Source organism: Hevea brasiliensis, chromosome 6 (genome assembly GCF_030052815.1).
Source record: "Hevea brasiliensis isolate MT/VB/25A 57/8 chromosome 6, ASM3005281v1, whole genome shotgun sequence".
Lineage (NCBI taxonomy): Eukaryota > Viridiplantae > Streptophyta > Magnoliopsida > Malpighiales > Euphorbiaceae > Hevea > Hevea brasiliensis.
Genome location: NC_079498.1, coordinates 65,462,014 through 65,534,102, shown reverse-complemented (window position 1 = coordinate 65,534,102; position 72,089 = coordinate 65,462,014). Strand labels below are relative to the sequence as shown.

General features: G+C 34.5%; 1 long non-coding RNA gene across 1 annotated transcript; it reads right to left on the bottom strand.

Annotated features, from left to right (window-relative positions):
* Positions 1-53,520: 53,520 nt before the first annotated feature.
* Positions 53,521-58,801, bottom strand: LOC131180980 (uncharacterized). Its single transcript, XR_009149626.1, has 3 exons — positions 58,700-58,801; positions 57,900-57,956; positions 53,521-53,648 (listed from the first exon to the last, which is right to left on the bottom strand). It is a non-coding gene; the product is annotated as an uncharacterized LOC131180980 (long non-coding RNA).
* Positions 58,802-72,089: the final 13,288 nt, after the last annotated feature.

Below are 72,089 nucleotides of genomic sequence, written 5' to 3'. Positions count from 1 at the left end.
TGTGAAGGAATTATTTTGATTGTTTTGATGGACTTAAAGTGGGCTATAGATCAAGTTTAAACCATGTGTGCATGTGATTATTGAAAGGAGCTAGTATTTAAGGTGTTGTGAAAACCTATAATGGAACTAAGGTTTTGAAGAGTGAAAAATTGACTTGGCTTAGGAAATTGTTAGAGCACATTTTAATGGTCAATTAGTGACCATTTTAGGTAAGTTGACCATTAAATGGACTGAAAAATAGGATTGCAAAGTGTGGTTGCAGGCTGCCCTAGGGCTGACATAGGGTGAAAATTCAGCCCAATTACAGACCATAACTTTGGCTGTGTTAGTCCAATTGATGTTTGTTTGGCCAATTGGACATGAAACTACTCTTATAATTTCACATTTTTGCTGAAGAAACCATGCCCAAAAGATCAAAGCAAGTGGACCAAAAGTTGGCCCCAATCAGGATACCACCGCAAACAGCCCCAGAATGACCAAATGAACAGTAACTGTTCATTTGGCCATAACTCACTGTAGATTTGGTCAATTGACCTGAAATTTTTACAGCAACAAGTTAAGACATAGACAAACAACTTTCATGGAGAAACCTACCCCAAATTATGACCAGAACCTAACCCAAATGGCAGTCACAGTTACTGTTCAAACCTGCAACTCTGCAGATTTTCATTTGAGCAGTAATGTTTGGATGGCTATAACTCTCTCTAGAAAACTCGGATTTAGGCGATTCTTGAACCGATGGAAACCTAAGGCATGGTAGAACATTTCATATGAAGAAAGTTAGACCAAATTATGAACTTAACTTGGTCAAATTACTGACCAAATTTGGACCAAAATCTGCCAAAACCCAAAATCTCAGCAGGAACAGTACACGTGAACAGTAAACTTATTTTGGCCATAACTTGAGCTACAAAACTCCAAATGGAGTGATTCAAAAAAAGAAATTCAACTAGACAAAATAAGGAACGTTTTCTATGAAGGAAGTTTTGTCAAATTCCAACAGTAAATCGACCAATGAAACAATGCACCGAGCACCAAAGCGAAAATTGGCAATTTTGCCAAAATGACCTAGGCTTTGAGAAAGTGACCAAAACCAACAAGTTTTAAATGAAAAATGTAGTATGTTTGAAGTGCCAAAGTCAATGTACATATTTTCTATGCAAAAGTCAACATTTTAGTTGACTAATGAAGTGAATAGTGACATGAAAACTTGAAATAAGCTTGGAAATGGATTTGGTAATTAATTCCAACAAGATTTAAATGCAAAATGTGGTACATTGGGAGTGTTAAAACCAATGCACCTATGATCTATGCAAAAGTCAACTTTTTGTTGACTATTGAAGTGAATAGTGACATAAAAACTTGAAATTCAAAAATTGAAGAATTCAAAAGTATCAAATGCCCTAGTAGGCCTAATGTGATTGGTTTGGATAGGTTGGCATGCCAATAGGGTTCTGATAGCAGTACTGCGTATGATGTATGGCTTCATTGCCATTATGTGATGTGCTAGCCTATGGCTATACTGATTATGATGTTTTACTTGGCTTTATGCCTTATTGCTTATATGGCTTATTAGCCATTCTGTTTACACCGAGACACATTGTGACCGATGGTGTGACGGCTCGAGGTACACAGTACCCGGTGCTAGTTTACCCGTTTATCGATCCGGTCAATTTGTATAGGTTACTTGGGCATGGAAAAGTATAAGCGTAATTGAACGATTGTTAAAGAAAATACGAAAATTAAATATCGAAATGATTACAATAGAATACAAAGAAACTCAAGATCATGAAGAAAATAAATAAACAAAATGCATGAAGAAGTTAATATCATAAAACGTAATTAGCCCTCGACTAAACATTAAGTTGGTAATTATTCAGTTCTTATGAACACAATGGCTAAGAAATTATGATTTTTATTGCATATTATTTCTTTCTATTTTATTATTTGCACCACTAAGCTTTATGCTTAGCGCGTCGCTTTTGCAGCGTGAGTGCGAAGATCTTGATCGAGAGCAGTAGACCACAGATTAGGTAAGTCCATCCTGCGATTCTGCATAGTGTCCGTGTCACCTCACAGCTCTGATTGCATTGGTAGGACACTAGGTGTCATTTTGGTATTTTGTAATTGATCTTATTTTCTCATGTGTAAATGAACTTATGAAATGTAATTTGATGCTCATGTAAATAATGAGAATTGTGTTTGTAAATGAAAAAGTGAATGTTTATCTGTGATATATATATGATTATCACATGAAATGAATGATTGAGAAATGAATGTGAACTGAAAAATATTGAGATTTTGATAAATGGAGTTGAGATGAATGAATAAGAATATAGGAAGTGTTTTTCACAGGTTCCGAAGAACAGTTTTCTCCATTTTTAGCCGGTACTCTGCCGGATTTTCTTTAAAATTTTCGGAACCTCAAATAAATTACAATTTCAATAAATGAATTATATTTCACAAATTATTTTCAAAACTATGATAAAAATGAATTAAGATAAAATAGAGTGCTCCAGCACACTGAGTGGCATAACTTGCTCGGCTGCTTGTAGTCGGGTAAGGGGTGTCACATTTAGTGGTATCAGAGCACGGTTTAGGCGTTTCTGGGCCTAGATTGAGTCCATACCATGCATTGCATTTGTAAGAGTCGAGGTGACACTAATGCAGATCTGTTTATCTTTCTTATTTTGAATAGGATATGGACCCTTCATCTCAGAGAGCAGTCGAGGAGGAAGTGGAGAGTCATGCTCCACCAAGGTGAGGCCCGGGGCATGAGAGAATGCGCTCATGGCTCAGCGAGCAGCTCAGCCTCCACAGGCCATGTTCCAGCAAATGGCCGATTTCTTCAGACAAATGGCCGGGGTAATGCCAGCACCACCACCACCACCAGCTCCACAGCAGAAATCACATCTGGAAAGGCTAAGAAAGTTTGGAGCAGTGGATTTCTATGGCAAGAGAGAAGATGACTCTGTTGCAGCCAAAAATTGGTTGAGCAGGCAGGCGACTCAACGCCTTGGGAATCACAGAATTTACCAAGCTAGTGGAAGCTGCAATAAAGGTTGAAAAGGTAAGAATCAGTGAGCAGACCAGAAGGGAGAGACAGCAGAAGAGGGGCCCAGGACAGTCAAGTATACCAACTGATAGTAAGAAGTTTAAGGGTTCTAGTTCACAAGATCAGACACAGGGCCACAGAGGCCAGATTGGAATATCTATAGCTAATTCCCCGGGCACAATAACAAGGGGATCAACCCCAAAGCCTGAATGTATGCATTGCGGTAGAAGACACAGAGGGGAGTGTCATCGTTAAGCTGGAGAGTGTTTCAAATGTGGGGCTACGGATCATTTCATAAGAGATTGCCCTCAGAGGAGTGGTTCAATAGCTCCGGTACAAGTTGATAGACCTTTCCCTATAGTTCAAAGGGGTAAAAGATCGGGTAGAGCCGAAACGGCTGACATTACACAGAAGATTGTTTCTGAGACAGTTGAAAAGCCCGAAGTCAGGGTGGCACCACAAGTATATGCTATGGAAGCTCAGGAAGAGCCAAACCCAGACACTGATGAGACGATACAAGGAAGTGAAGAAACAAGGAGGTAGTAACTCCCCGATTACTTAAGTCAGGTAAATTTCGAGGACGAAATTTAAATAAGAGGGGAAGAGTTGTAACATCCTCCCGGTAGCAACTCCGTACATTCTCTTATTCGGTGGCCGGTGTCGGTCCAGCTAGAACGTCCGGAAAAATATTTAAAGTAAAGTCAGGAACCATAAATAACTCAAATATTAATAAGAAAAATTTAGTAAAAAAAAATTTTAGAAATAAAATACAACCAAGTTAAATGAGCCGGTGCCCAAGCGAAGGGTAACCAGAGGAAAGTTGCGGTTCTCGCAACGAGGAGCCCTAGACTCGGGGGAAAAATTATAAAATAATTTTTGAGACTCCAGAGAAGGGTTATTGAGGTTCCCATGGCATTAGAATGCCAAGAAAATACCTAGAAAAATTTTTCAATCGGTACAGACAATTTCGACCCGTTCAGCCAAACGGAGGGCATTTTGGTCATTTCGCCTTCAGAGGTGATTTTTGGCCGACTTGTCCAGTTGAGTAAATAATTAATATAACATAAAATATGAATAAACATTGCTAGAAATTGAATTGAAAATGAGTAGAAAAGAAAAGAAAAGAAAATGAAATAAAAGTCATATTTATGACATGAGCATGATGCAATTAAAGTATTTTCACCCAACCAAATTTTGACACATCATTATAAACCACTTAAACATGAATAAAAGGAGATAAAAATTGAAAAAAGTGGACAGCCATCTTCATATTTGGGCTACAGAAACGTTGAGAGAGAAAGAGAGAAGAAAAAAACTCCATGAAAGCTCTTGTTCAAAGCTTGATTTTCCCTAAGCTCTCCACCCCAAAACCCTAAACTTCCTTCACAAAAAATTATCCCTAAACCTTGAGGAAGCATAAGGCAGCAGAAATTTGAGGAAATTTTGAAGTTGGGCAAGTCCAAGTTAGGTCACAAGTGAGGTTAGTGCATTAGACACTTAAAACTTCTTATTTTCATGAATTGTAACTTGTATTGAGTGAGAATTGCAACTAAAATGAACAAGAATTATGTGTATACATACTATGAACTTTTGGCAGCCCTTGTGAAGGAATTATTTTGATTGTTTTGATGGACTTAAAGTGGGCTATAGATCAAGTTTAAACCATGTGTGCATGTGATTATTGAAAGGAGCTAGTATTTAAGGTGTTGTGAAAACCTATAATGGAACTAGGGTTTTGAAGAGTGAAAAATTGACTTGGCTTAGGAAATTGTTAGAGCACATTTTAATGGTCAATTAGTGACCATTTTAGGTAAGTTGACCATTAAATGGACTGAAAAATAGGATTGCAAAGTGAGGTTGCAGTCGCCCTAGGGAAAGATAGGACCGAAAATTCAGCCCAATTACACACCCATAACTTTGGCTGTGTTAGTCCAATTGATGTTTGTTTGGCCAATTGGACATGAAACTAGGCTTATAATGGCACATTTTTGCTGAAGAAACCATGCCCAAAAGATCAAAGCAAGTGGACCAAAAGTTGGCCCCAATCCGGATACCCTGCAAACAGCCCCTGCAGAATGACCAAATGAACAGTAACTGTTCATTTGGCCATAACTCACTGTAGATTTGGTCAATTGACCTGAAATTTTTACAGCAACAAGTTAAGACATAGACAAACAACTTTCATGAAGAAACCTACCCCAAATTATGACCAGAACCTAACCCAAATGGCAGTCACAGTTACTGTTCAAACCTGCAACTCTGCAGATTTTCATTTGAGCAGTAATGTTTGGATGGCTATAACTCTCTCTAGAAAACTCGGATTTAGGCGATTCTTGAACCGATGGAAACCTAAGGCATGGTATAACATTTCATATGAAGAAAGTTAGACCAAATTATGAACTTAACTTAGTCAAATTACTGACCAAATTTGGACCAAAATCACAAAACCCAAAATCTCGTGAGAACAATACACGTGAACAGTAAACTTATTTTGGCCATAACTTGAGCTACAAAACTCCAAATGGAGTGATTCAAAAAAAGAAATTCAACTAGACAAAATAAGGAACGTTTTCTATGAAGGAAGTTTTGTCAAATTCCAACAGTAAATCGACCAATGAAACAATGCAACTTCGGAGCACCAAAACCGAAAATTGGCAATTTTGCCAAAATGACCTAGGCTTTGAGAAAGTGACCAAAACCAACAAGTTTTAAATGAAAAATGTAGTATGTTTGAAGTGCCAAAGTCAATGTACATATTTTCTATGCAAAAGTCAACATTTTAGTTGACTAATGAAGTGAATAGTGACATGAAAACTTGAAATAAGCTTGGAAATGGATTTGGTAATTAATTCCAACAAGATTTAAATGCAAAATGTGGTACATTGGGAGTGTTAAAACCAATGCACCTATGATCTATGCAAAAGTCAACTTTTTGTTGACTATTGAAGTGAATAGTGACATAAAAACTTGAAATTCAAAAATTGAAGAATTCAAAAGTATCAAATGCCCTAGTAGGCCTAATGTGATTGGTTTGGATAGGTTGGCATGCCAATAGGGTTCTGATAGCAGTACTGCGTATGATGTATGGCTTCATTGCCATTCTGTGATGTGATAGCCTATGGCTATACTGATTATGATGTTTTACTTGGCTTTATGCCTTATTGCTTATATGGCTTATTAGCCATTCTGTTTGCACACCGGGAGACACATTGTGACCGATGGTGTGACGGCTCGAGGTACCTGGTACCCAGTGCTAGTTTACCCGTTTATCCAGTCCGGTCAATTTGTATAGGTTACTTGGGCATGGAAAAGTATAACTGTAATTGAACTGATTGTTAAAGAAAATACGAAAATTAAATATCAGAAATGATTACAATAGAATACAAAGAAACTCAAGATCATGAAGAAAATAAATAAACAAAATGCATGAAGAAGTTAATATCATAAAACGTAATTAGCCCTCGACTAAACATTAAGTTGGTAATTATTCAGTTCTTATGAACACAATGGCTAAGAAATTATGATTTTTATTGCATATTATTTCTTTCTATTTTATTATTTGCACCACTAAGCTTTATGCTTAGCGCGTCGCTTTTGCAACGCGTAGGTACTAAGATACTGATCGAGAGCCGTGAGACCACGATTGGGTAAGTCCATCCTGCAGATTCTGCATAGTGTCCGTGTCACCTCACAAAGCTGATTGCATTGGTAGGACACTAGGTGTCATTTTGGTATTTTGTAATTAATCTTATTTTCTCATGTGTAAATGAACTTATGAAATGTAATTTGATGCTCATGTAAATAATGAGAATTGTGTTTGTAAATGAAAAAGTGAATGTTTATCTGTGATATATATATGATTATCACATGAAATGAATGATTGAGAAATGAATGTGAACTGAAAAATATTGAGATTTTGATAAATGGAGTTGAGATGAATGAATAAGAATATAGGAAGTGTTTTTCACAGGTTCCGAAGAACGGTTTTCTCCATTTTTAGCCGGTACTCTGCCGGATTTTCTTTAAAATTTTCGGAACCTCAAATAAATTACAATTTCAATAAATGAATTATATTTCACAAATTATTTTCAGAACTATGATAAAAATGAATTAAGATAAAATAGAGTGCTCCGGCACACTGAGTGGCATAACTTGCTCGGCTACACTGTAGTCGGGTAAGGGGTGTCACATTTAGTGGTATCAGAGCACGGTTTAGGCGTTTCTGGGCCTAGATTGAGTCCATACCATGCATTGCATTTGTAAGAGTCGAGGTGACACTAATGCAGATCTGTTTATCTTTCTTATTTTGAATAGGATATGGACCCTTCATCTCAGAGAGCAGTCGAGGAGGAAGTGGAGAGTCATGCTCCACCAAAGGTGAGGCTGGGGCATGAGAGAATCTGCTCCGCCAGCTCAAGCAGAGCCTGCTCAGCCTCCACAGGCCATGTTTCAGCAAATGGCCGATTTCTTCAGACAAATGGCAGGGGTAATGCCAGCACCACCACCACCACTAGCTCCACAGCAGAAATCACATCTGGAAAGGCTAAGAAAGTTTGGAGCAGTGGATTTCTATGGCAAGAGAGAAGATGACTCTGTTGCAGCCAAAAATTGGTTGAACAGAACGGGCCAGCTCACTGCCTTGGGAATCACAGAATTTACCAAGCTAGTGGAAGCTGCAATAAAGGTTGAAAAGGTAAGAATCAGTGAGCAGACCAGAAGGGAGAGACAGCAGAAGAGGGGCCCAGGACAGTCAAGTATACCAACTGATAGTAAGAAGTTTAAGGGTTCTAGTTCACAAGATCAGACACAGGGCCACAGAGGCCAGATTGGAATATCTATAGCTAATTCCCCGGGCACAATAACAAGGGGATCAACCCCAAAGCCTGAATGTATGCATTGCGGTAGAAGACACAGAGGGGAGTGTCGACTGTTAACTGGAGAGTGTTTCAAATGTGGGGCTACGGATCATTTCATAAGAGATTGCCCTCAGAGGAGTGGTTCAATAGCTCCGGTACAAGTTGATAGACCTTTCCCTATAGTTCAAAGGGGTAAAAGATCGGGTAGAGCCGAAGCAGTGACATTACACGTAAGATTGTTTCGAGACGGTTGAAAAGCCCAAGTCGTGGTGGCACCACAAGTATATGCTATGGAAGCTCAGGGAAGAGCCAAACCTGCACAATCGATGAGACGATACAAGGAAGTGAAGAAACAAGGAGGTAGTAACTCCCCGATTACTTAAGTCAGGTAAATTTCGAGGACGAAATTTAAATAAGAGGGGAAGAGTTGTAACATCCTCCCGGTAGCAACTCCGTACATTCTACTGTTCCGGTGACCGGTGTCGGTCCGGACAGCTAGAACGTCCGGAAAAATATTTAAAGTAAAGTCAGGAACCATAAATAACTCAAATATTAATAAGAAAAATTTAGTAAAAAAAAATTTTAGAAATAAAATACAACCAAGTTAAATGAGCCGGTGCCCAAGCGAAGGGTAACCAGAGGAAAGTTGCGGTTCTCGCAACGAGGAGCCCTAGACTCGGGGGAAAAATTATAAAATAATTTTTGAGACTCCAGAGAAGGGTTATTGAGGTTCCCATGGCATTAGAATGCCAAGAAAATACCTAGAAAAATTTTTCAATCAGACAGACAATTTCAATTGCTCAGCCAAACGGAGGGCATTTTGGTCATTTCGCCTTCAGAGGTGATTTTTGGCCGACTTGTCCAGTTGAGTAAATAATTAATATAACATAAAATATGAATAAACATTGCTAGAAATTGAATTGAAAATGAGTAGAAAAGAAAAGAAAAGAAAATGAAATAAAAGTCATATTTATGACATGAGCATGATGCAATTAAAGTATTTTCACCCAACCAAATTTTGACACATCATTATAAACCACTTAAACATGAATAAAAGGAGATAAAAATTGAAAAAAGTGGACAGCCATCTTCATATTTGGGCTGTAGAAACGTTGAGAGAGAAAGAGAGAAGAAAAAAACTCCATGAAAGCTCTTGTTCAAAGCTTGATTTTCCCTAAGCTCTCCACCCCAAAACCCTAAACTTCCTTCACAAAAAATTATCCCTAAACCTTGAGGAAGCATAAGGCAGCAGAAATTTGAGGAAATTTTGAAGTTGGGCAAGTCCAAGTTAGGTCACAAGTGAGGTTAGTGCATTAGACACTTAAAACTTCTTATTTTCATGAATTGTAACTTGTATTGAGTGAGAATTGCAACTAAAATGAACAAGAATTATGTGTATACATACTATGAACTTTTGGCAGCCCTTGTGAAGGAATTATTTTGATTGTTTTGATGGACTTAAAGTGGGCTATAGATCAAGTTTAAACCATGTGTGCATGTGATTATTGAAAGGAGCTAGTATTTAAGGTGTTGTGAAAACCTATAATGGAACTAGGGTTTTGAAGAGTGAAAAATTGACTTGGCTTAGGAAATTGTTAGAGCACATTTTAATGGTCAATTAGTGACCATTTTAGGTAAGTTGACCATTAAATGGACTGAAAAATAGGATTGCAAAGTGAGGTTGCAGGCTGCCCTAGACAAGAAAGATAGGGATAAAATTCAGCCCAATTACACAGCCATAACTTTGGCTGTGTTAGTCCAATTGATGTTTGTTTGGCCAATTGGACATGAAACTAGGCTTATAATGGCACATTTTTGCTGAAGAAACCATGCCCAAAAGATCAAAGCAAGTGGACCAAAAGTTGGCCCCAATCCGGATACCCTGCAAACAGCCCCTGCAGAATGACCAAATGAACAGTAACTGTTCATTTGGCCATAACTCACTGTAGATTTGGTCAATTGACCTGAAATTTTTACAGCAACAAGTTAAGACATAGACAAACAACTTTCATGAAGAAACCTACCCCAAATTATGACCAGAACCTAACCCAAATGGCAGTCACAGTTACTGTTCAAACCTGCAACTCTGCAGATTTTCATTTGAGCAGTAATGTTTGGATGGCTATAACTCTCTCTAGAAAACTCGGATTTAGGCGATTCTTGAACCGATGGAAACCTAAGGCATGGTATAACATTTCATATGAAGAAAGTTAGACCAAATTATGAACTTAACTTAGTCAAATTACTGACCAAATTTGGACCAAAATCTGCCAAAACCCAAAATCTCAGCAGGAACAGTACACGTGAACAGTAAACTTATTTTGGCCATAACTTGAGCTACAAAACTCCAAATGGAGTGATTCAAAAAAAGAAATTCAACTAGACAAAATAAGGAACGTTTTCTATGAAGGAAGTTTTGTCAAATTCCAACAGTAAATCGACCAATGAAACAATGCAACTTCGGAGCACCAAAACCGAAAATTGGCAATTTTGCCAAAATGACCTAGGCTTTGAGAAAGTGACCAAAACCAACAAGTTTTAAATGAAAAATGTAGTATGTTTGAAGTGCCAAAGTCAATGTACATATTTTCTATGCAAAAGTCAACATTTTAGTTGACTAATGAAGTGAATAGTGACATGAAAACTTGAAATAAGCTTGGAAATGGATTTGGTAATTAATTCCAACAAGATTTAAATGCAAAATGTGGTACATTGGGAGTGTTAAAACCAATGCACCTATGATCTATGCAAAAGTCAACTTTTTGTTGACTATTGAAGTGAATAGTGACATAAAAACTTGAAATTCAAAAATTGAAGAATTCAAAAGTATCAAATGCCCTAGTAGGCCTAATGTGATTGGTTTGGATAGGTTGGCATGCCAATAGGGTTCTGATAGCAGTACAGCGTATGATGTATGGCTTCATTGCCATTCTGTGATGTGATAGCCTATGGCTATACTGATTATGATGTTTTACTTGGCTTTATGCCTTATTGCTTATATGGCTTATTAGCCATTCTGTTTGCACACCGGGAGACACATTGTGACCGATGGTGTGACGGCCCGAGGTACCTGGTACCCAGTGCTAGTTTACCCGTTTATCCAGTCCGGTCAATTTGTATAGGTTACTTGGGCATGGAAAAGTATAACTGTAATTGAACTGATTGTTAAAGAAAATACGAAAATTAAATATCAGAAATGATTACGATAGAATACAAAGAAACTCAAGATCATGAAGAAAATAAATAAACAAAATGCATGAAGAAGTTAATATCATAAAACGTAATTAGCCCTCGACTAAACATTAAGTTGGTAATTATTCAGTTCTTATGAACACAATGGCTAAGAAATTATGATTTTTATTGCATATTATTTCTTTCTATTTTATTATTTGCACCACTAAGCTTTATGCTTAGCGCGTCGCTTTTGCAACGCGTAGGTACTGAAGATACTGATCGAGAGCCAGTAGACCACAGATTGGGTAAGTCCATCCTGCAGTTCTGCATAGTGTCCGTGTCACCTCACAGGCTACAGTGCATTGGTAGGACACTAGGTGTCATTTTGGTATTTTGTAATTAATCTTATTTTCTCATGTGTAAATGAACTTATGAAATGTAATTTGATGCTCATGTAAATAATGAGAATTGTGTTTGTAAATGAAAAAGTGAATGTTTATCTGTGATATATATATGATTATCACATGAAATGAATGATTGAGAAATGAATGTGAACTGAAAAATATTGAGATTTTGATAAATGGAGTTGAGATGAATGAATAAGAATATAGGAAGTGTTTTTCACGAGTTCAAGAACGTTTTCTCCATTTTTAGATCACTGTAGGATTTTCTTTAAAATTTTCGGAACCTCAAATAAATTACAATTTCAATAAATGAATTATATTTCACAAATTATTTTCAAAATTATGATAAAAATGAATTAAGATAAAATAGAGTGCTCCGGCACACTGAGTGGCATAACTTGCTCGGCTACACTGTAGTCGGGTAAGGGGTGTCACATTCACCCCACCTCTATTGATAACCTTCCATTAAAGCTTGATTAAAGCTTTTGATCCCATTAATTAACCTTAAATTTCCCTAAAATTTTCCATAAAACCTTGTTATCTCAACTAAAAAAGAAGATTGAAGAAGAAAAAGGAAGGAGAAATTGAAGAATTTGGAGAATTAGAAATCAAAATTGAGGTTAGTAAGTAAACTTGAATTTTGTTGTTTAATTTCTATGTTTTTAGTTCATTTAACTTAGAATTTAACTTAAAATAAAAAAAAAACCATTATGGGGGACTAAAGGGAAATTTCAGCTAGCAATAGAGGGAAATGAAATTGCAAGAATTTGATGGAATTAAAGTGTTAATTTAGTTGAATTAAGCGTGTAAATAAGATCTATGCACTTTAATTTCATTAGATTACACAATTGAGAAATTAGGGTTCTTAAGCCTCTTGAAATTGGGAGAAAAATTGAAGAAAATGGTCAATTGATGCAAATGACCTTAATTGAGGTTAGAAATGTCACTTGGGACCAATTGTGATGTGTTGGAATTGGTAGAATTAAAATGCAATTCGGATTGGGTAGGGTTCCTAATCTGGCAGCTTGACCTAGGTCCATTTTAGGGACCAAAACTAAAAATTTATCAACCCAATTGATGTGAGGCCAATTGAGAATGAAAATAGACACATAATGACACATTTTTCATGTAGAAACCATGCCTAGAAAATGACATTAACATAGTGAACAATTAGGTCAAATTCGAGTAATGTGCACTGCCACTGTACCAAAATGACCAAAGGAATAATATTTGTTCATTTGGCTATAACCTGGGATAGACAGGTCCAAATGACCTGATTTTTGTGACATTGGAAAGGTATGACATAGCACTACAACTTTTATGAAGAACACCAACTCAAATTCTGCCCATAACCAAGTGAAATTATCACCCAAATTTAGTGGTCCAAAACTGCCAGAACCAATTAGGTGCCCAGAAATTTTGGGTAATACCAATCCGGCCAGCCTTATTCAAATGGCCATATCTTGGCCTACAAAACTCCAAGTAGAGTGATTCAAAAGGGGAATTAAAGATAAGACAATAAGGAACAACTTTGACGAAGGACACTCAGTCAAATTCTCACAGTAACCAGACCAATAGAACAATGCAAAATAGGGCATAAAAACTGAAAATTTGAAATTGTCATTAGGAGACAAAAAAAAATTGAAGGGGCAACCAAACCAACAAATTAGGAACCCAAAATGTGGTATGTGGGTGTAATTGAAATTCCCATACCTATTAAGTATAAGAAAGTCAACATTTTGACATAAATAGTAACCCCGAAATACAAATTTTAAAGAACGTTAATTTAAGCATATTAGGACTAGAAATAAGTAGATGTAAATTTATTGTTGAAGTTATTATAAGTTGTGATACTGAAATACTGCAAATTGTGTGTTTCAGTTAAAAAGAATATGGAGAAAGGAAAGGAAACATCGAGTCAAGGCCTAGAGGAGACTCGCACGAGGTTTGTGCACAACATAGAATTTTTCTATAAATTTTCTTTGGCAAATTATTTTGAATGAATAAATTGTGACTTATTTGTATTGGAAATTGTGATTTAATGGAACAATATGCTTTTGACCTAAATTGTTGGAAAATTTAGTGGCATGTGATGAATTGCAAATAGTTTTGAAACCACAGTGTCATGACCATATATTTGAATGCCTCACTAGCATGACTAGTGGGAGGAAATAGTTTTAAATTCCCTCTCTGGCTGGAGTGTTGAGGTGTGTGCCAGTAGAGGAAGAAATTTGAATGGGTACCCATAGTTTGAGCTAGCTAGCCTTGGTATGCCTCATAAGCCTCTGGCTATTGAGATGAACACTACATTGATGGCATGATATGACTGTGTGTTTTTATAAAATTTGTTTTGTGACTTCTGAAGTGAAAAATTATTTAACTAAAATTTTAAATTGTATTTTGTATCTGTGTACCATTTTCAGTACTATATTTGGATAAGTGTGATTTAATTTATGCTTAAATTAGTATTTTTAGTATGTTGTGCACCACTGAGTCATTGTACTCAGCGATGGCTTTTTATTGCTGTCGCAGGTAAAGAGACTAGTAAAGCAGCCGAGTGAACTGCCAAGGATCATAGTACTACCTTTGAATCTTTTGTCGGGTATTACATTATACCCTTATTGTACATTTTTATTTTGATATATGTCACTGTTTGTACATGTTGTAAATTGGTCTTGAGCAGTTATACAAAACTTGTAATAAAATATTTTGGATTTTCTGATGTAAATTTAGATTGATGAATGTAAATTAATTTCTCTTTTATGGAATGTAAATAAAATTATTCAATGTTATTTTTGAAAATATTTGAGTTGAGAATTATGAATTGTGGAAATTTGTGTTGAATTGAGGAGATGGAGTAAATTTGTTCTTAGTTAAGTTGTGTTGGTGGTTTATTTTGATGAAGTGAAATATTTGGAAGCGTTTTCTACAGGTCAAAAATTTTGGTTTTTCTCAATTATAACTGGCACTTTGCCGAAATTTTTTCAAAATTTGCAGAAAAATAAAAATGGACAAAAATTTTACTTAATTCTTGAACTTCAATTAAATATTTTTAATACTTGTTAGAAATGCTCACCACTTTCAAAAAGCAAGAAAATTGTTTTAAAATCCCTTGTAGTGTATTTAATGGGTTATTGGTAGACAGAGTCGGTAATTTATTAGGTATACTACAGGATCATATTATGCCTTACAGAGGAGTAAGGTGTGATATGTTTTAGTGGTATCAGAGCAAATTTTTAATGTATGTTTTAACTTATGAATTTGTATATTTTCTTTGATAAGTACAACTGCTCAATGTCCTTATTTGATACATACAGTGTATTACATTATAAATATGAACTAACGGAGGGAAATCTCCTTGTGTTATTGTAACTCCCCTATTTGTATAGCCTGGTATATTTTACTATTCCGGAGACCAGTGTCAGTCCGGATAATTAAGGGGATTAGAACCACACTTAAGATAACTAGATAAGCCCTGAACACAAATAATTAGTAATTGTCAATTAGTTAAGTATAAATAAGAAAAACAGAACATAAGAAGTTAAATGAGCCGAGAGTCACAGTGATGGGTGACTTTCTCGGGAAGGACTGTGAAGTCGATTTAAACTCAAATTTTAAACGGTAAAATGTGACGCTGCGGTCCTTAGGATTATTGCAAACATAGTGGAAAAGAGAAAATCACAAAAAAGAATTGTTAAGCAGGTCAAATAATTAGGTCAGGGATCAAGAAGAAATATCAAATAACTTGCAAACCGGATCAGACCGACAAGGGGCAATTTGGTCAATTCACCCCCAGAGTTGACTCCTGACGTAACTGTAAAATAAAATCGGAGAAAATAAAATTTTGGGACTAAGAATTAAATTAAAAAACTAATGGAAAATAAATGCAAAAGAAAAAGAAAATTGAAAAAGTTTATTACATCACCTTTATGACATCAGCATGATGTCAAAACTAATTTTGATTTTTCTACCTAAATTGACCAAGTCAAAAGCAATTTTAAAAGACATAAAAATAGCAAAAATTGAAAGAAATTTCATTTTTTACCCTTTCTTCTTCTTCTTGCCGTGAACTCTCTTCTCTCTCATTTTTTTTTTCTTTTCCTACCTTCCATTAAAGCTCACTTTGAGCTTTTGTAACCCTAAATTACCACATAAATCCCTTAGAAAACTTGTAGAAATCCTCAAATTGAGCTTCAAGCAAAAGATTTGAAAGAGAAAATTTGAAGAAAATTGAAGAATTAAGAAGATTGGAAAGCTCAAGTGAGGTAAGAATTTAAATTGAAATTTTTAGTTTAAAACATATGTTTTGAATTAATTTAACTTAGATTTTAACTTAAATTCAAAAGAAAACTATTATGGGGGACCAAATAGAAATTTCAGCCAGGTAGGATTAGGGTTTGAAATGAATGAGTTTGATGGTTTTGAATGATTATTTGAGATGAATTAAGTGTATAGATGTTGATTATGTACTTTAAATTCATTAATTGAATGAATTGTGTAAGTTAGGGTTTTTGGCACCTAGGGTTTAGGCAGAAAAAATGTGAGAATTAGTAAAATAGTGTGTTTGACCTTGTTTGAGATGAAAAATGGTCATTTGTGACCAATTGAGATGTGTTGGAAGTGTTAGAAGTGAGTTTAAATTCGGATTGAAAATGGCCATGCTGCAGGCAGCAGGACCAAGGTCCCTTTGAGGGACTAAAAATGAAAATTTACAAGTCCAATTGGTATGAGACCAATTGGAAATGAAAATAGACACAAAATGGAACATTTTTCATTTAGGAATCATGCCCAGAAAGTGACCATAGCATAGTGAACAAATTGGCCAAATCCGAATTAGGCAATCTGACTTGTACAAAAATGACCAAATGAACAGTATTTGTTCATTTGGCCATAACTTGGGCTAGGCAGGTCAAAATGACCTGAAATTTTACCAGTAGACAGCTGAGATATAGACCTAAAACTTTCATGAAGAACATAAACCCAAATTATGCCCTTATCCAAGTCATTTGGCCACCCAAAATTGGTGACTTAAAATTGCCAGAACCAGTTTGGTGCCCAGAAATCTGGGTTAAGTCCAATTCGGCAGCCATGATTCAAATAGCTATAACTTGAGTTACAATACTCCAAATGGAGTGATTAAAAAAGGAGAATAAATTTAAGACAATACGAAACATTTCCTATGAAGAAAACTTAGCCAAATTCTAACAGCAACATGACCAATGGAACAGTGCAACATAAGACACTAAAATTGAAAAATTTCCAAATTTGCCTAAAAGACTTAGAATTTGAGTAAATAACCAAAACCAACAAATTTAGTAACCAAAATGTGGTATGTGGGTGAAGTTGGAATTCCCATACCTATTAAGCCTTAGAAAGTCAACAAATTGACTTGAATAGTATCGTGAATAGTAACCTCGAAATACAAATTTAAAGAACGTCAAGTTTAGCATATTAAAGCTAGGTATAAGTAGATTTGAATTTATTTTTGGAGTTATGATAAATGGTGATACTGAAACACTGTGAAACTGTGTGTTTCAATGGAAAAGAATACCGGGAAAGAACCCGAGACATTGAGTCAAGGCCAAGAGGCAACTCGTATAAGGTTTGTGCACAACTAACTATTTTGTTACTTTTTACTTCTAAATTGATTTGAACAAGTTTATTTTATGATTTATAATTTTGTTGTGTTGAGGATTTTAATTTGTTGAATGAAATTGTATAAATTAAATGTAAATTTTCTTATGCATTTAAAGACTTATTGCATGATTTTGAGGATTGTAAATTTTAAGTTTGATGTGTTGCCAACCTTGAGCATGAATTTATGATGATTAAATATGTTAATGATTTGTAAACACTTTGTAAATAGAAATTGTTTTAAATATGATTTGAAACCACAGTTGACATGGCAAAATATGTTGTGAATTCTCATTAGCTTGTCTAGTGAGATATCTCCTCCACTAGATGAGGCGAGTTCCTTCCTCTCTGGCTTGCCAGTTGGGGAAGAGTTTGAATGAGTACTCATATATACTAGCTAGTCTTTGTTCCTCCCTTTTAGCCTCGGTTATTGGGAGAGTGTAAAATGTCGTGGTGTACAACACGACAACTATTTGAATTTTGGGTCATGGGTTCAACTGTGTGAATTGTTGGCAATGCCCTTTAAATTATGCATAGTTTGATAAATTGTGGTTGAAATAAATAATTTGTCAGTGATTCAAAATATTTTTGTATTGTTTCGGGATTTAAAAGAAATGTAGATAAATAGTTATTTGATCAAAATGTTATTCAAATGAATAATTTGCATGAATGAAAATATTGATTTCTGAATGTTATGAATTTTGAAGAATTTAGAAATTTTAAATTTTTATTTGTTATGAATTGTCAAGCATAACTTGTATTAAGTTTTAAATTATTAGTTTATGCACCACTGAGTTCACCACTCAGTGATAGCTTTGTATGCTATCGCAGGTGAAAGAAAATATAAAGCAATTGAGTAAGATTACTGAAAGGCATAGTGAGACTTTCTTGGGGTATATCATAGGTATACCCTTGTACTTTAGATTTTGATGTAATTCTGTAATTATATGTATGAAATTTATTTTGAGCAGTTGTACCAACTCTTTTGTAATATATTTTTGGATTGTAATGAAATAAAAATTATTATAAGGTTATCTTGAGATTTTATGTATTTATAAAGTTTTGCACTACTAAATTTTTAATGATCCTATGAATGTAAATATTAATATTGTTACCTTAATGAGAGGTTTCAATGTTTGATTTAATTTAAACTATGTATTGAGTTGCTTGTGTTGAATTGTGAAATGAGATTGAATAATGGAGTTATGATTGAGAAAAATATTGAGAGTGTCTTTATTTTAAGGTTTTGAAGAACTGTTTCCTCAAAATACAGACGGCACTCTGCCGAAATTTTTGTAAAAATTGCCGAGATTTTAAATATCTAAAAATTTAGTTTATATTTGGACTTTAAATAAAGGTTTTTAAAATCTGAAAAAAAAATTTACCCACCAATTTAAAAATGAACAAAATTGTTTTAAAATCCCTTGTAGTATATTTAATGGGTTATCGGTAGGCGAAGTACGGTAATTCATTAGGTGTACTACGGGAGGATGTTACATCTTACGAAGTGTAGGGTGTGACATGTTTTAGTGGTATCAGAGCAAAGGTTTTAAAGTAAATTTTGAACTGTGAATTTGAAATATTTTTCGATAAGTACAACTGCTCGAATGTTTGATACATATAGTACATTTACATCATAAATATGAACTAACGGGGAGAAATCTCCTTGTGTTGGTTGTAGAGGAAATACAAAAATAAAAATCCTGTGAATAGATATGGACAAGGGGGATAAAACGGTAGAGCAGTCTGATACAACTTACGTACAAGGAGAGGCCCCAGTTTCGCAGAGCATTGGAGGTCCAACTGCATCGGTCCCTCCTATACAAATTACTGCACAAATGGCTCAGTAGATGGCTATGTTCTTTCAGCAAATGGCTGATAGTCTGTCAGCCTAGGCCCAAGTACAAACCCAACCCCCTCAAGAGCAGCATGAAAAAGAGAAAAGTGGGAAACCCATCGGTTAAAGTTCGAGTAGTAATTTGGGAAAGAGAAAAGATTTTGAGGGACCCCGAGCTCGTAAGTATGACAGAGGCGGATCTTCAGGGCGGAAGCAATCAAGAACCATTCGTCAAAGAACCAGAAGTTCCTACCCTATCCGTATCTATGACGTTTGTGGAAAATTTCATGGGGGCATTTGCCATAGGGTCACTAGAGCCTATTTCAATTGTGGTGGAATTAGACATTTCGTTCGAGATTGTACTAGCGCACGTTGATTTATGCCACATACTACACCAGAGGAATCAGTTCAAGATTCTGATTTTAGAGGCTCATTAATAGTTAGTAGGAGCAGAGGTAGAAGTAGAGACAGCACTTCGGGTAATCCTCGCACAATGGACCAACCCGAGCATAGGAATACATTAGAAAGAGGGAATGCCATGCATCGAGGAGAAGAAGCAAAGACTTCAGATGTAGTTGCCGGTATGTTCTTAACTTGTGAAAGGAATAATTATATACTATTTGATTCCGGCTCTACTTGTTTATGTGCTAATGCTAAAATTATATGTTCTACTGCTATTCCCTTGCATGGAGATAAATTTTAATGTGTTAGTAATTAGTCTTTTAGGATAAGAATTGCGATAATAAGCGTGATTGGAATTAATTTTGAAAAAGTTTCTAGTGAGAGACATCTCCTAGACTACGATAAATTATAAAGTTAATTAGTAAGCCTAATTAGGTAAGGCAAGAGGACCAAAAAGTAAGTTATAGCAATATATCTGCCTTAGATGGAAGTAAAGGTACTACTGTTAATAGATGTCAGTAAGTACACAAGGTGAGCAATCGATGAGTAAATAGTATTGGTTAAAGTGCTAAGGAACCATCATTCAGGCCAGGAAGCTACTTAGGAGCAGGAATAGGACATGAGGCAACAACACTCACAACTGTTCAGAGACTGATACCAGGTAAAATTTCGAGGATGAAATTATTTTAAGGGGGAGAGAATTGTAACACCCCTATTTGTATAGCCTGGTATATTTTACTATTTCGGTAATCGGTGTCAGTCTAGACAATTAAGGGGATTAGAACCACACTTAAAATAACTAGATAAGCCCTGAATACAAATAAATAGTAATTGTCCATTAGTTAAGTATAAATAAGAAAAACAGAACATAAGAAGTTAAACGAGCTGAGAGTTACAGCGATGGGTAACCTTCTCGGGAAGGACTGCGAAGTCGATTTAAACTAGTCAACCAAAATATTGATGTTTTTCATACTTAATGGATATGTTAATTCTAATTACACCAAGATCCCACATTTTGAGTTTTACATTTGTTAGTATTAATTGCCAATTGCAATTTAAAGTCCCCTAGATGCATTTCTAAATTTTCAGTTTTGATTACCTAAGTTTACTGTTCCATTGGACAATTCTACAGTGGAAACTAGGCTAACTTTTATTCATCAAAGTTGTTCCTTATTGTGTCTTCTTTAATTCCCTTTTTGAATCACTCCAATTGGAGTTTTTTAGCTCAAGTTATGGCCTAAATACCATAACTAGCCGGATAGGGCAGTACCCAGAATTTCTGGGCATAATCCATTCTGGCAGTTTTGGTGTCCTGAGTTTGGTGGGCAATTTCATTAAGTTCTGGTCAATTGGACATTTCTACAGTGAGTTATGACCAAATGAATGAACACTATTCATTTGGTCATTTTGCTCAGGCAGAATTGGTGCTACCCGGATTTGGTCAATTTTTTAGGGCATCCTAAGTTTGTTTTCTGGACAGAGTTCCTTTATCAAAGTTGTGCCATTATGTGTCTAATTTCATTTCCAATTGGCCTTGTACTAATTAAACCTACACAACTCAAGTTATAGCTATCCAAACATGCTAGACTCACATCTAGACTTGCAAGGTACTCAAGGCAGCACACCAAACCTCACATCCAAAGCTACAATTCACTTCAATTCCTCATTATACTTAGCCAAATGGTCACTAATTGACCATTAGAACTCCCATTCACCAACACATGAGTAAAACCCTAGGTTTTTCCCAAACCCTAACTCCACAACTTCAATTTGTTCAAACAATTTACAAGCAAGTGTTATAATCATCAAACCATATTCTATGGCATCAATACACAATTATAATTCACTTGAATCATGGAAACCTTATAGAACCTTAGGGCTGCTGAAATTTTAAAGGGACTTTAACATGCCTATTTTTCTTCCAATTTCACATTTTCTAGCTTAAATTGATGTTGTAACAAGGAATATAAGAGGAAAATAAACAAAAGTAGCACTAACCTCTTTAGTGTAGAATTTTTATAAGCTCTAACTTCACTTTTTCTTCTTCAAATTGCTGCCCAAAGCTTCCTCAAGGTGTAGGGAACATTTTTAGTGAAGGGGTCCTAGGGTTATGGGGTAAGATTGGCTAGGAAATCAAGCTCATTTGGAGCTTTAATGGTGGAAAGGAGAGTGTGAAGTGGGTTTCACCGTGAAAGAAGGAAGATGAAGTCTGATTTTTCCTCTTTCATTTCTGCCCATTTACTCATTTTAAGTGGTTTAAAGATATGTGTCATAATGTGATTGGGTGGGAGCATTTTAATGACATCATGTGATGTCATAATTCCAAATTTCCTTCATTTTCTTTTCTTTTCTTTTCTACTCATTTTTAATTTAATTTTTAACAATATTTATTCACATTTTATGTCATAATAATTATTTACTTAACTGGACAAGTCGGCCAAAATTTATCTCTGAAGATGAAATAACCAAAATGCCCTCCGTTTGGCTTATTGAGCCAAAATCGTCTGTACCGATCTAAAAATTTTTCTAAGCCTTTTCTTGGCATTCTAATGCTATAGAAACCTCAATGACTCTTCTCTGGAGTCCCAAAAATTATTTCATGAATTTTCTCCTGGGTTTAGGGCTCCTAGCTGCGAAGACAGCAACTTCCCACTAGGTTACCCATCGCTAGGGCACCGGCTCATTTAACTTGGTTGTATTTTATTTCTAAAATTTTTTCTAAATTTTTCTTACTATTATTTGAGTTATTTATGACTCCTCACTCTAGTCTAAATATTTTTCCAGACGTTCTAGCTGTCCAGACCAACACCGATTACCAGAATATTAGAATGTACGAAATGGCTACAGTGAGGGTGTTACAATGCTGGGCTCTATTAACTTTAAGGTGGAGCTGGTGCACTTAGTTTTATAGCATCAATCTTAGGTTTGCTGGTTTCGTGGAGCGAAATGAGGTTGGGGATGAGAGTAAAAAGAGAGATCGATTTTGATGGTGCTAAATGATACGGTTTCTACCCTTAGTTGCTGATTCTACTAAGAAGAAAGACCAAAGGACCGTCTTCAAAACAAGCCAAGAAACTCCCTTGAACCTTCAACCCTTCACCTTGAAGATGGAGAACTGAAAATATAATTTCCAAGAAAGACAGCCAAGAACAAGACTAATTCACCTATGCTGATGAACAACCTTGAACATATAATAAAACTTAACAAATCAAGGCAAGAATTTGCTACGAAAAATAGAGACAGTTCTAAGAAGAACTTTGAAGCAAAGCTCCAGCAATTTTGCTCAAAAAAATACCATATGAATTCTGTTCTCTAAATGAAACAAAAGAAGGCTAATATGGGTTGGTGTATTCTGCCAAGACATTTCAACAACCATGGGACATGTGCAAGTCTTGGTTAATACACCAATCTCTCCAAAAATAGATACAAAGTTCAAACATTAATAGAAAAGTCATATTTGGCAGCCTACAAATGAGAGACAATCTGAAAAGAGATGTTTTGTCTTGAAGTTGAAAGTAGTAACTTTGCTTTTCCTATAAATAGTTGAAGCATGGCTGGAGCTCTTGGACAAAGTTATGGCTTTCAATCTTTGCAAAATGGACAAAAGCATCTTTAAAATGTTGGTGGAGATAGGCTGCCAATTGTGTTGCCACCTAGACGCCACATCAGATGCCAACTATGATGGACTTGCTGATATGGCTGCCACATGTATGCCACCTTGGATGGATGCCACTTGGTCTCTTTGCTCCTCCAATATGCAAAGGAATGTACAGCAAGGTTGGCTTTCCTCTTCCAAGTCCAAACCGAATACTTGCAAGAGGTTGGACTTGGTGATGTGCTTATGCACCAAGCCTTGAAGCTTCTTAGCCATTGCTCTAGTTATTGGCCCTTGGTGTGGAATTGGTGCAACCGGTTCCTCATCATCCTCTCCCTCTTCGAAAGAATTCGTCCTCGAATTGTCATCATCTGCATAGAAAGGAGCAAGATCAGTCACATTAAATGTAGCACTTACACCATACTCACCTGGAAGGTTTATCTTGTATGCATTGTCATTAATTCTCTCTAGCACTTCAAAAGGTCCATCACTCCTAGGCTAAAGTTTTGATTTCCTTTGTGTAGGAAACCTCTCCTTTCTCAAGTGAACCCATACAAGATCACCAGGTTGGAACACCATCTTCTTTCTCCCCTTGTTAGCTTGGGCTGCCCTTCTCTCATTCACTTTCTCCATTTGTTGCTTTGCTTTTTGATGCATTTGTTTCACCATTTCAGCTTTCCTTTTGCCATCTAAACTAGCAAGCTCATTAGTAGGCAAAGGCAACAAATCTAAAGGAGTTAGTGGGTTAAAACCATATACAAGTTCAAATGGTGAATAACCAGTAGATGAATGCATAGACCTGTTGTATGCAAATTCTATGAATGGTATGAACTCCTCCCAAGCTTTCAAGTTTTGTTTAATCATTGCACGTAGAAGAGTGCCCACGGTCCTATTTACAACTTCTGTTTGCCCATCCGTTTGTGGATGGCAAGTGGTGTAGAAACAAAGTTTGGTTCCTAATTTTCACCACAGGACTTTCCAAAAATGGCTTAGAAATTTCACATCCCTATCACTAACAATTGTTCTAGGAATGCCATGCAATCTAACTATCTCCCTAAAGAACAAAGAAGCAATGTAAGATGCATCATCAGTCTTGTGACATGGTATGAAATGAGCCATCTTGGAAAAACGATCAACAACAACAAAAATACTATCATGGCCTTTCTTTGTCCTAGGTAAACCCAAAATGAAATCCATGGATAAATCTACCCAAGGTTCACTAGGAACACTCAATGGCATATATAGACCATGCGGCCTTACTTTGGACTTTGCCTTCATGCAAGTCACACATCTAGCACACAATCTCTCTACATCCCTCTTCATGTGTGGCCAATAAAAATGTTCCTTTAAAATTTCTAAGGTCTTTGCAACCCCAAAATGTCCCATTAAACCACCAAAGATGTGATTCTTTAACAAGCAACTCTCTAATTGAGCATTTAGGCACACATAATTTATTTTCCCTAAACAAGAAACCATTATGCCTATAGAATTTATCATATGCAGCATGTTCACAAAAGGCAAACACTTTCCCAAAGTCATCATCATTAGCATACATTTCTTTCACATGTTCGAAGCCTAAAAGTCTAGCATCAAGCATGGAAAGTAAAGTGTACCTCCTTGAAAGTGCATCAGCCACCACATTCTCTTTGCCTTGCTTGTATTGAATCACATATGGGAAACCTTCAATGAATTCACTCCACTTGGCATGGCGCTTGTTGAGCTTGTTCGCCTTTAAGTACTTGAGTGACTCATGGTCACTATGAATGACAAACTCCTTCGGCCACAAGTAGTGTTGCCAAGTCTCAAGTGCACGCACCAGAGCATACATCTCTTTGTCATAAGTGGAGTAGTTCAATGTAGCCCCACTTAGCTTCTCACTGAAATAGGTAATTGGTCTCATTTCCTGCTTCAAAACAGCTCCAATACCCACTCCAGAGGCATCACATTCAATCTCAAAAGTTTTAGAAAAATCAGGTAAAGCAAATAAAGGTGCAGAACACAATTTCTCCTTGAGTGAATTAAATGCATTCTCTTGTTCTTCCCCCCACTTGAATCCCACATTCTTTTTTACAACTTCAATCAAGGGTGAGGCTATGGTACTGAAGTCCTTTACAAATCTCCTATAAAAACTAGCCAACCCATGGAAGCTCCTCACATCACTCACGGACTTAGGTGTAGGCCACTCTCTAATGGCTCTTACCTTGTCCTCATCAACCTCAATTCCCTTGCCACTCACCACAAATCCTAAGAAAATAACTTTGTCCATACAGAAAGTGCATTTCTTAAGATTGGCATACAAGTGCTCTTTTCTCAACACCTCAAAGACTTGTCTCAAGTGCAGCAAATGATCATGCATATTTTGGCTATATACTAGGATATCATCAAAATACACTACAACAAATTTTCCTAGGAAAGCACGCAACACATGGTTCATAAGCCTCATAAATGTACTAGGTGCATTGGTCAAACCAAATGGCATGACTAACCATTCATATAGTCCATATTGAGTCTTAAAGGCAGTTTTCCATTCATCTCCTAATTTCATGCGAATTTGGTGATAACCACTCTTTAAGTCAATTTTAGAAAATATGCATGCACCATGCAACTCATCAAGCATATCATCAAGTCTAGGTATGGGATGTCTATACTTTACAGTGATTTTGTTGATTGCTCTACAATCCACACACATGCGCATGCTCCCATCTTTTTTGGCACCAAAAGAATAGGTACGGCACATGGGCTCATGCTCTCCCTAACATGGCCTTTTGCTAGAAGCTCCTCCAATTGTCTTTGAAGTTCCTTAGCCTCTTCCGGATTGGTCCTATAGGCTGGCCTATTTGGGATTACAGCTCCAGGCACAAAATCTATTTGGTGCTCTATGCCTCTAATGGGTGGTAGCCCATTAGGTATTTCTTCAGGGAAGACATCCTCAAACTCCTGCAACAAGGGCAAAGCACAACTAGGAATGGATTGGTTAAGGTTAGAAACATTGGTGTAAGCTCCCTTACAAATTAGCAAAGCCATTGGCATACTAGAAAAATATGCAGTCCTCACATCCTTGGCTTTTGCTAGCAAACTGACTTTATTCTCTCCACTCTTCTCACAACTCTCCTTTTGCCCCAAGCCCTTTCCTTTTGGTTTCGCTCTTTTAGAATTTTCTCTCTTCTCTTTCTCTTCCTCATTTTTCCCTCTTACTTTTTCCTCTCTTTCTTTTCTTTCTTTCTCTTTTTGCACTCTTAGCTCGGCCTCTCTTTGTTGTTACTCATTCATGGTCTGTTTTATCCTTAATTGATCTTCAAAAGCTTGTGCGGGTGATAATGTCGCGCCAAGGTAACCCTTCATCCATCATGATCAAAGGAGTACCTATTCCTAAATCCATCATGCACTACCTTCCTATCATATTGCCATGGTCTCCTAGCAAAATATGTCCAAAGATGCATTGGCACCACATCACACAACACCTCATCCTTATACCTTCCAATAGAAAAAGCCAACATCACTTGCTTGTTCACCTTAATTTCCCCACATTCATTCAGCCATTGCAACTTGTATGGTCTAGGATGCTTCATGGTGCGCATGCCAAGCTTCGCAACCATGAGTGTGCTGGCAACATTCACACAACTACTACTATCTACAATCATGCTACAAGTTTTACCATTCACCAAGCATCTAGTGTGGAAAATATTTTCCCTTTGTAGTGCATCTCCCTCTTCTTCCTTTGCTTGTGCACTTAGTGCACGCCTAACCACCAGAATATTACCTCCGACGGCATGCTCTACATCACTAGCTTCCTCCAAAGGAGGCATACTCTCACTAGCATCATCATCATCAACATCATCATCTTCTGATTCGATCTCCCCATTCTGCCTCATCACCATCACCCTCTTGTTAGGACATTGAGATGCATAATGTCCCTTCCCTAGGCACCTAAAACATTGGATATCCCTAGTTCTTCCACTAGAGGTATTCTGTCCCTTGCCTTTCTCAGTCACACTAGGCTTTTCTCCACCCCTAGTCTCCTCTTTCTTTTCCTTAGAAACAGCCTTAGAATCATAAGTTTCGCCCTTCTTCCAATTCGGTTTCCATGGAGCATTGTTGCTCGAATTCATACCTACACCCATCTTGAATGCTTTCTTCTTCTTTAGTTGTTTTTCTATCTTGATTGCCATATTTAACATGTCATCAAGCTCTACATAGTGTTATAGCTCCACTATGTTGGCAATATCAAGATTCAGTCCCTTTAGGAACCTAGCCATAGTGGCTTCCCTATCCTCCTCTACATTGGCTCTTATCATAGCCATCTCCATCTCCTTGAAATATTCTTCCACACTTTTGTTTCCTTGCACCAGCCCTTGCAACCTTTGGTGCAACTCCCTATAGTAATGTTGAGGTACAAATCATCCCTCATGATTTTCTTCATCTCATCCAAAGTTTCAACACACATCATCCCATTTCTCATTCTTTTAGTGAGCAATTGATCCCACCAAACTATGGCATAATCTGTAAACTCAACTACTGCAAGTTTCACCTTCTTTTCCTCACTATAATTGTGACAATAAAAAATGAGATCCACCTTCCTCTCCCACTCCAAATATGCATCCGGATTGGCTTTGCCTTGGAATGGTAGAATTTTCATTTTGATCCCACTAATGTTACCATCCACTCTCCCTCTCTCTCTTGCTTTCTCTATATTACCTCTTCTCAAGTTTCTCGCTCCACCTCTTCCACCCCTATTACCTCTCATCCCTCTCGGTCTATAGTGGTCATCATGTGTAGCAGAGTGCCGGGTCATCCTCTTCATCGAATCATCATCATTTTCATCCCCAATCATCTGTAGGTGGTGCATTGTTCACTCTAGATCCCCTAGCCCTATTCTCGCCCTTCATTTATGTTTTGTCTACCATTCCCAATATTCTCGCTCAATTCTTTCAATTCGGTCACTAGGTTGCTCAATTGTCTACCAATTCTTTCCAAATGTTGAACAAGTGCTTGTTGGTAAAAAGGATTATCCATATTAAGTCCACTAGTTTGTTCTTGTGACATTTTTAACACTGCACAAAAAGTTAGTAAAACAGAAAACAACCTCACAAATTCACTCAATTTTTGGTCACTCAAGTGTTTGTACTCGCTTTATAGGCTTTACCCTCCTGGAGTTCTTGCCACTCAATGCCTTTTTCCACTCAAGCTTGCTTACCAAGTTCTTGTCAGAACTAATGCAATTCCAGCAAGTTTAAATCAAGTTTTAATATATGTTCAAGCACAAACTCAAGCAAAACATGTGGAATAAGGGTTTGTTATGACACTTGAAGCAAGAAATAAAGACACCAAGCTCTAGAGCAATCAAGTGAAATAGGAGTCGAATTAGCTTGCTATTTTTGTAAAATTGTTTTAAGAGCAGCAACAAGACATAGTTTTAGTAGGGAAAATCAAGTCTAGAGGTTCCAGAAAGCACCTTGAAGTTTTGGACTCCAAATTGGCCTAATAGGTGCTAAATTTGGTTCACCAAGTAAACGGTAGAATTTTTACACCAAATTTGATTTCTAAGCTTAATTTCGTCTACAAAGCACCCCTATGAAGTTTTAGAATTTTCTGGGTTGGTTTGGTTTTACCTCCCCCAAAATAGCTACCAAATAGAAATGTTGAACTTATAATATTCCAGCTCTCAAACATGCACTTTAGCACCCTTTTTTTTCTTTAACCCTTTTTTTTTTCTTCTTTCTTTTTGTTCTTTTTTTTTATATCATGTAACCACACAACAGATACACTCAACACATCCAGCACTAAACACTTCAATAACACACTTCACAAGCAACAAAGATGCAAATAACCAGGTTGTGAAGAAAAGGTTTAAGGTAGAAAACAACACAAATGTGACAAAACTAGGGAAACAAAGACAGATGCAAGAAAGCCTCTAATATACCCTAAGATTAGTAGTATTGAGTGTAAACTCACTACTAAGCCCTGAATATGTTCAGATTTTCTTACAAACACTAGAAAACACAAGGAGTTGAAGAACCTTCAAGGCTGAAACACAAGGAAGATAAAAAGGAGAAAGGAGAAAACAAGAACACAACAAAATGGATGACCAACTTGTTTTGAAGAGAGCCTAAGCTCTGATACCAAATGATACGGTTTCTACCCTTAGTTGCTGATTCTACTAAGAAGAAAGACCAAAGGACCGTCTTCAAAACAAGCCAAGAAACTCCCTTGAACCTTCAACCCTTCACCTTGAAGATGGAGAACTGAAAATATAATTTCCAAGAAAGACAGCCAAGAACAAGACTAATTCACCTATGCTGATGAACAACCTTGAACATATAATAAAACTTAACAAATCAAGGCAAGAATTTGCTAAGAAAAATAGAGACAGTTCTAAGAAGAACTTTGAAGCAAAGCTCCAGCAATTTTGCTCAAAAAAATACCATATGAATTCTGTTCTCTAAATGAAACAAAAGAAGGCTAATATGGGTTGGTGTATTCTGCCAAGACATTTCAACAACCATGGGACATGTGCAAGTCTTGGTTAATACACCAATCTCTCCAAAAATAGATACAAAGTTCAAATATTTAAAAGTCAGATTTGGCAGCCTACAAATGAGAGACAATCTGAAAAGAGATGTTTTGTCTTGAAGTTGAAAGTAGTAACTTTGCTTTTCCTATAAATAGTTGAAGCATGGCTGGAGCTCTTGGACAAAGTTATGGCTTTCAATCTTTGCAAAATGGACAAAAGCATCTTCAAAAAGTTGGTGGAGATGGGCTGCCAATTGTGCTGCCACCTAGGCACTCCACATGGACGCCACATTGGATGCCAACTAGGATGGATTTGCTGAGGTGGCTGCCACATGTATGCCAACTTGGACGGATGCCACTTGGTCTCTTGGCTCCTCAAATATGCAAAGGAATGTACAGCAAGGTTGGCTTCCCTCTTCCAAGTCCAAACCGAATACTTGCAAGAGGTTGGACTTGGTGATGTGCTTATGCACTAAGCCTTGAAGCTTCTTAGCCATTTCTCTAGTTATTGGCCCTTGGTGTAGAATTGGTGCAACCGGTTCCTCATCAATAGCTTTGTGAATGGAGGAGATGATGTGAAGGAAGAAGAAATGGGATGTGTGTTTTGTGAGTGTGGAGTGTTGCCATTTTGGTGAAGGGGGTAGAGATTTTTCTTTTTCCCAAATTGTTTTTGATTTTTGCTGAAACTCCTTTTTCCCTTTTGAGCAACAAAAATTAGGTATTTAAAGAGGTTTAAAACCCTAAAATAAAAAGTGTGGATGTAAAGAGAGAAAATGGAGGGCTGGGATTTAAAAGTACTAAGTTTTAATTTTATTTTTTTTTAAAACCCTAAATCTAATGGTAAAAAATAAAGAGATAAAAGAATGAATGGCTTAGATTAAAAGAGGACTACTTTGTCTTTATTTATTTTTTATCCAAGGGTTAATAATTCCTCCTTACAAAATGAATCAAAGGTTGAGATCTCTTTATGCTAATTTGTCTTTATTTTTTACTTTAACTAATTTTCATCAAATGATGGGAAATTTGACTTCCAAAATATTTAAGGGCTCGGATTGACTAGGATAAATTTGTCTCTTTCATTCTTAATCCTAAGGCCTACATTTATCCTGACAAAAATTGAGGGTGGGGATTAAAAGGTATAAGTTACTTTAAGGAATTTCAATCCAAGGGTTGAAAATTAACCCTCATATAAATTTAATGGAAGAGATTTAATTGTACCATTTTGTCTTCTATCTTTCGAAATCTAATGGTCGAGAAAAAAAAGTTAAAATGAAAATTAAGGGCAAGGATTAAATGAAACAATTTTGCCACTTTCTTTTTTTTTTTTTTAAATAAAACCCTATATCTAATAGTTAAAAACGAACCCTAACAAATTAATGGTAAAGGTTAAAGCTTCTTTCATTTTTTAATTAAAATTAAGATAAAATGAAAGTGGAATTAAAATCTAATTAAAAATCAAGATTAAGTAAAGTTTGAAACTAAAGTTAAAATTAAAATATGAAATGAAATTGAAAATTAAATTAAAATTAAAGTAAAGAATGAAAATAAAAACTCCATAAATAAAATTGCATTTTTTTTTATTTTTTTGAAAATTTAGTTTTTTTTATTTTTTTTGTTTTTAATTTTTTTAAAAGGATGGGACAAAATATGGTGTCTACACCAGGAGTGGGGTACATTTTTGCAAGGAAATTTTCGCAAACAGATTAATAGTATTCATAAGGAGTTATAAGTAGGGCTGAGCATTCAATTCAAACCAAATCAAACCATCCAAATCAAAAATTGAATTTCACATAAAAATACAATTGAACCTAACTGATTTAAGAGAGAAGCCAAATCAAACCAAACTATTTTAGTTCGATTTAGTTTGATTCAAAACCATTGGTTTGCTCTCAAACTTCCCGAATTAGAAATCTTTGAATTTTTTTCCCAAATCACAAACCCCTAATTTGCTGCCCCAAATCGCAAATCTCTAATTTTTTGCCCCAAATTGTGAAACTCTAATTTGCTGTCCTAAATTGCAAATCCCCAAACACATTCAATAATTCATACATTATTAATACAAATACAAATACAAATACAAATTATTGTAAATCACAACATATTCAATACACAAGCAAATATATATAGTATACACTCGAATCTCAAATTCAATACAACCAAATTGCAAATCCCTAATACACCCATGTCACAATATTCAATCGATACACATGCAACAAATTTGATGTTCAAAGCCCAAAATGGAAAAGTTGAGAATGCTATTTGAAGAGTTTATGGGCAACACTACTTAGATCTCAAATTCAAATAGAATCTCTAGTTTGCTATTTTGAGATTTAATGGTTAAGAAGACTGAAGACAATGTATCCCTCCATGCATGAAGACTAAAGAATGAATTGAAGACAGTGGTGATTGTGTTACGAGTGCCTGTTGCATGCGAAGAAGAAGAAAGAAATTGAAGAAAAAGAAATCGAAGCAAAAGAGGAGTGCATGCATGATTTAGAGAGAAGAGAGGCAGAAAGTTGGGTTAAAGGCTGGAGCGACTAGGAATGGGCTTTATAGAGTTAGCGTTTCTAATATGTTTATATATATATATATATATATATATATATATATATATATATATATATATATATATATATAGAGAGAGAGAGAGAGAGAGAGAGAGAGAGAGAGAGAGAGAGAGAGAGAGAGAGAGAGATCCAAAACGATAACATTTTAGGGAATATGGAAATCGATTTGGTTCAGTTAAAAATGATTTTCTCATCAAAAAGCCAAACTAAACTGAAAAATTAAAAAATCTAAAATTGAAAATCGAATTGAACCGCTTATAATGAAAAACTAAACTAAATGAACCAAATAGGCTTGGTTCGGTTTAGTTTTTGGATTTGGATCGAAATATGCTTAGCTTTAGTTGGAAGCTATTCAAGGTAAAAGGATGATATTTGAGTGTATATTGAAAATGGGCTAAAAAAGATTTAAATTAAGTCTTGGCAGATGAGGCGGACAGTAACACCCATTTTTTTCATACACAAGCCTTTTCCAAGAAGAAGTCTAATTGTGTTGAAGCCTTATAGAATTCTAAGGGGTGTTAGTTTCGTGATAAGGAAGGTATCGATAATTTTATTATTGATTACTTTTGGGACTTATTCTTAGCTGTGGTGGGTGATTTATGCTCCTGTGGTTAATTTATTAGATCCGAAGATCACACCTGCGGATAATGATAAATTGCTAGCTCCTTTCTCTATTGATGAGTTTAAAAAAGCTGATTTGTACATTCATCTTGATAAGTCTCCTGGTTTAGATGGCATTAATCATGTTTTTTTTTTTGTTAGAAATTATGGCATATCATTGGGAATTTTATTACTGAAAATTGTAAGAATTGGCTTCAGATGGGGTATTTCTGGTTTCTTTGAATGATACTATTATTGTTCTGATCCCTAAAAAATAGAACCCTTTAACTCTTAAGGACCTAGGGCTTATTGCCTTATGTAATGTGCTTTATAAAGTTGTGGCAAAAGTTCTGGCTAAGAGGTTAAAGGTTTTTTAACCTTATTTTATCTCCCCTTCTTAATAAGCTTTTGTCCTTGGGTGTTTGATTATTGATAATGTCATGGTGGCTTTTGAGGTGATCCATCATATAAAAAGGAAAACTAGGGGCAAGAAAGGAGAGATAGCTATGAAGATTGAAATTAGTAAGCATATGATTGAGTTGACTAGGAGTTTCTGAGGTTACCTATGTTGAAATTCGATTTTGATGAGAGGTGGGTTAATATGATTATGTTATGTGTCACCTTAGTTAACTATTCGATGGCTTTAAATGGTGTTAAATTTGGTCCTATTTTTCCTTAAAGAGGCGTAAAACAAGGGGACCCACTTTTTCTATGCTTATTTATTCTCTGTCCTTAAGGGTTATCTTCTCTTTTTAGGATAGCTGAAAATAGAGTGGACATTCATAGTTCTTATATCAGTAGATGGGCTCCTATTTTCTCATTTGTTGTTTGCTGATGATAGCTTTTTCTTTTTTTGCACAGATCTTATGGATTGTAATGTTGTAAAATATATATATATATATATATATTTCACATGTCTATGAAAATGCTTCTAGGTAAGTGATGAATTTCCAAAAATTGGGTACTTTTTCAATGCAAATTCCTCTGAAGTTACTAAAACTAAAGCTTACCATATTTTGGGTTTGTTTACCCCCTCTTAATCATGGTAGTACTTAGGGTTGCCTTCATTAATTGGTAAAAATAAAAAATAAGTTTTCGCATATGTAAAGGAGTGGGTTAGTAGGGTTAGAGAGTTATTTTTATCCAAATACTTTTCTTAGCTGGGTGTCAAAGCTAAATATTTCCAAATGGGAATTTTTTTTTTTATGCAAAGGAGGGTTATAACCAAGTTATGTTTAGAAAAGTTTATTACAAGCTAAAGAGTTGCTATTATCTGGTGTTAGGTGGAGAGTTGGGATGGCTCTAGTATCAATGTTTATGAAGATCTATGGATTATTAAGAATAATAATTTTTACATTGATACTCCTCTTACTAATGGCTTTAAAGATTTTAAAGTCTCAAGCTTGATAAATGAGGATGAGTTAGCCTAAAATGTGGATTTATTAATTTAGCTTTTTGTCCTTAGTGATGTCCAAGATATTATTTATATTCCCCTTAGTTTGTCCAGATGTATGGATATAAGAATTTGGCATTTCACCAAGTCGGATAAATATAGTGTGAAATCTAGGTACCATTTAGCTGTGAATTCATATAATGTCCTGTTTCATTATGTTATTCCTTGCGATGGGAAAAGGATTTTGAAGCTTCATATGCCTCCCAAAATAAAGAATTTCATTTGGCTAGCTCCCAGAGGTATTCTCCTTACCTGAATTAATTTAGCATATAAGAGTGTTGATATAGATATTAATTGTTCTAATTATGGCCTTGAGGAGAATGATTTACATGTTTTCTGTATTGCCCTTTAGCTAATGAGTGTTGGAGATGTTTTGGATTGGATATTACGGCTTAATTATTTTCTTGTTTTTAGGATTTCTTTAGTTTCCTTTTAAGGACCATTAATAGCAATTTATTAGCCTAAGTAACTGTACTAGTGTGGAACATGTGGCATAGGAGTAACATGCTGGTTTGGCAAGGTAAGTCCTCTGATGCTCAAAGCATTCCTAAAAGTGGACTCATGTATTTTGATGAGTGGCAAAAGGCATGTGAGCATCCATGTGTTAGTGTTACTTCAGTCCACATGCAGCGTATCTCCTAGTACAGGCTGATGTTAGGGCAGCAGATATGCAATGTAGATGCAGGGTTTTTTTCAGGAGGGAAATAAGATGCTTTATGGTGTTATAATTCGAGATTCTCAAGGTCAGTTTGTGTCGGGTTTATCAATTTTTTTGATATTATTTATTCTACAAGTTGTGTTGAAGCTTTTGCATTTAGAGAGACTATGGTTTGGTTGCAAAGTAGCAATATGGCTAGTTTTGATTTGGAAATGGATTCTAAGGTGTGGTGGATTCATTCTTCTCAGGATGAATATTTAGATTGGGCAACTAATTTATGATTGTAAGCTTCTTTTATCACAAGGGTCTGATTGGACCTTGGCTTAGATTCGACGACAAGCAAATGTAGCAACTCATGCTATGTCTAGGGTAGTTACTTTTCATGCTAGTCCCATTTTTTGCTTTGAGCCTTTGGCTTTCTTTGTTCTATTCTTTTGTCTGATGTGGTTCCAGGTTTTTTCACTTAACATTTTGGATTCCAAGTTCAATGGGCTTAGTTTGAACCTAATATGTTAATTTTTTTTCTGGATTTTATTACTAAAATTTTTTATTTAAAAAAAATCACACAGTAGTGACAAAAATTGAGAATTTATAATGCTAATCTATATAAATACATTAATAGCCAATCTGCAAATGAATAAGGAATCTCAATTGATTTTTGGAATTTGCATTTACAATTTTATCATCATATGCATGTTATAGTTTTTAAAATAGCCATGGCATTTTTGTCTTCTTCCATGTACAACCCTTTTGTCCTTTTTTGTGGATGTGGCAGGCCACTTGCTGGCCAATAAAGAGGATTCTTTTATTGTATTAATTGTTATCTCTTTTTTTTTTTTTAATTTAAGGTTTCTATTTTACTCTTTTTAATCAACTTTGCTTCCCTTTTTGTTTGCTTATTTTTATGGCTTGATTCTTTTGCACTTTATTTCATTCCAAGTGTTGCTACAAGAGTAGCCTACTTATACAAATATTTATTCTTTTCCTAGGTTTACATTTATTAAGATTTGATGCTTGGTTCCTTCCCTCTTTTAGATGCCTTTTTGTGTAGTATTTAAACTCATTTGTTTTGCCACTATTTAGCATTTACTTTCCATTTTTACTATTGCATTGCACAACCTCCGATGCATGCTAGATATAGAACTAAGGGAGTTTTTTTTTTTTTTTTGGCTTAGGATGTTGTTTTACTATTTTAGCCCTTAAATTTTTATATGTACTTAAAGTGTGCTAAATAAATCCCAGTTTAGACAAAAAAAGAAAAAAGAAAAAGAAAAAGAAAAAGAGATTTCAAGATCATTAATGTGAGTTGTATAGAATAGATCTTAAGACTATTTATTTATTGGCATTATTAGAGCAATATGAATATCAGCTTAGGCCAAAAAAAAAACCCCATCAAACATAACCATTGTAGCAGTATGAATGCAATCAAGCAAGATCATTGATTGTGTAATATGAGAATGGAAGATAAATAAAGCAAATGACATCTTAGACTTGGGACTATCAACATGAGCAGCATGAATATCGGGTCAATAGGGGGGAGACAGAGAGAGAGAGAGAGAGAGAGAAATATTTGTATATAAATTGTGATTGTATTGACGATGAGTAAAATTTTAGGCTTTTTTTTTTGTTTTCAAAAAATTGCATCTTAAAAAACATTACCATTTAAGGGTGACTTGAACAATATTTACCAAAGACAGGTGATTTGTACTGAGTTGGAGGTAGAGGTGAACATTCGATTAACCGAATTAAACCGAATCGAACTTTCAACTAACCAACTTTAAAAACATTAACTGAACCGAACCGAAATTGAGTGAAAACCGAAATTAACTGAAACAAAAAATATTCAATTGGTTATCGATTATAACCAAATTAACCAAAAAAATAAAATATATATTTTATATTATTAATTATTAAATAAAATATTAATAAAAATATATTTATATTCTTTTTTATTTATAAAAAATAATAAATATAATTTAATATTAATAAGATAATAATTATAAGTTAAATATTATTATAAAATAATAAATATAAATAATATAATATTAAAAAAATTAATAAATAATATAATATTAAAAAAATTAACTTCGCCTAAGTAGTTTGTGCTTAACTGATCTCCAGCCCGGATAAAGGAGAAGGGTTGCAGTAGATGACAACCAACATAAAAATTTCGTCGCATCTCATGATATAGATTCTTAGGATATAAACATTGGGGCGTCCTTTACTTACGACGCGCTACATCAGAGCCCAGGTATAGTGAGAAATATGCAAGGGTGTAAGGCATTCACCGAAAGCGATGCGCCATACCGGTACTCGGGTGTAGTGTTAAATGACCAAGGGTTCTCACATCATGGACGACTGTAGGTAAAGAAGTTAGTCTATAGAACAGATAGTGGAACAAAACACAAGATAGGCATAGAGAACAATAGAAGAATCAGGATTGGTACTTAGGAACAGCATAAGAGAAGAATTAGGGTTGGTACTTAGAATGTTGGATCACTTATAGGAAAATTAATGGAGCTTGTGGATACCGTGGAAAGAAAAAGGGTGAATATTACTTGTATTCAGGAGACTAAATGGGTTGGAGAGAAAAGTAAGGAAGTGGATAATTCAGGATACAACTTATAGTTTACCGGAAAGGAAAGGAACAAGAACGGAGTAAGTATGATTATAGACAGGACATTGAAAGATGCCATAATAATTGTGAAAAGAGCAGGAGATAGAATTATACTATTAAAGCTAGTACTAGAAGGAGAAACAATAAATATAGTTAGTACTTATGCCCTATAAATAGAACTAGATAGTGAGAGTAAACAAATGTTTTAGGAAGATATGGATGATCTAATGCAAAGCATACCGAATAAAGAAAATGTTCTCATTGGTGGAGATTTGAACGGATATGTAGGAAGTGATAGGCAAGATTATGAGAATATTCATGGAGGTTTTAGTTTTGGTAGCTGAAATGAAGAGGGGAAAAGCATCTTGGATTTTGCCATGGCGTATGACCTAATACTAGCAAATACCTACTTTATAAAAAGAGAGTTGCATTTAGTGACTCTCAAAAGTGGACAACATGGGAGCCAAATTGACTTCCTCTTAACTAGAAAGACAAATAGAGCTCTATACAAGGATTGCAAAGTTATTTCGGAAGAGGCTTTAATAAGTCAACATCGATTAGTGGTCTTAGATGTCAAGTTTAGGAACAATTCAAGTAAAACTAGAAGAAACATTATAGCTCGAACAAAGTGGTGGGAGCTCAAAAGAGTAAAGCAAGTGAAGTTCAAAAATGAGCTTCCCAATTCCAAAGCATGGAAACTGGATGTGGAGGCCAATGGTATGTGGATACAGATGGCATGGTTAACTAAATTGTTTAATAAGATTCTAAACTCAAAAAAAAAAATGCCTAATGAATGGAGGAGGAGTATTTTAGTACCTATTTTTAAAAATAAGAGAGACATATAGAGTTGCTTAAACTATAAGAGAATTAAACTTATGAGCCATACTATGAAGTTGTGAGAGAGAGTTGTGGAACATCGACTATGTCATGATACTTCTATCTCTCCCAATCAATTTAGCTTCATGCTTGATCGTTCAATTATGGAAGTGATCTTTCTCATTAAAAGCTTGATGGAGAAATATAGAGATGTGAAGAAAGATCTGCATATGGTTTTTATTGATTTAGAGAAGGCTTATGATAGTGTTTCAAGAGATGTCTTATAGAGAGTGTTAGAACAAAAGAGGGTATCTATTAGGTATATACAAGTGTTGAAAGATATGTATGAAGGAGCAACTACTATTGTGAGCATAGTGGGAGGGGACACAAGAGACTTTTCTATCTCAGTTGGATTACACCAAGGTTCAACTGTGAGCCCTTACCTTTTTGCATTATTTTTAGATGAATTGATGAAACATATATAAAAGAGTATCCCTTAGTGCATTGTAACACCCCTATGTTCGGTAGTGCGTTCTACTGTTTCGGTGACCAGTGTTGTCCGGACAGCTAGGATGCCTAGAACTACATTTAAATATTGATGAGGAGACATAAAATAATGAAATACAAAAAAAGAAAATACAAGAAAAATAAAGGAAAAATAATAGCAATGAAATGTAACCAAGTTAAACGAGCTGAGAACCCTAGCGATGGGTGACCGCATTGGGAAGTTGCAGCGTGGACCGTTGACTAGCCCTGGACCGCGGGAAACACTGGAAAATATTTTTAGGACTTAAATAAATGTCTATTGAAGTATAAATATCATTAGAAATATCAAAGAAAAATTAATTAATTAGCACAAAGAAAAAGTGAGAAATCGAGAAAACGACAAAACCCAGTGTTATCGAAAAATTGGGAATGCAACCCGAACAAGAGCATTGTGGTCATTTGACACCCCGAGTTATCTTTTGACCTAAATGTCCATTAAAAATAAATGATATTACACTTGGAAAATGTTATGAAAAATTAAATTGGTGGTACCTAATGTAAATAGCAAAAATTGGGAGTTAAATGTGGGAAAATGAAACTTTAGATTAAACTAACATTTAATTTTAACAGAGTGCTCCACTAACTCACCTAAGAGGACCACTGAAGCTTCATTTTGGATAGATTTCATCTTCTTCCTCACCTCTCAAAGAACCAGCCGAAATTGCTCCCAAGGAAGAACTCCATTGTCGTACACCTTGGAGCTTCATGCAAGCTTGATCCAAGCTTCTTTCCTTGCACTTCCCTTCACTAAAAGTTGTCCATACACCTTGGGCAGTAGATAGGCAGCAAGAAGATCAAGTTTTGGTGAAGTTTTGAAGAGTTTCCAAAGTGATAAGTAGGTATTTTTAATGCTTGCTTTATTAAAGTTGGTGTGGATGTTATGGGTAGTTGAATTATGGAAAGATTTTTTAGGTTTGATGTTTAAGGGAGATGCACATTTTTTGCAGCCATGGAAACTCCTTAAGAACAGTTTATTCATGTATGTAAATGGTAGATTAAAGAGTTGATGAAGTGTTTATGTGTGTAGGAATAAATTAGGTGATGTATACTAAGTATATGTGAATGTATACTTGAATTTGGAAGCTTGGAATTTAATGGAGAGAGATGTATGAATCAATAGCTTGAATTGTGAACCAAAAAAATGTTGTTTCATGATTTGGTTTATGGAATATTATTGTTGAATTATGGTACTTTTTATGACAACTTGTGTATGTGTATAAGGGTTTGAGTTTGGACATGTAAATGAGCTAGGTTATGTGATTGAATTGTGTGTAATTTAGACTTGGTAAATTCTGTACTATAAGGTGCATATTGAGTGTGATTACAAGCTGCCAAAATGACCAAAAATGTGTTGTAAAATGTGTTTAGGTTATGGTACAAAACAGAAATGGCATGAATGTGTAACTTGGTAGGCATAGGATGTGTATTTGATGAGTGATGAACAATGAATAGCAGGGCAGTGTGTGTTTTGGCTTAGAACCTTAAGTGTGTGGCTCCAATTGGTATGAGACCAATTGTAGGTGAAACTAGGCACAAAAAGTGCCAACTTTCATGAAGGAAGCTTACCAAAATTCTGCTTGGAAGGTGACTTGAAAAATGACCAAATCCGGATTAGTGCATTTAAGGCCTGAAAATTGACCATTTGGGCAGCAGTTAGTATTTTAGCCATAACTCACTCAAAACAGGTCCAATTGACCTGAAATTTTTACCATGAATAGTTGAGACACATATCTATAATTCATATGAAGACACCAAAGCCCAAAAATGATCATAAGCAAGTCAAATAGCTTGCACAAGTTCGGGTCCAAAAACTGGCCGAACCAAAAGTGACCTAAAATGACCTAAAGTGACCAATTTTGGTACATTCTGACCAGCAATAGTAAAATGACCATAACATGGTCTACATAACTTAGAATGACCTGAAATTTTGCCCCTTGTGCAATAAGACATAGATCTACAAGTTTGTAGTTTTGACCGAAACCCGAAAACCGAGGGAACTAGGTCGTCCGACTAGGTAAAATTAGTATACCGAAATCCTGCAAATTGCAATAAAACGTAGTGTACATAGAAATGAATTGGGTAACATGTACCAATCCTAAAAGGCTACAAGTGTGACACATTGATAACATTAAAACCTAATTCACCTAGACTGCATCGAGGGTTAACATCTTAGGTTGACTAAGGAAATAATAGAATTCAATAAATTAAGTATTAAGCCTTATTGTTAGAAACGGTTTAAATGAGTACTGAAACACTTTAAATTGTGTGTTTCAGTTAGCAAAGACTCAGGGAAGGGGAAGGAAATACTGAGTCAGAGCCAAGAGACAGTTATCAGCGGTTTGTGCACAACTAGTTTTTAATTGATTTTGTTATGAATATTTCATATGATTAAATAACATATTTTTCTTATGTATTATGTTTAATAAGCATTGGATTTAATTCAATGATTATTGAAATTGTTATAGTATGTATGAATTTAGCTTTTTGAAATGGTATTTCCACAAGTGTTAAGCATTGTTACAAATTGAATAAATTATGTTTTGGAAAATTGTGATATAACATGTTTTGAATTGTGATGGACAATTTGCATGGAAAAATGCAAATTTATTATTTATATTGTGATGAGCATAAAAATGATTAGATATTGGAATTGACTTTAAATTGAATTGTATTGTGATTTATGCTCACTAAAAGGATTGTGATATTGTTTTATATCTCACTATAGATGCTTAACTAGGTTATTACCCATCTCTCTTATTTGTTGAGAAGACAATGGAGTTAGTTGTGTTTTGATTACCATGGTACGTGCACAGGCTTAGATTCTCCTCTTATTAGAGGTTAGATCTAAGTTCTTATTTGTTATGGCCCTTGCGGAAGATTCATTATTGTGATGTGTACTGTGCACAATGATTCGACCTCTCCAACCATAGGGAGTTAGAATCTGATTCAACCTCCCCAAACATAGGGAGTTAGAATCACCCCGAAGATAGCCTTTTCGGATTAGTCTTGCATAGTTAGTGAGATACAGAATGGTTTTGGAGATACAAAATGATTTTTGAGATACAGAATAATTTTTGAGATACATAATGGTTTTTGAGATACTGAATGGTTTTTGAGATACATAATGTTTTTGAATAGTAAAGAATTGTGATTTCAATTATGATTTATGTATAATTGATTTTGTTGGAATTACCTTAAATGGTTAGTTGTGATTTGATAAATTGAACTTCGTGATCAAAGTCATTTTATACAAATGATTTACATTATTGGCAATGAATATTTTGAGTTTTGGAATTTGATGAGTATTCAGATTTCCAAATTATTTGCTGTAAATTTTGTCAATGTATATTGTACTATGTTTTAAATTATAGTTATGCACTACTGAGTTCACCACTCAGCGATAGCTTTGTATGCTGTCGCAGGTGAAAAGAGTATAGAGCAATTGAGTAAGCTTCTTTGAAGAGACATTTAGATTAGCTCTAGGTATACCCATGTACACAGGTTTTGATTTATGTATGTAATAATATGTATGTAAATTATTTGAGCAGTTGTATAAAAACTCTCGTAAAACATTTTGGTATGTAATTAAATGTAAATTATTGTAAATATAAATTTGAGATTTCATCTACTTGAATAGTTTGGTAATATAAATTTTGAATCTTGTAATCAATGAAATGTTTCGTTATGATGAGATTAGTTTGAAAATGAATTGATTGTTTATTGAGAATTGTATTATGAATTGAAATGAAGTTATTGGAGCTGTATTTGAGAAAACATATTGGGAGTATTTTCTTTTGCAGGATTGAAGAACTGTTTTCTTAAAATACAGCCAGCACCTTGCCGAAATTTTGAAAAAAATTTGATAACACCAGATTTTAATCGATGATTTAAATTTCATGAAAATTATTTTAAAATCCCTTGTAGTATATGTTAGTAGTATGCCCTAGAGCATATCATTTAGTATGTATCTTGTACATATTTTTATTAATAAAAGGCATTTCTACTTTTCCGTTTACATAATATATTTATGTGTAATAGAAAAGGTCCATTGATATTTTGTTAAAAATATTATTCTTAAGTTGTTAAGAATATGAGTGACAATATTTCTAGCACAAAGTATCATAAATAGGTTCACAATTGAGGATACTTCATAATAAGGACATGACTTATCCAGAAAAATTGTATTCATGTTTGTTCCCAAGTTATTTATATGAGATATAAATAAGATGGAATGGTGAGTCTCATGCCATATAACAAACATGATAGGCACTTATAAATGATAAGTAGGCCGAACTAGTGACACTTATGACAAGCACATGGAGTTTACTCTTGTTAATGTTTTGTCATAAATCATATCAGTGCATATAATCTTTAGACCTGTATATAGGTAGTTTGAGTTTGATACTGCTTTCATACTTGTACTATGTATGGGTATATGGGCATCTGTTGGCTCCTACTAGTTATATATGGAGGTAGGTGTTGATCAAGATGGAATCTGTTCCTCTAAGTAAATAGAGATAAAATCCTATGTTCATTTAATTGTTCTTGATGTTTCAAGTTCTGGCAGACAGATAGATTTATTGTAAAAGAGTTTCTGATGAGAAAATCTTTTTAATCAAGAACTGGAATTAAAAGAGAACATAATATTCATAGCAAATGGAGTTTGACATAAACCATGACTTCAGCTTGAGTTGGGATTTTGTAACAGAGAGATTCTAGTGCATGGTAACATATGATTATAGGTTCATTTAAGGTAAACCTTATTACTAATTGGGTGGCCATGGCATGCTATGCTAGGTATTAACCATGGTCTATGAGGTTCATAAAATGATTTAGAGAAATCATTTATGGTAAGAAAAGTTCTGATGATATTAAGAGTTGATATCATGTCTCATTGCCAATTAGTGATGAGCCTAGTAAGTCACACACATACACAAGTTATCACCTATTTAAATATGATTTAATTAATTAATTAAAGAGTTTAATTGATTAATTAAATAGGTTTGGTTTGTAATTAAATTGCAAAGTCCCTAGCATGACTTGAAACCAAATCTAGATTATTGGATGTATAATATAAGTTAAATTTATATTTAAAGTGTTTAAATATGAATTTAATTAATGAGAAATTAATTAATAGAGATTAATTAATTAATTTATATTTGATATAAATTAATTAGAAGAAGAGAAATAATTATTTTGGGTTGAGAACTCAAAATTAAGACACAGGGGCATTTTGGTCATTTCACAATGTGACACGTGGCACCATGAGATGGTGACACATGGGATTACACATAAGCTTGCCAAATGTTTTTTAATCATGTAAGATGATTAAAATCAAGATTAAATATAGGTTTGACACTTGGCACAATGTGATTGGGTCACTTAAACCTAGAGCTAATCAAAGGGTGACATGTGGCAAGGGTTTAATGTGTTAACCTAGCTATTTAAGTGTTGTTATGAAAAAGAAAAGCAACCAGCAGCCACTCCTCTCCTTTGTCACGCCACTTTGAGGCTTTTCATCTATTCTTCTTCATCTCTCATCAATTCAAAGAGATTGGCCATCAATCTCTTGAATTAAGAACACTAGAAATTGTTTCTAGTGTCCTGTTTACATCTCTAATCTCTTAAAAGACAGAACTTGAATTTCTAATTAATAGAAAAAGCTTTAGAAGCTGTTCAAGGGCTGCCATAGGTGTTCTTGGTGTGAAGAAGCTAGAGGGACAACATCTGGTGTTCTGAAGACGAATCTCAAAGGCGCAGACACGCTGCAGTGCATCAAGAGGTTAGTGTAATCGTTCTTGATTTAATCTAGGGTTCTAAAATTAATCTGATTAATTTTAAAATCTTAAATGGCAAATACAGATCCAAAAACATATTAAAAGAGTTTTAATATGTTGTTTATCATTGAAATCAAATAGATAAAAATAAATCTTGCATGATGCATGTGATCCTAGGTGAAAATTTTTAAATTCAATGGTATAAACTTGTGTTTTTCACGCTTCCGTTCCTTCAGTATATCTAATGGGTTATCAATAGGTGAAGTATGGTAATTCATTAGGTGTACTACGGGATCATGTTACATCTTACAGGGGAGTAGGGTGTGACATGTTTTGTGGTATCAGAGCAATGGTTTTAAAGTAAATTTCGAACTATGAATTTGAAATCTTTTTATCGGTAACTACAACTGCTAAAATGTTTGATACATATAGTACATTTACATCATAAATATGAACTAATGGAGAGGAATCTCCTTGTGTTGGTTGTACAGGAATAAAAAAATCCTATGAAAAGATATGGAAGAGAAGAATGAGATAATAGAACAGTCTATGATGGCAGAAGTACAAGTTGAGGCCCCAGCCCCACAAAGTGTCAAAGGCCCGACTGTACTAGTTTTACCGGTACAAATTACTGCACAAATGGCGCAGCAAATGGCCACTTTCTTTCAACAAATGGCTGATACTCTGTCAGCTCAAGCTCAAGCACAAACCCAACCGCCACAAAGGCAGTGTGAAATGGAGAAGAGGGAGAAACATATGGGTCAGAGCTCGAGCAGTAATTTGAGGAAGAGAAAAGAATTTGAGGAGCCCCAAGCTCAAGGATATGACAAAGGCGGATCATCAGGGCAAAGAACACCAAAATCTAGTCGTCGAACAACCAGAAGTTCCTATTCTGCCCGTTTCTGCCATGTTTGTGGTAAGCTACATGGAGGTATTTATCGTAAGGCCTCTGGAGCCTGCTACAATTATGGAAAGCTTGGACACTTTGTTAGAGATTGTACTAGAGCACCTCGATCTGCTCTTCAGAGTTCACAGACCGTCAGTCAGAGTCGAGATAGAAATAGAGTTGGTACTCCTCACCACTATAACACAGTGAATCAACCAGAACATAGTAGTGCATCAGTTAGAGCGTCCACTATGCGCTAAGGAGAAAGAGTAGAAACTTCGGATGTAGCTGTTGGTAAGTTCTTAATTTTTCAAAGAAACAATTAGTTATTATTTGATCCCGGCACTACTTAGTTGTGTGCTAGTGTTAGAACTATATGTTCTGTTGCTATTCCTTTACATGGGAATGAATTTTGATGTATTAGTGACTAGTCCTTTAGGATAAAAACTATAATAACAAATATGATTGACATTAATTTTGGAAGAATTGTTAGCTAAAAGTATTTTCTCACACACCATAAATTATAAAGTTAATTAGCGAGCCTACTTAATGTAAGGCAAGAGGACCTAAAAGTAAGTTACAGTAATATAATTGCTCTAGATGAGGGCAAAGATGTTACTGTTAGTAATTGTCAAGGGATATTGTAATCAGAATCGGTTTAGGATATTAGTGGATTCGAGAAAGATAAGATGTTAGAAAACCTAGTCCATGAGGTTATAACGTAGTGACTATGTAATGTTCTCAATGTTTGTATTGTAAGCTGCAGATTACAGTACCGACACAGGATTATTGTGTAGAGCTATGTGCTTCCTCATGGTACAATTTGATATAGTTGTAAGTAATCTATAATTTGATATAGTTGCGCCCGAATAGAGTACTATTATGAGAAATAAATGTGAAAATTCTAGTAAGAAATTTAAAACTTCAGAACTAGCCTTTCGAAAGACTACACTTGTAAGGTAGCTGGAGTCAGTAACTCGGTTACATTAATGTGAACTACCTGTACCATAGTAATTGCTATAAGCTTAGAGATATCAGTACGACTTATCATCCTTAGACGGATGGACAGTCGAAATAAGTGATTCAGGTAAATTTTGAAACTCATTGAGTTTCTATAAATAATGAAATGAAATGATAATAATAACCTATAAAATGTAATAAGCCCTCGAGAATATACTGAGAACTTGTGTCCTTGAATCCGAGGGAAGATGGGACAGATACCTTCCACTAACAAAATTTGTATACAATAATAAGTGTCAAGCTAACATATAAATGACACCCTATGAAATACTATAAGGGAACGGATAACTATGGATTTTGTGATGAGACTTCCGAAGACACAGAATAATCATGATGCAGTATGGGTTATAGTTGATAGACTAACCAAGTCTGCTCACTTTTTGCCAGTCCGGATGGACTATAGCCTGGAAAGATTGGCCAGATTGTATATATATGAAATTGTAAAACTGCATGGAGTGCCAGTATCGATTGTATCTGAAAAAAATCCTAGGTTCACTTCTAGATTCTGGGGTAGTCTTCAGAGAGCCCTAGGAACTAGATTGAACTTCAGCACAATATTCCACCCACAGATAGATGGCCAGTCTGAAAGGGTAATTCAGATATTGGAGGATATGCTATGGGCTTGTGTGATTGAGTTTGAAGGTAGTTGGGATACACACTTGCCTTTGATTGAGTTTGCTTATAACAATAGCTACCAATCAAGCATTAGGATGGATGCCTCCATATGAAGCTTTGTATGGCAGAAAGTGCAGAACTCCCCTATGTTGGGATGAAGTAGGTGAAAGAAAGATGATTGGGCCAGAAATTGTTCAGCAGACAGAGGAAAAGATCAGATTGATCAAAGATAGACTCAAGGTTGCATCAGACCGTCAGAAGTCCTATGTTGATCCGAAGAGAAGAGACATTGAATACGCAGTGGGTGATAAAGTATTCCTCAAAGTTTCTCCTTGGAAAAGGATTATGAGATTTGGCAGAAAGGGAAAACTGAGTCCTCGTTTCATCGGACCTTATGAGGTTTTGGAAAGAGTGGGTCCTTTGGCATATCGGTTGGCATTACTTCCAGAGCTAGAAAGGATACACAGTGTCTTCCATGTGTCCATGTTAAGGAGGTACAGATCTGACCCATCTCATATACTATCAATTGAAGAGATTGAGGTAAATCCAGACCTCTCATTTGAGGAAGAACCCATAGAAATTATGGCTTATGAGGTGAAGCAGCTGAGAAACAAACAGATACACCTGGTTAAAGTGCTGTGGAACCATCATTCAGGCTAGGAAGCTACTTGGGAACGTGAAGAGGATATGAGGAGACAACACCCACAGCTGTTCAGAGACTAATGCCAGATAAAATTTTGAGACGAAATTTATTTTAAGGGGGGGAGAATTGTAACACCCCTATGTTCGGTAGTGCGTTCTACTGTTTCGGTGACCAGTGTTGTCCGGACAGCTAGGATGCCTAGAACTACATTTAAATATTGATGAGGAGACATAAAATAATGAAATACAAAAAAAGAAAATACAAGAAAAATAAAGGAAAAATAATAGCAATGAAATGTAACCAAGTTAAACGAGCTGAGAACCCTAGCGATGGGTGACCGCATTGGGAAGTTGCGGCGTGGACCGTTGACTAGCCCTGGACCGCGGGAAACCCTGGAAAATATTTGTAGGACTTAAATAAATGTCTATTGAAGTATAAATATCATTAGAAATATCAAAGAAAAATTAATTAATTAGCACAAAGAAAAAGTGAGAAATCGAGAAAACGACAAAACCCAGTGTTATCGAAAAATCGGGAATGCAACCCGAACAAGAGCATTGTGGTCATTTGACACCCCGAGTTGTCTTTTGACCTAAATGTCCATTAAAAATAAATGATATTACACTTGGAAAATGTTATGAAAAATTAAATTGGTGGTACCTAATGTAAATAGCAAAAATTGGGAGTTAAATGTGGGAAAATGAAACTTTAGATTAAACTAACATTTAATTTTAACAGAGTGCTCCACTAACTCACCTAAGAGGACCACTGAAGCTTCATTTTGGATAGATTTCATCTTCTTCCTCACCTCTCAAAGAACCAGCCGAAATTGCTCCCAAGGAAGAACTCCATTGTCGTATACCTTGGAGCTTCATGCAAGCTTGATCCAAGCTTCTTTCCTTGCACTTTCCTTCACTAAAAGTTGTCCATACACCTTGGGCAGTAGATAGGCAGCAAGAATATCAAGTTTTGGTGAAGTTTTGAAGAGTTTCCAAAGTGATAAGTAGGTATTTTTAATGCTTGCTTTATTAAAGTTGGTGTGGATGTTATGGGTAGTTGAATTGTGGAAAGATTTTTTAGGTTTGATGTTTAAGGGAGATGCACATTTTTTGCAGCCATGGAAACTCCTTAAGAACAGTTTATTCATGCATGTAAATGGTAGATTAAAGAGTTGATGAAGTGTTTATGTGTGTAGGAATAAATTAGGTGATGTATACTAAGTATATGTGAATGTATACTTGAATTTGGAAGCTTGGAATTTAATGGAGAGAGATGTATGAATCAATAGCTTGAATTGTGAACCAAAAAAATGTTGTTTCATGGTTTGGTTTATGGAATATTATTGTCGAATTATGGTACTTGTTGTGGCAGCTTTTGTATGTGTATAAGGGTTTGAGTTTGGACATATAAATGAGCTAGGTTATGTGATTGAATTGTATGTAATTTGGACTTGGTAAATTCTATACTATAAGGTGCATATTGAGTGTGATTATAAGCTGCCAAAATGACCAAAAATGTGTTGTGAAATGTGTTTAGGTTATGGTACAAAACAGAAATGGCATGAATGTGTAACTTGGTAGGCATAGGATGTGTATTTGATGAGTGATGAACAATGAATAGCAAGGCAGTGTGTGTTTTGGCTTAGAACTTTAAGTGTGTGGCTCCAATTGGTATGAAACCAATTGGAGGTGAAACTAGGCACAAAAAGTGCCAACTTTCATGAAGGAAGCTTACCAAAATTCTGCTTGGAAGGTGACTTGAAAAATGACCAAATCCGAATTAGTGCATTTAAGGCCTGAAAATTGACCATTTGGGCAGTAGTTAGTGTTTTAGCCATAGCTCACTCAAAACAGGTCCAATTGATTTGAAATTTTTACCATGAATAGCTGAGACACATATCTACAATTCTTATGAAGACACCAAAGCCCAGAAATGACCATAAGCAAGTCAAATAGCTTGCACAAGTTTGGATCCAAAAACTGGCCGAACCAAAAGTGACCTAAAATGACCTAAAGTAACCAATTTTGGTGCATTCTGACCAGCAATAGTAAAATGACCATAACTTGGTCTACATAACTCAGAATGACCTGAAATTTTGCCCCACATGTAATAAGATATAGATCTACAAGTTTGTAGTTTTAACCGAAACTCGAAAACCGAGGAAACTAGGTCGTCCAGCTAGGTCAAATTAGTATACCGAAATCTAGCAAATTGCAATAAAACGCAGTATACATGGAAATGAATTAGGTAACATGTACCAACCCTAAAAGGCTATAAATGTGACACATTGGTAACATTAAAACCTAATTCACCTAGACTGCATCGAGGGTCAACATCTTAGGTTGACTAAGGAAATAATAGAATTCAATAAATTAAGTATTAAGCCTTATTGTTAGAAACGGTTTAAATGAGTACTGAAACACTTCAAATTGTGTGTTTCAATTAGCAAAGACTCAGGGAAGGGGAAGGAAACACTGAGTCAGAGCCAAGAGACAGTTATCAGAGGTTTGTGAACAACTAGTTTTTAATTGATTTTTTTATGAATATTTCATATGATTAAATGACATATTTTTCTTATGTATTATGTTTAACAAGCATTGGATTTAATTCAATAATTATTGAAATTGTTATAATATGTATGAATTTAGCTTTTTGAAATGGTATTTCCACAAGTGTTAAGCATTGTTGCAAATTGAATAAATTATGTTTTGGAAAATTGTGATAGAACATGTTTTGAATTGTGATGGACAATTTGCATGGAAAAATGCAAATTTATGATTTATATTATGATGAGCATAAAAATTATTGGATATTGGAATTAACTTTGAATCGAATTGTATTGTGATTTATGCTCACTAAAAGGAATGTGATATTGTTTTATATCTCACTATAGATGCTTGACTAGGTTATTACCTGTCTCTCTCATTTGTTGAGAAAACAATGGAGTTAGTTGTGTTTTGATTACCATGATATGTGCACAGGCTTAGATTCTCCTCTTATTAGAAGTTAGATCTAAGTTCTTATTTGTTATGGCCCTTGTGGAAGATTCATTATTGTGATGTGTACTGTGCACAATGATTCGACCTCCCCAACCATAGGGAGTTAGAATCACCCCGAAGATGGCCTTTTTAGATTAGTCTTGCATAGTTAGTGAGATACATAATGGTTTTTGAGATACAGAATGGTTTTTAAGATACAGAATGATTTTTGAGATACAGAATGGTTTTTGAGATACAGAATGGTTTTTGAGATACAGAATATTTTTGAATAGTAAAGAATTATGATTTCAATTATGATTTATGTATAATTGATTTTGTTGGAATTACCTTAAATGGTTAGTTGTGATTTGATAAATTGAACTTCGTGATCAAAGTCATTTTATACAAATGATTTACATTATTGGCAATGAATATTTTGAGTTTTGGAATTTAATGAGTATTCAGATTTTCAAATTATTTGCTGTAAATTTTGTCAATGTATATTATACTATGTTTTAAATTATAGTTGTGCACCACTGAGTTCACCACTCAGCGATAGCTTTGTATGCTATCGCAGGTGAAAAGAGTATAGAGCAATTGAGTAAGCTTCTTTGAAGAGACATTCAGATCAGCTCCAGGTATACCCATGTACTCGGGTTTTGATGTATGTATGTAATAATATGTATATAAATTATTTGAGCAGTTGTATAAAAACTCTTATAAAATATTTTGGTATGTAATTAAATGTAAATTATTGTAAATGTAAATTTGAGATTTCATTTACTTGAATAGTTTGGTAATATAAATTTTGAGTCTTGTAATCAATGAAATATTTCGTTATGATGAGATTAGTTTGAAAATGAATTGATTGTTTATTGAGAATTGAATTGTGAATTGAAATGAAGTTAATGGAGTTGTATTTGAGAAAATATATTGGGAGTATTTTCTTTTGCAGAATTGAAGAACTGTTTTCTCAAAATACAGCCGGCACCTTGCTGAAATTTTGGAAAAAATTTTATAACACCAGATTTTAATGGATGATTTAAATTTCATGAAAATTGTTTTAAAATCCCTTGTAGTATATCTAATGGGTTATCGGTAGGCGAAGTACGGTAATTCATTAGGTGTACTACGGGATCATGTTACATCTTACAGGGGAGTAGGGTGTGACATGCATGATGTTTATGGATGATATAGTTCTAATAGATGAGACGCGAGAAGGAGTCAAAAGAAAGCTAGAGCTTTGGAGAAGTATACTAGAGTCAAAGGGATTTAAGTTAAGTTGAACGAAGACAAAATATATGCATTGCAAGTTTAGTGAAGGTCGAACTGAGGATAGGGAATGAGTTAGTTTGGATGGAGTGGTATTGCCCCAAAGTAATCACTTTAAATATCTCAACTCAATCCTTCAAGTAGACGGGGGATGTGAGGAGGATGTTAGTCATAGGATTAAAGCCAGATGGTTGAAGTGGAGAAGTGTCACGGGAGTTTTATGTGATCGCAAAATTTCCAATAAGTTGAAAGAAAAATTTTACCGTACAGCCATACGACCGACCATGTTATATAGTAGTGAGTGTTGGGAAATGATAATGAAGGAACCATATGTGTCTAAGATGAGAGTTGCGGAGATGAGAATATTAAGGTAGATGAGTGGCCATACTAGGCTAGATAAAGTCCGCAACGTGAGTATTAGAGAAAAGGTAGGAGTGGTTTCAATTGAGGATAAGTTGAGAGAAGAGAGATTGAGGTGGTTTGGTCATGTGAAGCATAGACATACTAAGGCTCCAGTTAGACAAGTAGAGCACATTGGGTTAGAGGATAGAAAGAAAAGAAGTGGCAGACCTAAATTGACTTGGAGGAGAGTAGTACAACATGACCTAGAAGCATTACATATTTATGAAGATTTAACCCAAAATCGTTTAGAGTGAAAAAAAAAATCTATATAGTTGATCTCAATAAATTTTTAGGATAAAAATTTAGTTGAATTAAGTTGAACTTTATAATATTAATAAAATTATAATTAATATATTAACTAATTAAAATTCGATTATTTCAGTTACTAAATTAAAGGTAACCGAATTGATAATTGAAAACAAAAAATTTTTATTATTACTAGCTGATAACCGAACCGAATCAAATTTACACTTGTTGAAATAATCGAATTTCATAAGTTCAGCTCGGTTATTTGGTTATAACTGAATAATGCGCACTCATAACTGGAGGAGAGAGGGCAAAGCTAGTCTTACTAGCATTCAACTATTAAAAAATAATAAAAAAAGCTATTATTGAAGAGTAAACAAAAAATAAAAAATAAAGATAGACGCAACTAAATTTAGCATCTAACTACCACCTACGCCTACCTCAAGCTGGATGCTATTCATACTAGCGTCTAGCATTTAAACTCCTCCCTTGTTAGCATGATTCAATATTCGTGCTTGTAATTTAGTTAGACAAATAGCCTTATTCAATTTAAAATTCATTCAATTTTAGTAGAAGGAAACGTGAAATAGTTTGATTAATAATTATAGCATCATCAAATAGCCTTCTTCAATTTAAAATTCTGTCACGATCCAACCTATGGGCCGGACCGGCACTAGGACCTGGGCCAGCCTAAAGCCCCCGAGGCCCGTAGTAAGCCTAACTATTCCTCAAATCCATAACCAGGCCCATAATTTAAACCCAATATGCATATAAAATAATTTAAATCAAACTGTCATAATTTCATTTCAGGCCGACTTAGCCCAGAAATTTCAGAAAACTAAAATTAGGGGAGCCCAGCTCAACCCTGTTACCTCATTTACAAACTGTTTAAATACCATACAAATCTTCATTTATTAATCTCAAAAAATTAAATTAACACAATTTCTAACAAGGCCCACTCTATTACTAACACATGCGGAGTTCTAGATTTTAAATTTAGAAAAGATAGTAAAACAATTAACTAATCGACGTTAAACCTGCAAGGAAGAAAACAGGTTGCTCTGTAAAATAACTCCTCCTGTGGCCTGGAAAAATATTGAACAGGAGTGAGCGTTCGACTCAGAGAGTAAAATATCAATTTTAACCATTGTCACACCCTACCCCTCTGTAAGGCATAACATGATCCCGTAGTATACCTAATGAATTACCAACTCCGTCTACTGATAACCCATTAAATACACTACAAGGGATTTTAAAAAAACTTTTCTTACTTCTTTTACAGTGGTGAGCACTATTTACAGGTGTTTAAGACTTTGGTGAACTGAAGTGAAACAACTAACTCATTTGGTTTATTTGGAATTTCTGTAAAAATTTTGGCAGAGTACCATCTGTATTTTGGACAAAACAGTTCTTCAGAAAACCTGTAAAAAGCACTTCAATAATTTTCCCAAATCTCAACTCCAATACACTTCTCAACACAACAATTTATCAACTCAATTCCATAGAAACTTTTCAAAGTCTGAGATAAGGAAATATAATACAACTTTTACAATCCAAAACACTCATAATTAATTTACAACTTCAAGGTACAATTTAATTTACAACTGCTCAAAACCAAAAACAATATGTACATACAGTGTCATACATTACAGTACAAAATGCCAAATATTGGTATACTCATTATACCAGGAAATCCCTCGCTAGATGTATATGCAGCCTAGTCTGCTGCCCTGTCTGTCTCTACTGCGGCAATAAAAGCTATCATTTGAGACAATGTCTCAGTGGTGCACAACATTAACCAAATACAATTTAAATCACAATTCATAAATCATGTAAATAGTGGATACTTAAAACCATAGTCAAATTTAAGACAATAAAGGTCAATAAGAATTTAAACTCCATTTCTCAATATCACAATAATTTTCCATAAGTCAGATCAGGTTTGAATTCAAAAGACAGTATATGTCAATGAGAGTTTAAATCCATTTCACAATCTCACAATACACATCAATAAATCACACACAGCTTAATCATGATCCATAGTTCAATTCGTCCCAAAAGCCGATGGCTAATGAGGTATTCAATTCGTCCCAAAAGTCGATGACTAATGAGGAATAACATGGCTAGCTAGCAAAAATATGAGTACTCATCCAATTCGTCCTCAACAGGCACACACCTCAACACTTCATGCAGAGTGGTAATTCAATTCGTCCCACTAGACAAGCTAATGAGGAATACAATCAATATACATGATAGCTGTGGTTTCAAACCATTTCCAATGCTTTTCAATCAATAAGTATCCATCAATGTCATTCGAATAATTTTTCACAGTTTCAAACCATTCACAATATTTTTAAATCAATAAGTGTCCATCAAACACATTTCCACAATTTAAAACAATGATATACAAATAGTCAATATTTATTTCCATTGAAAATAATTCAAAAGAAACAGTTGTTGTGCACAAACCTCTGATATTTGTCTCCTGGTCTTGACTCAGTATTTCTTTCCCTTTTGCTGAGTCCTTGTTAACTGAGAAACACAATTTGAAGTGTTTCAGTGCTAAATTAAACTGTCTCTATCGATGGTGTTTGGTAAATAATGCACTGAACTCAATTATTCGCTTAATCACCTAATATACCGACCCTCGATGCGTTTTAGGTAAATTAGGTTTTAATGTCGTTAATATGTCACACTCGATAGGGTTTTAGGTTTGGTATGTTTTACCAAAGTCATTTCCTCGCTTAGTGCATTTTAATGCAAATTGCTGGATTCCGGAACACTGGTTTGACCTAACCGGACGATCTAATTCCCTCGGTTTTCGGGTCTCGGTCGAAACTAAAAACTTGTAGATCTAGGTCTTATTGCACGCGGTGCAAAATTTCAGGTCAATCCGAGTTAAGTAGACCAAGTTATGGTCATTACACTATTGCTGGTCAAGTGGTACCATTTTAGGTCAATTTTAGGTCAAATTGGTCAATTCTGGTTCGGCCAGTTTTTGGACCCGAACTTGTGCAAGTTGTTTGACTTGCTTATGGTCATTTCTGGGCTTTTTTGTCTTCATAAGACTTGTAGGTATGGGTCTTAACTATTCTTGGTCAAAATTTCAGGTCAATTGGACCTGGTTTGAGTGAGTTATGGCCTAAACACTCACTGCTGCCCAATTGGTCATTTTTCAGGTCCTAATTGCACCTAATCCGAATTGGTCATTTTTTTAGGTCACCTTGCAAGCAGAATTTTGGCATGGTTTCTCAATGAAAGTTGGCACATTTTGTGCCTAGTTTCACCTCAAATTGGTCTCATACCAATTGAGGTTACACATTCAAGGTTATAGGCTAAAATATACACTGCCCTCAATATGCATTTCACACCCCAACTTCAAACACACACTTACCTTTGCCATTTGTTTACTTACCTACCAAACTGTTTTGGCACATTACCAAAAGCATTTTCTACATTACATTAGCATTATTTTGGGCAGATTCCAATCACCTTCAACACACCAATAATCATTCACAATTACAATCTTTAAGTACCATTACAAACACACCTAAACATTACAAACTTTACATACACTTTACAATGTTAATTTACATACATATCATCAATCTTTCTAGGTCAATATTCTGCCCACACTTCCTTCAATATATACCATTACTCAAGTGTCCACAAGCTGCCACAAACCATTCTTCAAGATCACATTGCCGTCCCATATACCAATTTCCATCAAAGTGCATAATTCACCATATAAACATGAAATAATTCCCTAAGTTACTAAATCACCATGATTAACATTATTTCTCATCAATTATATGCACAAATACCTCATCAAAAACGTGACTCATGGCTGTCCAAAATGAAAACAACAATAACCCTTCAAACTCAAAATTTTCCTTCACCAAACTAACACCCATAACATGAACATAAACTTTAACAAAGAAATTCTCAAAAATGCAAACTTACCTTTAATTGTAACTTGTTAAACCTTCACCAAACTTCTCAAAATTGGTATCAATATCTTCCTTGTGGTGTTTAGACCATTTTTCATAAAAGAACCTAAGTGAATGGAGTTGAAATGGAGGGAGAGGTTGAAGCTCAAAGAAAACGTCAATGGTGGCTCTTTTTCACTCTTCAATTCGGCATGGATGAGCTAAGTGAGGAAGATGGACTTTTGAGTGGGAATAATCTGCCCACTAATGAGTATTTTTAATCCTTTTAATGTTCTTAGTGGTCCACTAACAAATTTAATTCATATTTTAAGCTAACTATCCACTTATTCCACATTTAACCCATGATTTCCACTATTTATTTTAGGTACCACCAATTTAATTTTTTATTTTATTTTCTAAGTGTAATACTATTTATTTTTAATGGACATTTAGGTCAAAAGACACTTCGGGATGTCAAATGACTATAATGCCCCTGTTCGGGTGGCATTCCTGATTTTTCGGTAACACCGTGTTTTGTCTGTTTTTCGATTTATCACTTTTCTTTGTACTAATTATTTAATTTTTCTTTGATCTTTCTAATGATATTTATTCTTCAATAAGGTTCTATTTATGTCCTAAAAATGTTTTCTAGGGTTTCCCGTAGTTCAGGGCTAGTCAACGGTCCACGCCGTGACTTCCCGGTGCGGTCACCCATCGCTAGGTTTCCCGGCTCACTTACTCGGTTACATTTCTTTGCTATGATTTTTCCTTTGTTTTTCTTTTCTTGTATTTCATTATTTTATATCTCCTCACTCATATTGAGGTACGGTTCTAGGCATCCTAGCTGTCCGGACAACACTGGTCACCGGAGCAGCAGAACGCACTACCGAACTTTGGGGTGTTACAACCATAATCTCTATAACTATCTAAAACTAATGCACCCTGTAGAGTGAAATGCAACATCAACAACATTTTCACATCATAACATCAAAAAGGTAATTTGGAGCACTCACACACCCTGTAATATCAATCATAATATATGGAGTGATCCTATCTGACTCTCTTAAATCCAACCTGGTGCCAGCAAAAAACTCAAGCCGGACTTTCGCTTAATAAACCAAATCGGGGGTCCCAGCCAAGAACTCAAGCCGTGACTACCCCTCGAAGGATCGGGTCCCAGCGAAGATCTCAAGCCGTGACTACCCGTCCTATCCATAGTCCACACCACATTACACGCACACTGCTCCAAATTACCACAGCAACATACATGGTACTTTCACAGTTATGAATGCAACATAAATCGTGCCTAAAGTTTATCTACATAGATATATGCATATAAGTGATGCATGGACATGCTTGAACATATAATAATAGTGAAATTACAATTAAAATTGATATTTTACTCACAGTACACCGATGACTATTGTGGCTGCTGGATGCAGAAAAATAGCTGCCCTCGATCACCTAATAATTAAATTATAACTTTATTAGTACTAAATTAAGATAAAACTCTAAAGAGGCAATAGACAGCCTAATTCATGTCGGAAATCCGGTAGAGTTTCCCCTATACCTGGAACCTACCCAACCTGCAAAAAGGCTCAAATAACACTTCTAAATTCTCAATTTCCACAACCGCATCTCATCAATATCACATGGCCCCTCCTGGGCCCTCCAAATCAGACAATACTCAAAATCTTAAAAATTACATTTTAGTCCCTAAAATTGACATTTTTCAAAAATCCACTCAAACAAGCTCTAAAAATTCTAAAATTTTGCCTCGCGGTCCTTAATAATATTATAAGGCTATTGCAAAATGAATTGTAATTTTCTAATCACCCATGAATATTTTATTCAAGAATTTTACTCGATTCCATAAGTTTCCAACATCTAACATATTCTTAATTCAACCCAATTAAATATTCACATATTTAAACCTCCATCCTCAAGCTTCAACCAATTATATAAAATTTAATTATCTTAATTTCAAATAATCTTATATGCCCATATGCTAAAAATCTAACTAAAATCCATCTATATTTTTCAAAAATATTCTACAATCACTCAAAAATTCAACAAACACCATAGAATATCTCCAAATAATTTTACTTTCATCATATATTTTTCTTAGAATTTTTCTTCAATTTTTTCTGTTTAAGAAACACTGTATTTATGCTCCACAGACAGAGAAATAATAGAAATTATCTTACCCGAAGTTTATCTGTGTCTCAAAAATTCCAAAAATTTACGAGGAAGCCTCTGGAAGTTGAATCACCTCCGTAGCCCACCGGAGCCACCGCCGGAACCACCGCAAGACGGTGGCGGCCGCGACATTTGCCGGATCTGATCATACCACCATGTTCCTCTCCTCTTTCTCAGTCCATATGTGGTCTCGGATCGTCGATCCAACGGTCGGATCGTCGTAGATCTGACGAAAAAGCTTGAAAAACCCGAAACTTCTTTCCTCCATATCTCACTCATCCGACCTCCATTTGCTTCAAAATTGGTGTCAAAAGAAAGCTCTCGGAACAAGCTTTCCAACGCCACCGGAATCGCCTCGATCGGACGTCGGACGAAGCCAGAATCGTGCCGGAAAGCCGCTGCCCACTGTGCGCCCGTTTTCTCTCTCTTCTCCCTCTCTTGCCGCCGTTTCTGGTGGTCTGGCCGTCGCCGGAGGGTCGCCGGCTGGGTGGGAAACTGCTTGGGACGTCGCCGGCCGGTCGCCGGAGAAAGGAAGAAGAAGATGAGAGGGAAGAAGAGGGAAAGAAGAGAAATGGGGGGGGGGGGGGGGGGGTTCCCTCCTCCCGATTTTTTGAAACTTTTTTTTTTTTTAAGGGTTGTTACAAATTCATTCAATTTTAGAAGAAGGAAACGTGAAATAGTTTGATTAATAATTATAGCATCATTTTTTTTTCTTGATGATGATGATATATCCAATTTTTCTTTTCTTTTTTTTTTTTTAAAAAAAAATTGAATCTTAATTTTCTCACCTTTAATTGCTTTAATTGCTTAGCTACACCTATATTGCAAAACAAACACTTAATCAACCATAATTACTTAGCGTATATATATATATATATATATATATATATATATATATATTAATTTGTTATATATCAGTAATAAATTAATATTAATATGATTTCTCATGATTTAATTATATATTATTAAATATTTATGATTAAAGAGTTTAATTTTTATGTAATTATTTTAAAAAGTAAAAGTTAAGTGTAAGTTAAATATTTATTAAAAAGTTACACATGTATTTGGAATAATTTCTTTTTGGAAAAATGTTTATATAGTTACAAGAATATGAATCTAATTTAAAATTGCATATGCTAAGCTTTTAATTTATTTTTATGTGTTGAAAAAATTACTTTGGACCAAAGATGTGAACCATTAAATATTGATGGTAGTTAGGAGAAAAAGAACTTATGCATGAAAATAAATGTAAAATAATACAATAATTTCTTTTTACAAACAAATATATTTATTTGGACGCATTCTAGATTTGATCGTACTACATTTAAGGGAGATTGATTTTCTTGGTATTATAGTTATGTTTTATTATTAAATATTGAAATTTAAAATATTTATACATAACATTTATTTATTTATAATATGTGTATTTTTAAATTTTTTTTAGTAAATAAAAGAGCCAAAAAGCTAGAAGGCAAAGAAACACGTTACATAACAACTCTACACGTATAGCAGACACTTCTTGCATCATGAATAAACCAATAACTAACACCCAGCGGAGGTTGATCAAACACATGCACACCAAGCTAAAGAGCAGTAGCATATCCAACAATTCAGTCGGCAACATAATTTGCTTCCCTCTTGACATGGTGCACCCAAACTTCCCAGTCATCATTGCATAAGACTCTTATCTGGGTGACTAGCGAACTCACAAAAGGAGGACTTGTTGACCCATTGATGAGAGATACAGCTAGGGAATTGTCTGCCTTTACCAGAAACTTTGAAATCCCAAGAACCTTAGACAGTTTTAGCCCCTCTAAAATACCCCATAACTCAACAGCTAACACCGAACAAATGCCCAGATTGGCACCATACCCCTTATATCACCTCCTTTGACTATCTCGCAACCCTACAGCAGCATAACCATAAGATCTCCTAGAATCATTTGAATTTAGCTTAAACCATCCAAGTGGGGGATACTGGAGCATGAACCCGAATCTGCTACCTTCTGAAAACTATTCCCACTTGACATAATACCAGCCAGCAACAAATTCAAAGTAGGACTATGATAAGAAAAAGTAACTTATTCCCCCTTTTCCACAACTTCGAAGAAGTAACTCAAACAAAACATACCAAGTCATGTTAAAAGCCAGCAACAAATTCAAAGTAGGACTGTGATCAGAAAAAGTAACTTATTCCTCCTTTCCCACAGATTCGAACAAGTAACTCAAACAAAACATCCCAAGTCATGTTAAAAGCATTTAAGTTCCATTCTTTCAAATTGTGCAAAAGCCAATCAATAACAAAATGAGATAAAAAGAAAAAAATTTTCAAAGATTCAATCTAATTCCCAAAGCTGACGAGTAAAGGGACAGTCCCTTAACACATGAAGCACATCTTCCTCACCAATCAGACACACCTCACAAGAACTAGAAGTAGAAAGATGGCGTCTTACCCTTTCAACATTAGTTAGGATATGCTCCTGAGCCACTAATCAGAGGAGTACTCGAACCCGTTGAGGACCGTTCCAATCCAATTCCATGTAGAAGAACCACTACCACTGGTTTCCCCGACAATACTACTATAGGCAGACTTAATAGTAAAAGTCCCCCAATTCGACTCACCCCAAAAAACTCCGTCCTCAGGTTGAGTGACTGAGGCAGAAGGGATACTAACAATCTTTAGAAAGATTTTTTTAGGAAGATAAGTCTTGAATAAGTTTACACTCCAAGACCCAGTAGCATCGACAAAAGCAATAACCAGCTTATTTAATAAATTTTTTGAAATGGAAGCAACAGCCATATCTTCAAGAGCCCCTTCTCCCGGCACCCAGACATCCTTCCAAAAATGCACACTGATACCATTGCCAAGAGACCAAACTAAATTATTCTTAAGGAGAGGCCAACACTCCTGTATGGCTTTCCATAAAGGAGTACCACCTCTATGCCCCAGGTCACCCGGCACCAAAATAGAACTAATCTTATACTAAGTTTTCTAAACACGAACCCAAAGAGCTTCTGGTTTAGATATCAAACCCCAACATTATTTTAAAATAAAGGACTGATTCAGACAGTGCATATCTGTTAAAGCCATGCCACCAAGCACTTTGGACTGTTTCACTTCATCCTAAGAAACTAAGGACATCCTCCTTGGCCCAGCCGACAAACCCTAAACAAATTGCCTGCAGGCCTTCTCAATTTCATCACAAATAAAGGCTTAAAGTTTAATTGTTTGCATTGCAAAGGTGGGAAGTGCTGAAATCACTAATTCAGCTAAAGTAATTCTACCTGCTAACGAAAGTTGAGATGCATTCCAACTTGACAACCTTTTCTGAAACCAACTAAGAATATATTGGTAAGTAAGCTTAGTAACCCTAGAATGCAATAGAGGCACACCAAGATAGGTACCAAGGTCACTTGACAAAGAAAAGTTCAACGCCTCCCCTAACATTTGACAGGTCTAGCTGCCCACATTTTTAGAAAAATACACCTTCGTTTTAACTGCATTAACCTTCTGACTAGAGCATCTATAAAATCATCTAAAACACCTTTCAAAACTCTAGCCTACCGTGAAGTAGCCTCGACGAACAAAACAAGATCATTCCCAAAGAACAAATGTGATAGAGGAGGACCATTTCTACTCAACTGGATAAGTTTCCAATCACCATTGCTCACTGCTTGTTGAAGCCCATGAGCCAGACTTTCCATACATAAAACAAATAGGTAAGGAGACAAAGGATTACTTTGACGCATTCCTGGAGAGGGGCTAAAAGCATCCGTCATCCCACCATTGCAGAGCACCCTCATTGAGCCAAAAGAATTGCACTTCATAATACAATTAACAAATTGAGTAGGCAAACCAGCTTCAGTTAAGAGTATCATATAAATAATCCCATCTCACTCTTTCATAAGCCTTTTCCAAATCCACTTTAATAGCCATAAAACCACCTGATTTACTCCTCATAGTATGAATAACCTCTTGAGCAACGATAATATTATTTGTGATATGCCGACCTAGAATGAAACAGGACTGTGTTGGACCCACCGCACTCGGCAAAACCACCTTTAGCCTGTTTGCCAAGACCTTGGTTATAATTTTATAAATCATAGTGCAAAGACTGATAGGGCAAAAAAAAGAATAAGAATCTAGATTAGAAACCTTAGGTATCAATGTTAATAATGTTATAGACATCCCAGCATCAATATTCCCCTCATTAAAAACTCTATGCACCTCCTTACAAACCTCATCTTCTAATAAAACCCAGCATGCAACCCATAATGACTCGGGGCTTTCCATGGCTGCATGTCAAACAAAGCATTTCAAACCTTAGAAGAAGAAACAGGAGAGACCTGATGAGAGAAGAATGTTTGATGTGTATTACATATCTTATATGACATACTACATATAGACAAACAAATGAAAACTATTTTCACAAAAAATTAATTTATAATTAAATATTATTTAATTGAAAAACACTAACAAAAACATTCAAAATCAATTTTTATAGCAGTAATATATTTCTTATTTACTTAGCCGTTTCAATTAAATAGCCATAAGTTGGCCATAATGATGATGATGATGATGATGATGATGATGATGATGATGATGATAATAATAATAATAATAATAATAATAATAAGCATTATTTAATCTTTAAAAAATAAAATAAAAAGAATATTAAATTATTAACATAAAAAATAATACATACTAATTATCAATAAGTCAAATCTCTATATTTTATTTTTACAATCTTTTATGTAAATTATACTTTTTGTCTCTCAATTTTTTTAACAAAGATTTTATAATAAAAATAATAGAAAATATAATAATGTAACACAAATATTTATTAAAGATATGAACTAATTTAATGTTGATTAAATTATATGATAGTTGATTATGAGATCACAAATTAATGGTCAATTTTCTTTAAATTAATAGCCATCAATGACTTATTATTATTATTATTATTATTATTATTATTATTATGGAGAGTAACATGTAGCAAATAATATTTTTACATAAATGAATTTATAAAAAATAATATAAATAATTTTTAAATATTGTATTTGATTATGAAATGTCTTAATTTTTAAAAATCAAATTTTAAGAAAAATAATAATTTGAATAATAAATGTTAAGGTAGTACTGTAAATAATAATAATAATTATTAAAAGAGAAATAAAAAAAATTAAATAATAATTAGTATTTATAAAATAATATAAATAATTTTTAAATATTACACTTAATTACAAAATGTCTTAATTTTTAAAAATTAAATTTTATAGAAAATAATAATTTAAATCATAAGTATTAAGATAGTATTGTAAATAATAACGATAATTAAAAGAGAAATAAAAAAAATTAAATAATAATTAATATAAAGGAGAGTATTTATGATTGATTATGAGATCACAAATTAATAGTTAATTTTTTTTAAACTAATAGCCATTAATGACATTTTATTATTATTATTATTATTATTATTATTATTATTATTATTATTATTATTATTATTATTATTATTATTATTATTATGGAGAGTAACATGTGGCAAATAATATTTTTACATAAATAAATTTATTATAAATAATTTTTAAATATTACGTTTAATAATAAAATGTCTTAATTTTTAAAAATCAAATTAAAAAAATAATTTAAATAATAAATGTTAAAATAGTATTGTAAATAATAATGAAAATTAAAAGAGAAATAAAAAATAATAATAATTAGTATTTATAAAATAATATAAATAATTTTTAAATATTGCATTTAACTGCAAAAGGTCTTAATTTTTACAAATTAAAATTTAAAAGAAATAATAATTTAAATCATAAATATTAAAGTATATTATAAATAATAATGATAATTAAAAAAGAAATTAAAAAATTAAATGATAATTAGTATAAAGAAAAATATTTATGGAAGATAATGCGTAGCAAACTTTTCAAGAAAAGTACCGCGTGTCATTTTTTTAGGGATACCTTTTTACTTTATATAGATATATAGATTTTGAGCCGATTGATTTTTAGGAATTATTAGAGCGGCAACCATGAAACATCACAACAGCAACCATCAGATTAGCGTAAATGCAATTAACCAGGGTGAATATAAGGCATGGTTGCAACGCCATGATAGTATTGCAGATAGGAAAAAAGGACACGAGGAGTTATTAGAGTAGTATAGATATAAGCTTTGGTAAGAAATACAAGGAACATCACAAAAACAACCATCAAATTAGTGTAAATGCAATTAGGCAGGGTGAATGTAAGGCATGATTACAAGGCCATGATAGTATTGCAGATAGGAGAAAAGGATTTAGGGCTATTTTTAAAATATAAAAATTAGAGCCCATATGAACCTTAGCTATGATTTGATAACTATTAAAATGAATGACAATTTCTTGGGTTTTTTTTTAATTTTATTTTATTTCTATATATATTGATAATGAGTAAAATCAATGCCAGTTTAGACAATGAAAAAAAAAAAAATGATTTTAGGAGCATCAACATGAGCAGCATTGTAGCATTCCGAACTTCTGAGTTTTAAATAGTATCATTTTCAGTTAGTGAATAGTACTATTCAAAGCTAATGAAGGACTAAAAATGAAATGAAAATAAATTAAAATAAGCAGAATAAAAATCGAAGTGACTTCTGGTTATGGACTTAATCGGTATTACCGAAAAATATAGACTATAATCCGATGAAGGGTATTTTGGTCAATTCACTCTCAGAGTTGACTTTTGACCTAAATGTCAATTAAAATGTGTGGGATTAAAATATTGAAAATGAATTAAAAATATAAAAGTTGTATGGAAAATTTAAAAGGGATACATAAGGAATTAAGTGAATTGTTATAATTATATTAATTATAATTAAAATTAAAATTATTTAAAATAAGACAAATATATATAAGACAAAAGGAATTAATTCATTCTTATCAACAAAACTCATCTTCTTCTTCCTTTCTATTGTTGGCTGAACCTCCCTCCCACCGTCTTCCACCATTGTTCTTCATTTCAAGCTCCATTTGCCTTAGATTTCTACTATATTTTTCATAGCCCCTAAAATAAAAACTTGCTATTTGACCTCAATTTGAAGATTGGTAGCAAAAGTAACTAAGGAAATTGAAGTTTTGGCAAGCTAGAAAATTTGGTCAAGTGAGGTATGTGCACTCCAATCTTAAATTCATATATAATCCTTGAATTTAAGTATAATTATGAGGAAATTGTATGAGAATTGAAGAAAAATATGCATGAATGGTAGGGTACGAAATTCGGCCAGCTATGGGAGTATGAGGGTTGTGATGTTTTGATGGAATTAAATATGCCTACTAGTGTAGATTGAAGTGTATACATGCTTTGTATGATTGGAACTTGCTTGGATGTGGAAGATGTGAAATTAGGGTTTTGGAAGAATGAGGTTTTTTTGTGCTACGAAGTATAATTAATGTGTATAAGGTCTTATAATGACCAATGGATGTGTATTGAATGAGGAATGATGATAGGTTGGTGAAAGAATAAATGTGATTGACAATATGCATTAGGCTATGAATTTGGACAGCATGAGTCCAGCAAGCTTGAATGCCTATAAGTTGAGTTACATAGCTCCAATTGGAGTGAATCCAATTGGAAATGAAACCTAAGACATAATGCTACAATTTTCATGGAGAGAGCCTACTCAGAAAATGACTATAAGTTACCCTAGTTAAGCCTTGAATCCGGAATGGCAATTCTGGACCTGGGCAAAATGACCATATGAATAGTACTTAGTAAATTAAGCATAACTCACTCTAGGAAACTCCAATGTACCTGATTCTTAAACCTATAGAATTTTGAGACATAGGAGAATATTTCATATGAAGAACTTAAAGTCAAATTATAAACTTAACTCAACTAAATTGCTAGACCAAATTGGTCCAAAAACCTGCCCTGAATTTTAGACTGAACCTAGAAAATGTGAGTAATTGTTCATCTGACCAGTTTTAGAAAAAATACCATAAATTAAGCTACAAAACTACAAATGTAGTAATTCCAAAGCCAAAATGCTCATAAGACATAGAATTAAAACTTTTCTCTTTGGACTAGAACCCAGTTCTTAGAGTAAAGTAGGGGAATTATTAGGATAAGTCAGGAATGCCAAATCTGGAATTCCTGCACCTGAAGTATTTTGCCTTATGACCTTCAAATGGTTATCAGGCCATAACATTTTCTAAAAACCTCCAATTGAAGTGATTCAAAAAGATTTGGAAACCTAAGATAAAGACCTAAAACTTTGTTTTAGGGATATGATGTAACACCCTCCCCGTAGCAACTCCGTACAGTCTACTGTTCCGGTGACCGGTGTCGGTCCGGAAAGCTAGAACATCCGGAAAAATATTTAAACTAAAGCAAAGAACCATAATTAACTCAAATATTAATAAGAAAAATTTAGAAAAAATTTTAGAAATAAAATGCAACTAAGTCAAATGAGCCGGTGCCCAAGCGATGGGTAACCAGAGGTAAGTTGGTTTCTGAACGAGGAGCCCTAGACCGGAAAAATTCATAAAATAATTTTTGGGACTCCAGAGAAGGGTCATTGAGGTTCCTATGGCATTAGAATGCCAAGAAAATATTTAGAAAAATTTTTCAATCGGTACAGACAATTTTGACCCGTTAAGCCAAACGGAGGGCATTTTGGTCATTTCGCCTTCAGAGGTGATTTTTGGCCGACTTGTCCAGTTGAGTAAATAATTAATATGACATAAAATATGGATAAACATTACTAGAAATGAAATTGGAAGTGAGTAGTGGATAAAAGAAAAGGAAAATGAAATAAAAAGCAATTTATGACATCTTGATGATGTCATTTAAAAGCCATAACCAATCACAATTAAGTAACCATTTGACTAATTAATAAAAGAGATAAATAAAGACCAAGAAAGACCAAAAACAAGCAGCCATCTTCTTCTTCAAAACGTGATCCTCTCCTCCATAACCCTCCATGGAAGTTTTCTTTAATTACTTCCATTTTCCCATGAATTTGCACTATAAAACCCTAAGTCCCTTCACTAAAAACTTGTCTCTACCTCTTGGGAAGTGTTTGGTAGCCTAGAAAAGGAAGGAAAGTGAAGTTTTAGCTTGGAGAAATCTGCCCTACAAGAGGTTAAAGTGAGGTTAGTGCCTACTTATATATATACTTCTTTGATTCCATATTAGAAGCTTGAAATAAGTGAGAAATTGTAAATTAAATGAATAAAAGTTAAGTGTATGCATCCCTTGAATTTTCGGCAGCCCTAGGAAGGAATGAGTTTGATTGTATTAATGGACTTAGAGTGAATTGGAGATTATGTTTAAAGTGTATACATATATATATACAAAGAATGAAAGAGTTAACTAAAGAAATTGTGAAAATCATGAATTTGAACTAGGGTTTTGGAGAGTGAAATTTGGTTTTGGCTTATGAAGTGGTAAGTGAACATTATAAGGGTCAATTAGTGACCATTTGAGGTAAGTTCACCATAATTTGAAGAGATTTAGAGTGATGCAAACTGAATTGGTAGGCTGCCTAGGGTAACCAGTAGGGAGGCTGTGATTCCAGCCCACTTGAACAGCCATAACTTTGGCTGTGTAGGTCCAATTGGTGTTTGGCCAATTGGACATGAAACTAGGCTTATAATGGCACATTTTTTCTGAAGAAACCATGCCCAAATGACCAAAGCAAGAGGACCAAAAGTTGGCCCCAATCCGGATACCCTGCAACTGATTCTGTAGAAATGACCAAATGAACAGTAACTGTTCATTTGGCCATAACTCACTGTAGATATGGTCAATTAACCTGAAATTTTTACAGCAACAAGATAGGATATAGACAAACAACTTTCATGAAGAACATCACCACAAATTATGCCATTAACCCATTCAAATTATTGGGCAAAGTTGAGTTATCAAACCTGCAACTCTGCAGATTTTCATTTGAGCAGTAATGTTTGGATGGCTATAACTCTCTCTAGAAAACTCGGATTTAGGCGATTCTTGAACCGATGGAAACCTAAGGCATGGTAGAACATTTCATGTGAAGAAAGTTAGACCAAATTATGAACTTAACTTGATCAAATTACTGACCAAAGTTGGATCAAAATCTGCCAAAACCCAAAAGTGCAGCATGAACAGTGCACGTGAACAGTAAACTTATTTTGGCCATAACTTGAGCTACAAAACTCCAAATGGAGTGATTCAAAAAAGAAAATTCAACTAGACAAAATAAGGAACAACTTTCATGTTTACCATTTCCTCAAATTCCCACTGTAAAAATAACAAATGTAACAGTAAAGATGAAGCACCAAATCTGAAAATTTTGTTCAATTAGCATTAAGCTTAGAAATGGTATTGGCAACCAATACCAACAAGTTTTAAATACAAAATGTGGTATGTTTGGAGTGTTAAAACCAATACACCTATTTTCTATCCAAAAGTCAACATTTTTGTTGACCAATGAGGTGAATAGTGACACCAAAACCAAAAATTGGCAATTTTGCCAAAATGACCTAAGCTTTGAGAAAGTGACCAAAACTAACAAGTTTTGAATACAAAATGTGGTATGTTAGGAGTATTAAAACCAATGTACCTATTGTTTATGCAAAAGTCAACATTTTAGTTGACTAATGAAATGAATAGTGACATGAAAACTTGAAATTCAAAAATTGTGAAACTTAAAAATGCAAAATGCCCTAGTAGGCCTAATGTGATTGGTTTGGATAGTTTGGCATGCCAATAGGGTATTGTTTTAGCAGTACTGCGAAAGGAAAGGCTTTATGCCTATATTCATGGCTTTATGCCCGTATTCATGGCTTTATGCCAACATTCATGGCTTTTATGCCCGATTATGTGTTATCATGGCTTTTTAGCCATACTGACTGCATACGTGGTTGACGTTCTGCGTCCCATGGTATGACGGCCCGAGGCACCGCGGTGTCGGTTAACGACCCGTTATCGATCCAGTTGTCCAAAGATAGGTTACTTGGGCATGGAAAAGTATAACTGTAATTGAACTGATTGTTAAAGAAAATACGAAAATTAAATATCAGAAATGATTATGATAGAATACAAAGAAACTCAAGATCATGAAGAAAATAAATAAACAAAATGCATGAAGAAGTTAATATCATAAAACGTAATTAGCCCTCGACTAAACATTAAGTTGGTAATTATTCAGTTCTTATGAACACAATGGCTAAGAAATTATGATTTTTATTTGCATATTATTTCTTTCTATTTTATTATTTGCACCACTAAGCTTTATGCTTAGCGCGTCGCTTTTGCAACGCGTAGATACTGAAGATACTGATCGAGAGCCAGTAGACCACAGATTGGGTAAGTCCATCCTGCAGTTCTGCATAGTGTCCGTGTCACCTCACAGGCTGCAGTGCATTGGTAGGACACTAGGTGTCATTTTGGCATTCTGTAATAAATTTTGATTTTCTCATATGTAATGAAACTTATGTAATGTATTTTGATTTTCATGTAAATAATGCAAATTTGTGTTTGTAAATGAAAAAGTGAATATTGATCTGTGATTGTTACATAACTATCAAATGAGATGAATGATTGAAAATTGAAATTGAGAAATGAATGGTTGACAAATGTTGAGATTTTGATATTGAAGTTTGAGAGTGATGAGATGATTGAATATGATCATAGGAAGTGTTTTTCATAGGTTTCGAAGAACTGTTTTCTCTATTTATAGCCGGTATTCTGCCGGATTTTCTTTAAAAATTTCGGAACCTCAAATAAATTACAATTTCAATAAATGAATTATATTTCACAAGTTATTTTCAAAACTATGATAAAAATGAATTCAGATAAAATAGAGTACTCCGGCACACTGAGTGGCATAACTTGCTCGGCTACACTGTAGTCGGGTAAGGGGTGTCACACATGAAGCCAATTTTGAACCTAAGGTACTCAAATATTAGTTGAAAATTTTGGTGAAATTTTAGAAAACAAGAAAGAGCAGGGTTTAGTACCCTAGAATAGTACTTAGTAATTTGATTATAACTAAAGCTCCAAAACTTCAAATTAAATTATTTAAAAAGGGAGTTAAAGTTAAAACATAGGGGAACAACTTTCATGAAGAAATTGAGGCCAAACTGATTCTACATCTTAGCCAAATTGCTAGGAAAATTTAAGGCATCAATTCTAGAATTCATTAAACTTTCACAAATTGACTTGAATTGTGATATGTACTTAACGTAAATGGTTTGATGAACACATATATCATATGAATATGTCATGAATAGAATGAAAATGTTATGAGCATGAATAACACATGAAATGAATTAATGAGTATAATGATATTAAGTTGCCTATGTATGCCTAGATATTAGTGTATGGGTTGGATCGATTGGTATGCCAATTAGGGACCACAAATGTAGTACTGCCCATGGCTTTTGAGCCTACTTCATGAATGATCATTGAAGCACAATGTATATCTGATATGGTTTTTCTTCTGGCTTTATGCCTGATATGCTGGGTACTATGCCTGATAGTTTTACTAGCTTTTATGCCTACTCGCTAGTTTTATGCCTGACTTATGTATACTTGATAGGCACATAGGGTGTCTAACTAGTATACTCCTGTATATCCAGTCTTAATAGTCTGTTTTAGGTTACTTGGGCATTGGAAAGAATTAAAAAGATTAGATGTTAAATAAATAAATGAAAAAGATCCCAATGAGCTAAATTGCTCCTAAAGATCAATAAAAATGTGCAATGACTCATAATTAATGAAAATGCATTTCTTTTATGACACTACACACATGAAACATTTACTTTTATTTATTTAGTTTATTTTCATTTTGTTATTGCATCACTAACCAATATGCTTAGCGCCATGGATTTTCCTTACGTAGATACTAGAGATAAAGCCCAGTAGACATTGGACTGAGAATTGGACTATAGATCTACACTAGAGTCGGTGTCACCTCAGCAAAGTATTTTTGGTAGGGCCCAATGAGTTACAGGAATTTTGTCATTGTATATTGTAATTAATTATTAAGTTTATAATGTGAATTCAAAATTTGTATAATAATTTTATACATTATGTAGATTAATAAATTTTGTAAAATTCCATGTATGAAATAAGTTTGCAATTTGATATGAAATAAGATGGAAATGTTATGGATGAAGATGCTATATGATTTGAAATTATGGAAATGATGATGGAAATTGAGATTGATATGGAATTATTTAAATAGGTTATTGATTTTAACTGGTCAAATGTTAATAAAACAGGGAAACTCTAGCAGTTTAATAATGGATTTGAAACTAATAATAGATAAAGCAAGATAAGAGAATGTGCTCCAGCATAGAATGTGACATGCTTTGCTCGTCTACACCATAGATCGGTTAAGGGGTGTTACAAGCAT